At 39.5% G+C, this 72,089-nt stretch overlaps 4 protein-coding genes across 4 annotated transcripts; 2 read left to right on the top strand and 2 right to left on the bottom strand.

Annotated features, from left to right (window-relative positions):
* Positions 1-501: 501 nt before the first annotated feature.
* LOC135479721 (cytochrome P450 3A24-like) lies at positions 502-15,750 on the bottom strand. The gene is made up of 13 exons (XM_064759623.1): positions 15,743-15,750; positions 13,662-13,761; positions 13,019-13,138; positions 11,105-11,193; positions 10,442-10,590; positions 9,882-9,989; positions 9,515-9,645; positions 7,335-7,428; positions 6,383-6,540; positions 5,826-5,914; positions 3,557-3,694; positions 3,028-3,190; positions 502-1,599 (listed from the first exon to the last, which is right to left on the bottom strand). The coding sequence occupies exons 1-13, from the start codon at positions 15,748-15,750 to the stop codon at positions 1,504-1,506; spliced, it is 1,443 nt and encodes a 480-aa protein (XP_064615693.1). The 3' UTR covers positions 502-1,503.
* Positions 15,751-26,349: 10,599 nt separating this feature from the next.
* On the bottom strand, positions 26,350-34,529 carry LOC135479720 (cytochrome P450 3A24-like). Its single transcript, XM_064759622.1, has 10 exons — positions 34,479-34,529; positions 33,916-34,004; positions 33,232-33,380; positions 32,869-32,999; positions 30,972-31,065; positions 30,143-30,300; positions 29,179-29,267; positions 28,152-28,289; positions 27,473-27,635; positions 26,350-26,445 (listed from the first exon to the last, which is right to left on the bottom strand). Exons 1-10 carry the CDS (start codon positions 34,527-34,529, stop codon positions 26,350-26,352), a joined length of 1,158 nt encoding a protein of 385 aa, XP_064615692.1.
* Positions 34,530-46,353: 11,824 nt separating this feature from the next.
* On the top strand, positions 46,354-52,686 carry LOC135479718 (cytochrome P450 2B2-like). The gene is given in 9 exon segments (XM_064759621.1): positions 46,354-46,699; positions 47,350-47,578; positions 49,179-49,308; positions 49,723-49,882; positions 50,264-50,400; positions 51,454-51,547; positions 51,846-52,046; positions 52,506-52,526; positions 52,529-52,686. Coding segments are annotated over 9 exon segments (1,476 nt in total).
* Positions 52,687-60,009: 7,323 nt separating this feature from the next.
* On the top strand, positions 60,010-65,265 carry LOC135479580 (cytochrome P450 2U1-like). The gene is made up of 8 exons (XM_064759469.1): positions 60,010-60,139; positions 60,637-60,865; positions 62,218-62,347; positions 62,777-62,936; positions 63,314-63,450; positions 63,724-63,817; positions 64,071-64,283; positions 64,761-65,265. Exons 1-8 carry the CDS (start codon positions 60,010-60,012, stop codon positions 64,940-64,942), a joined length of 1,275 nt encoding a protein of 424 aa, XP_064615539.1. The 3' UTR covers positions 64,943-65,265.
* The last annotated feature ends 6,824 nt before the right edge of the window (positions 65,266-72,089 follow it).

Genomic DNA, 72,089 nt, shown 5'->3' with positions numbered 1-72,089 from the left:
GTCAGCAACCTGCGGATGGTCGTGGGTTTACTCCGTGCTTCCTCGGTTTCCTCCATCCATAATGCTGGCCGCCGTCGTATAAGTGAAATATTCTTGAGCAAGGCGTAAAACCAATTTTACGTGTAAAGGGCACTTTCAGGCGGATGTAAAACACAATCCACTTTACATAACGGAGTTTTGGCAATGACTTGAAAATTTAGTTTTTGGAGAACCGTTGCCATGGCAATCTTTCCCATAACTAAAGGCATTCTTAGAAGGCCGGGTCAAAACCAGTACATCCGGTGTCCTAGCTATGGAAAGACAGTACGTCTAATAAGGTACAAGGTCAGGTCCCGGCCTTCTAATAATTATTATTTAATGAAATGATTCATTAGATGCCCAGCAAATAATTTCAGATTCACGAAGACTCAGTGTCTGACATGTATTTAAAAAACGTGTTTATTTCACGTTGAGAAGAGACTAAAACACAGTTCCTAGTATGTTCATATATACATATGTAATATTTACTACATGCAGGCTTTCATCGTGCCCATTGCCAGAAGCATACAGTTGTTCACCTTCAGATCACTTTGCACTGTAGAAACATCTAAGTCCAATTGGCATGTGTTTTGAAAATAAAACCAATCTGTTTAATCTGAAATAATGTCACGCATACTGAGGGATAATGGAATAGATATTGTTACTGCAGCATGTTGTTATGTTGTGGGCTGCCCAATACTCCATTAGGCAAAAGGGAATACCAGGAATAATACTCAAAATACTCATTACATACGAAATAATGTTTTGTAGCAATAACATAGGCTTGTCTGCCATCATTCAACAGTTCTGTCAATTAAACAGATGTTTTTTTTTACAATGTATTGAGCAAAAACAATCCAATATATCTAAATCTTAGACACCTCTTAGTTGTCACAAACATCCTTGTTACTTATTGTACGCGCACTTTGTACATATTGTATTACAGGGTGTTGTTTTACCTCAGTGTTACAGAATACTGTCTGTCACGTGTGATATCAATTTCACCAAAGTCACATGACATGTCAGCGTTCCATGCAGCAAAGCCATTCATGCTGTATATAACAGATAGTTTCACCGCACACATTACAGTAGTTGTACATTGCAAAGGTTTTACTATTCAGCTGATATGCATCATTTTCGTCCTATAAGCATTCCAGATGTTTTTTACATCTGAGATAGTTTCACGGCGTTTGTTACAACGTAAATATCCGCTACGCGTTTTGTAGTAACAAACCAGTCACAGTGGGCATTTTCCTGACACATTGCAAGACTACAATGCAAAAACAGCATTTTAATAAAGTGGTATGAGTCAAATGACCTCGGTCCAATTAACAGGACATGCAGGTCTAACATAAACAACATGGGCTATACATGTTCCACTTCCTCCAAAGGGGTGTTTCGAAAATGTGAAATATCTATATCCAGGGTTTGCATTGCTCTTTTTATTCTTTATCTCAGTATCTCCCCGCCTCTTCGACTGTCATATTAAGGTGACGTCATGGGGCTTCGCCTGCGCACACGCAAATGAATACCATTCTCAGCCGTGCATATGAAGCTGTCCTTTTGAAGTTTGACAGGGATCTACAATGACAAAAAAAAAAGAAAAACCTTTTGATCATATACGATGTGAATTTCTTGCCACCCATTCTAGTTCTATGAACTCGCTATCAGTAGTTTCCAGGCAATCTAGAATGTGACTTTCTGTTGTGTTATCGAAGTAACATCCCTTCACAAAGGGTACAAAACGCCTTGATCGTGGCTTTGGGGGGAGATCGCGACACACATCCATGACAGAAAGTGTCTATGGCGAGATGTGTCATATCCCAGACATTAAATTACAGAAGCAAACGTCTTTCTTGAGAAATTTTCTTTCTGACCTAAATACGTCATATTAATGGTTAAATTATTGACTACCTAAACTACAAACACTCCAATGTATATAATGTCAAATATAATTTGTGCCTCGACTGAAGGGCATCAGAAAGCTGTAAAATCCAATAAAGCTTCTTAGAAAGACCCAAAGATAATTCCTCAGAGATGATTTTACTGATTAGTTCAGGGATTTCTTTACATAATGGTTCACAGATGGTTTTACAGAATAGCTCACAGATGGCCTTACAGAATAGTGCACAGATGGCTTTACAGAATAGTTCAGAGGTGATATTACAGAAAATAACTACTAGTATATTCCAAATGTTGCGTAAACAAATAAGAGAATTTTTTATGAAGAAGGAAATGTGACGGCACATCGTACAACACTTATAAAATTCTACACAAAAATAAATAAACAAATAATAACTGAAAAAAGCTTTTCAGGCCGCTTTGACCCAGATAGTTTACATTTACTTTAAAGATTAGCTGGCTTCTAAGAAAATATTTGCTCGTTTGCTTTATTTCTACGGGTTTAACGTCTGCTCTATTGTATTAGTCGTTTACAGGTTGTGTAAAGGGCACAGCCTAGCTAAGGACACCATGCTTCCTCGCTCAGATATCATTCTGAGGACACCCAATATCATGCTGCCTCATTCAAACATCAATCCGAGGACACCAAACATCATGCTCCCTCACTCAAACATCATCCTGATGACACCAAACATCATGCTTCCTCAATCAGACATCATGCTGACAACACTAAATATCATACACAGTACATGTATACCACAGAGACGGTGTGGGTAGGCAAGGTTGACAAAACTCTACTTCAAGCTGGTAGGAAAACGACATTCGCGAATTTCGTTATTTTTGGTAATTGCCAAATCTGAAATCAGTCACGCCAAGGCGTGAGGTTAAGCAACACCTCCACGTTTATGGTCAGAAAAGAAAACTATTTATTTAGTTAATTATGTCATTCGTGTATTATTTCACCGACAGACGTCGGGTTTTCGGATGGATTAATCCGGAGAATCCGGAGCAATTTCAGATTCACGAAATGTAAGAAGTAAAAAAGCACTAAATTAAAACTTAAAAGGCACTTTCAGACGGACAGAATCACTATTTCACTTTGCATACCTGAGTTTCAGCAGTGATTTCAAAACTGACTCTTTGCAGGACCGTTGCCATGGCAATCTTTGCCGCCACTAAAGCCATCCTTTTCCCAACGCAGTTTCGCGGTCCGGCGCTGAAGGGAATGAGAGCAAAAGGGTGGTTCTTGTCCCGATTCTGTAGGGAGAATCTGTAAGTGAAATCACAAATGTGACTGGCCTTGATGGAAGAGATATCTACAGAACAACACATGCGATATAATCAGAGACACGCCATGCGTAATCGTGTAAGTGAATTGTCATGAGAATGTTTGGTGAAGTAACACACGTCACCAGATTACGAAACTCTGCTCAGTGGAGATTGATATTATAATGTTAGCTGAAAACACGAACAGTCTCTAATATATATGAGTAGTAAGAATGCATGGATGTGTGTGTCCAATTTTTTGAAACACCCTGTATAGAAGATGCAACGCGTATGTTGCCACTCGCATTTAAAAGGCTTCTATCTCTACTGGTTCCTTTAAAACGTCGACAACAACCAGATTTGCTCCTACCTCTCGGGATCAAACTTGTCAGGGTTGGGCCAATATTCGGGGTCTCTGTGAAGAACGTACACGGGCACAGAAATCCCGGTACCCTTGGGTAGAAAGTGACCCTTAATGCAGATGTCCTCCTCAGCTCCTCGGCTTAGTCTGAAAAGTGAACCCATTTACAGTATAGTCCTGCGGACTGGTTGTGGCTTGGCTGTTAGGGAGGCCATAATAATAGAGAGGGCAATTCAGAATTTCCGAATTTTATATCTGAAGCAATTAGAAAATTATTAATAAGAGCATGAAATCGAAAGCCCATTGTTGAGCTTGTTCTGCAACAGCTCGGTGCCCTTGTCGTTTTCCCTCTACATACCGGTGTACAAATTCCTGTATGCATTGCGTAATTACAAACAACAGGGTTATTAAATACGCTGTAAAACAACAATCAATCTGGTGCCACAAAAAATGAGTAAGTCGGTAAACAGCCCTCGACGATATGCACAGTTTTGCAAGAGATGGAGGTTAAGGGCTCCAGTGAAATAACAGTTAAATATCAATGAAAGACAATACGGTTCTTCTGCTTGAGTAGCTGCAGGTGTGGTGAAGTTTGACGAACACTGCTTATAGACCTTCACAGTATCGTGTTTACTAGTCGGGTACAAAGTATAACTTTATTGACCCATGGATTTAAAAAACAGCCACAGTATCTTCTATGAAATACAGTGTTTACAATAAAGGTGAGACTCTATCCCAACGAAATCAATAAAAAAAACACAAAGGGTTCTTCCTCACGGTGTACATGTAATATAAGATTGATAACATGTGCTTTAAAGTTGCTTTGAAGTAAGGTTCATCTTATAGACAACGGAAAATATTTAATATAATTTTTAAGTATAAATAATATAATTGAGGCACAACGGTAAAAATACTTTCATTTATTTTTTTCAGATTTGTTTAAAAGTATTGAAAAGCATTCAAAAATTTGAATATTATGGTGGGCTTTTTATTAGCCATACTGACGGTATCTAGGAACTCTGACATCACATCACCATTTTTCCGGATATTCACAAGAAAGAAGGAATTTTGGGGAATATTATTTCAGTAATCTTTTACTCATGAGTAAAAAAGAGTTATTCCAACATTCAGTATCGTGATTAGAGTTGGGAAAACTTCATGTGACGTCCGAGTTCCTAAACACTGATGGTTTGGTACATAAAGCCCAATCTCGAAGTCAAATGTTTGAACGCCTTTAACTCTCTTCACAAAAATGTAAAAAAAATAAATGAAAGTACATTTATGCAGTTTTAAGTGGTCTGTTTTGTGATGACTACTTCGATTTTTACAGGTTTTTCCTTTAAGACTATTTAAGGCTATCGTTTTACAATCCCATCCCAAAATATAACTTGATGACGCCAATGACCTTGCAAAAATCGTCCAAAGTAAAGGTTTTTTCGCAATGCCTACATGCAAATGTAACAGAAGTTTCATACAGCTGACTACATGCAATCATGAGATAAAAGTTTTTAAAGGGTAATGGTTACAAATGAAGGCCCAAAAACATTAAAAAAAAAACAAAACAAGCACAATGCAAGGGTTCTATAAGGACAGGTTTACGTGCACTACAAGTTTCATGAAAATTGCTTGAAAATTCAAGAGATATCTTGTTTATCAGCCTGTCAATAATTATAAACATAAATGACCTCGTGTAAAGACGAATGTAGCAAAATATAGATAGAGATCATTCTTATGCTGGTTAAAGCTAGTTACAGTTGTTTAAGAAATAGAATGTTGTCAAAATCATACGGACCTTGACCTTTGACTCAGGAATAAATGTGGCATTTCCTCTTAACGAATACAACTTGACTGAGAGTAATGGGAAAGCGGGTATTGTCCGGGTGTTAAAGGTGCTTGCTTTTCAGTTGCAAGGACGTACGGTATACGGGTTCAATCCCGGTCTTGGGCAGGGAATTTGTACATTTTCTCTCTATCTCTGTACCTGTGGCGTAGCTGACAATGAGCGGTCAACGACGCTCGAATGAGAGTCTGCGCAGTCTGACGTTTGTTAAAGACATATAGTGTGAATATCGTCTACTCATATAGTGTGAATATGTCTTCATCGCAGGTAGGGAAGTTTGTAAGAAACTTGCCTAAGGTCGGTGGTTTACACCGGGGATTTTCTCCATGCACTCATAAATTTGACAGTCATCGTATATGTGAAAAGAGAAATCATGAGTGTGGCGTCAAACAACAATCAAATAAATAAACAGTAACGAATCATACAGTGGGCACGTACCTCAAAATCGGCGGGAAAAGTCTCATGCTCTCGTGCAAGCACATTTCTAAATAGGGCAATTGCTGGATGTTGTCATAGTCAGGTGTTTTCTGAAATTCAAACGAAACGAAATATATTAGTAGAAGTAGATGGGTTTTTCAGATATGACAATTGTTATTGTTCTTAACACATTAATATTTACTGAGGAGATAATGTTCATAAAATAGATAACAGTTAATTTTATGGGGATATATATGAGGATGAATATCACCAAACAATGAAGGCAATGCGGATGATCATGGACGAACATGGTTTATCTAGTCCTTAACGACGAAGACACTATGACAACGTTAACGACAAAGAGACAAGTACAGTATTGATAGCACCGATGGCTGAATGAAGATTGATGAGATTGGCTGAATGAAGATTGATAAGACTGGCTGAATGAAGATTAATAATATTACATTGTTGGGAAAATAAAATAAAGACACGGATGATGACGCAGATGTTAACATCAGTATACCCCTGAAGATAACTGTTAGAACAAATACAAAACTATACTTAATAATTTGTCTTACCCCTTCCAAGACGTCGTCAATTTCCTTACACAGTCGTCTCTGGATGTCCGGATGGTTAGCTAGCAGGTACGACATGAACGACAGAGTAGTAGCCGTTGTTTCGTATCCGGCCAACATGAAGACGATGGCTTGGGCTCGTATCTCAATATCGCTGAGATCTGAGTAACATGAGCAGGATGCAAGAGCTTCAGTTTATTTCATTCACTGTATTGATGTTAACAATGCACGAATTAACTTTTGATTTTAGACTTGTGGGTGGAGGTAACTGGGTTTACTATAAATCTTCTACCATTTCAACCACTGTGATTTTTTTCAGTGGAATTTCTGCATATATTTATCATGGAAATGATGCCAAAATTGATTTGTTTGTGTCACTAAAAATGCGAGCTTCATAGAACTGTGCAGATTAGTCCTCTATATCCAAGCTATTTTTCAGAATGTTTCAGTATATTAGTTGCGGAGGTGGTTGAAATAGCTGAAGAATTAAGGTTAACGCTATGCGCCAGGCAAGTGATGAAACCGCAGCAGCGACATCAGGATTCGAACCAGTGACCGCACAGGTTTTTATTGCTCATTTTACATGCCACAGCGAATTACTAATAAGACAGTGTTTCCGAAGACTGATTCACCATTTGTCAATAAAGCGATAATTAGATGAATGATTATGCCTTAATGCCACATTGGCAGTATTTATAAAAGGGATAACTTATCGAGACAAAATAAGAGCTTTTCGAAAATCACTGCAGAAGTTCATTCACGGTTTGGGACAAATTTTAGAATGCTTTTATTGACTGGAAGTTGAGCATATCATGTTTTCACCCATTATCCATACCATTATTCAGTCAGAATATATTGTTTCTTGTAGTTCTGTGGCTGTACATACCAAATGGCATAAATTTGTTTACTATTACTAAATGGTCACCCAGGGAAAAAATGAGCTATGAATTTATACCTCGCTTGGCAATGCCTCCGTTTGGTGCATCCTGAAGGTTGACTTGGCTATCATCTAGTTTAGCATCAATTAACAGCTGAAGAAGGTCTTTACGCTGGAGAAAAAAATGAAGAAGATGAAAATCACATCGCGACAGAAATTTCCGATGAAACGACGGAGCTAGGATATTGGCCAATTATGTCAATCATTACCTCTACCATTAATTTTGCCTCATGGCGAATGCAATATTTAGATTTGTTTTGTGAAGAAGTCTATATTTGGTATAAATTAACTGGTTTTCGTTGTGTGATAAGATTTAGTTTAGAAGACAGATAACTTTTGAGGAAAACTTCCACATTTTGCTCTAAATAAAGATCGATGTCTATACAATTACATAACAGGTGATTAACATGCATACATATATATATATATATATATATATATATATATATATATATATATATATATATATATATATTGTTATGTGCACGACTGCCGTCAGTTTCTACATTTAGCTTGCCACTGTTTACATACGCTGAGTTCAGCGCCTGCTGTCTGCCTCTACCTTAGAATATTCCAGAATGCGCTCATTTCGGTGCCTGTTTGTTTACATCAAGTGTTCAGGAATTTTCTTATTCTAGACAATTCCACCAGGCTATATAAGACGTATGAAAGCAGGTCAAAAGGGGAGAAAGGAGAATTATTGGGAGTTTTGGATGCTTTCGCTGTGTGTTACCTTAGTAGGCCTTTTGTGCTGAATTTTGGTGTCTTTATAGCCTCTGGCTTTGTTATATCATATCTCCACCAAGCACTTGTTCAGTCTGAACTTGTATATTTAATTTGTGCTCTTGTGTACACAGTGCTTATTAGTACACGGACCCTGTCTGTGGAATTTTGTGTATATTTCGTCATATACTCAGTTATACTGTGGATTTTCCCTCTTATTTGTGCATTTATGCCTGTATGGTTTTCCGCATTGTGGAATATATGCGTTCGTGTGGACTTGAGACCATTGTACATGTAAGTACTTTAGTATTTGTATAGATACTGCTATCCTTTGTTGTTAAACTTAAGTACTTTAGTATTTGTAAAAGTCTTGTTATCTGTTCTTGTTAAACGTAATGAATTGTTGTAAAATAAAATCTGCTGGTTTTGGTTACTTTTTTGTGCGGCTAAACTGTCGTGTATTTCGAACAAGCCATCTCTTTATAATACAGACAGTTTGGGTCGTAACAATATATATAATATATATAGATAGGTGCATAAACCAGGATTCTGCTGTGGCCTTAGCACCCCCCACCCCCACCGACGCCTGTTTTTTTGGGGATTGTTTTAATGTGATTGTATGGTAAATGTGATGTGATTCTAGATCAGTGATGTCTAATAAATTGCATTTAACATCGCTGCATTATTTTTTCCTAATTCTAATTAATCCATGATGCTGGGGGGGGGGGGGGACTGTAACTTGCTACTATTTATTCTTTTACACGAACAGTTAGAATAAAACCCTGACTGAAGTAAATTGACAAGAAGCCGAATTTCACCGGTTATAAGAGTCCATTTGTCAGCTATCGCACTATCGCCCCTGATCTGGTCATACTCACACAGCTGTAATTCTTTAAATATATTACAGAATTACACACTGACTGTGTCAACACAAGCTGTTTTTTTCTCGTGGCCACGTTACTTGTTTTGTAGCAAGCGGCTATGGTAAACGTGAAACGTCAAATAGCCCAGTATTTGATACAGCTATTTATGTCACGACATATAGAAGTTCTAGCCAAATGTTGTATGCATTAACCACAATTAAAACTTTTAACACCTCATGAATATTGGCGTATTTATACACTAACCGAAAATATGTCATCTTCGAATACAGAGTGTCACAAGACAGAAATGGATTTTATTCCAAAGTACTACCGAAATACAGTGTGTCTGTCATCGCAGTATGTAAAATATAGAAGACTACAGCATGGAGAGAGAAATCCGGCCTCTTGTCAACTTAGTGTAGTTTGGGTTTTATTCTAACTGCTTACGCAAAAAGCAACTTAAGATTACAATGACCATGACTTAAACACAATTAAGTTCAAAATTGCAGTGAAGCTCATTACAATTGATTTCGTCACTCGTCATTTCACTATAACATTTAATAAACACTAATATAAAAACAACGCATTGAAGACCTATGATTTTCCTCTTACCCCTGAATTTCCAGTTTCACGTCTGTCCTTTATGGTGGATGTCAGTATGGAGTCCAGGTACTGTATTGAAGATCCTGGTCGACTGACGAGACCAACCAGTGAGGCCAAAGGTTTCAATACAGGGAAGATGCCTATAACAGCAGACAACAATCAATATCAGTATGGAGTCCAGGTACTGTATTGAGGATCCTGGTCGACTGACGAGACCAACCAGTGAGGCCAAATGTTTCAATACAGGGAAGATGCCTATAACAGCAGACAACAATCAATATCAGTATGGAGTCCAGGTACTGTATTGAGGATCCTGGTCGACTGACGAGACCAACCAGTGAGACCAAAGGTTTCAATACAGGGAAATGCCTATAACAGCAGACAACAATCAATATCAGTATGGAGTCCAGGTACTGTATTGAAGATCCTGGTCGACTGACGAGACCAACCAGTGAGGCCAAAGGTTTCAATACAGGGAAGATGCCTATAACAGCAGACAACAATCAATATCATGACATCACGAGATGCGCGAGACTTAGAGTGTAAATAAAGACATAACAAGTGACAAGGCGGGTTCGTGCGACATGCACCTTACATGTTCCATATAAGTCATTTACCGTACGGCGTTTATTTACTTTATTCGTGTTCTTTTTTCGCATATTTGTTTGTAGTAGTGAAGCGCATTTTGCCTCTACGAAGAGGTTAACTTTAGCAAGGCGAGCCTGGCAAGACCCAGGTCAAAATCTGAAAGTGGGCTTTAAAGCTTACTTTCGAAAACTTGCCGTTAAAACTGCCACACGAAAATCCAATATGCCCGTCTTTTGGCATTTAGTAAAACCATGCTTTTTATGGCATCCACCGCAGAGCATGGCAAACGTTTCTACAGAGAAAACTTAAGTGAGACCGTCATCATTGAACTTAATAATCAAGACTTACTTGCAACGACAGTTACTGGATGGCCTAGAATCTCAGAAATGGCCTTTGTCGAATTCTGAATAAATGGATGGTTGGGCTCGTCTTGTGTGTCAATATCAAGCCCAAATGCAGCCGCCGAGATAACCTTCATTGTGTAGGACCCGTATATTCTGCAACATAAGCAACAACATATATAACTGATACAGACACTTCTATAAGCTTTTTTGTCAATTGGTTGTTTTTGCTCAATTTTCCCAGACGTGGCGCGTTTGAGAGGAATATTCTATACCTCGACAAACGCATTGTGGTGACCAGAATTGCGACTTTGTAGCCATGTGCTACATTTTTCTTATGCTGACTGACATTTTCCAGATGCAAACGAGAATATCTTTTTACTGTATCGGTGGCCCTCCATGGCCGAGGGGGTTAGCACGCCAACATGCTTCATCTCCGGTCGAAGGTCTGTCTGCAACCTGCGGATGGTCGTGGGTTTCCCGCCAACCATAATGCTGGCCATCGTGGTATAAGTGGAATATTTGTGAGTAAGGCGTAAAACACCAATCACAGAAATAAATAAATAAATAAATAAATAAATAAATAAATAAATAAATAAATAAATAAACAAATAAACAAACAAATAAACAAACAAATAAACAAATAAGTAAATAAATAAATAAATCTTACTCCTTCATCTCCATCGTTCTTCCTTCATCGGCAGCCTTTAAGACATTCTTCATCACGTGGTCAATGGAATCAACCATGAAACCTGACATCTGAAGTAACAAAAAACGGTTCACAGCTTAAATGTGGTTACACTGAATTAACTATCTCTACAAATGATGTTCAAAGATATCCGCTTGATGTTTGAAACAAAGTTGTCCGATTTTTTTTAAAATTACGTTTAATAAATAACTAATTAATCAAATAATTCCTAATAATTTTGAAATTACAAATGATCCAGGCTCAAGATGTAGCTTCTATCGTGTTTTTTGTGGCATTTCACCAGTTTTCATGGACAGGTAAATAACTAAAATATTACAGCAGATAACGTTAAACCTCTTTAAAGTGTACAGAATACCAAGCTTTCATATAATCATTCACATAAGCCTCTATTCAAAAATGAAGCTAGAAAGGAAGTGGCGCTAACTAAACCGCCTAGTTGATTTTCCTCAGACGTCTTGAGGCGCCAAGTTGTCAATGCAGATATTAAATGTAAAGAAATGTAGAAATGCAAAAAGACAGCTGAAAACTGCGCGTTTTCATGTACCTTTTAAGATTTTTATGATAGTTAAATGTATCAGTTCTAATGCGGACTTTATGAAGCTGGTGTTTAGGTACTCTGGATTCGCAAGAAGATTTTCCCACTCTAAACAGAGTTGTCAGTGTTGGCATGGGTTTTTTTGCCCTCAAGTAAGATGCCCAAAATGCTCTCAAAACATTCGCCTGTGGTTCTGTGGTTGAACATGAAGAAAGAAAAAAGATATGTGCCACCCGGGTATACATCACCGGTAATAATGTATGGCCCATAACTTCTCCACAAGAATTCAAACATTTAACTCAGTGTATCTAATTCAGTGGAAACAAACCTTTTAAAATGTGACAAAACATATCTGTAGGAAACAAAGTTTCCAATGGCCTTTCTGCCCATTTAGACTTTCTTTCTTCTTTTGAAGAGGGGGGGGGGGGGGGGGCAAGGGGTTTAAAGGATACACGAAACGCTTTGGTTTTGTTTCTTATATGCCTATTAGGATGTGTATTAAACAGTACAAAGTTTCGCTTTGCGGGTAAAAATGGCTTCAAAGTACAGCTGTCTTAAGGCCCAGCGGTCAGTCGGGAACAAAGATCCCTGTTTTAAGAACTCAGTGGGGGGTGGGGGGAGAGAGCAGGCAGAAGGGGTGTGTGTGGGGGGGGGGGGACCGAATGGGAACCCGGCAGGGCCGGGCAGGGTTGGGTGAGAGCACTAAGCTGGCGCGGAGAAGGCATGCTGTGTCTCACTGTATGTCAGCTTGTTCATACTGTATAAACATGTACATGCTGGGCCGACAGCCACTGATCAAAGACCAACGTAATCTTGCACAACAAGGAAGACATGTCATTCAACATACAACAATATCAGTTTCAATCAATAATCTATGATCATTTAATAGAGGAATTTGACAATGACTGCTCTGAGCATTATGATGCTGTCACTTGGGGAAAACATGGATCGCTCCGTTTTCCTTGTCCATTCTTGTCGAAATGTCAAATGATTTAGAAATGCGAAGAAGCTGACGCCCCGAATGATCTCTGTTTTTGGAACAACTAAAAATGGCATAAGAATCCATTTCTGAACGTAGTTATGAAAGAAGGCGTAGTTTACTAGAGGAAATCACAGCGAAAATCAAAATGACGTAATTTCCGAAACAAAACAGGCCATCGACGGAAAATGTGCATATAATGTGGTAATTAACAGGTATAAAAATACCTGCAAAAATTAAAATTTTGGACAAAATTTTTAGGCATAATTTTCTTTGTTCGGCACAGAACAATGACCCTTGTTTTAGAGTTCCTTTTCATGTATCCTTAAAAAAACATCCTGCACAGAAACGTCCGTCTTACCTGCTTGAGTTTTCCGGAGCTGAACGTAGGTGTAACAATACTTCTGACAGCCTTCCAGTGAGGGTAGTCGTAGATGAACGGCAATGCGTTTCGCTGTATGTCATGAGGAGACTTAAATTGCTGCAAAGTAAGACATTCTGTATATGTTAAGGGCATTGCTTAACCTCTGCACGGTTGTGCAAAATTGTACAAAAATTGCTTCGTGCGTTTATATTTGTGTTGAGTATACATGCAGTAAAAACAGGCAGAGGTAGGAAGCCGTACGCAGCAAAGAAGGCAAAAAAGTACACACCGCCGATGAGGCGATGGACCGTAAGCATTCATTCAAGGTTTTGTTTCACAAGGTTGACTGTAATTGCAACTGTAGCATTAAACCTCATTTCACCCATTAATTCATGTATTCAGTGTTTTGTAAGCACTGTGGTAATGTTTGTTTGAATGTTGTTATGTTAAAATTAATAAATCAATTATGAATAAAAGCATTTCCCTTGTCTATTTACTAACAAATTACTCAAGAGTATTTCCAAATGACAGTGGTTTCATTCACCCATAATACTTACCATCATTGCATAAGTGAAAAATTATGTGTCGCGTTACACAACAAAAATAAATAAACAAATAAATATTTCAGAGTAATACTTACAAACTTAGAATTTGGGAAAGATTTGAATTCCTTAACGAACACTTCTCGAATAATGTCAGCATCCGTGGTAACAATGGAATACAGGCTGCCGACCCAATCGCTGAAACAAATTAAGAGGCGAGATGTTAAAAACGTTTATACAGCATGGAAAGTGAATCAAGGGCAGCAATGAGAGTATGATAGATGAAAAATTGTCAAACGAAACCGGTGAAATTCAACCTCTTGTCAGTATACCTGGGTTATTGTTTTATTCCAACTGTGCATGTAATTTTCTCGACACCATAACATTTTATAACCGCTACAATAACCACTAATTCCACCTGGAAAAGTCATCAACCACCAGTTATTGGCCAGTAAACCCAATCTATATCAGGACGGAAGAGATCCCTAATAGACACGTACACATGTCCCATAAAGTAGCAAACGTTGGCCAGTAATCCACATCTATATCATGATGGAGATCACTCAGAGACACGTACACATGTCCCGTACGGTCAACAAACGCTGACCAGTAATCCACATCTATATCATGATGGAGATCACTCAGAGACACGTACACATGTCCCGTACGGTCAACAAACGCTGGCCAGTAATCACCATCTATATCATGATGGAGGATCCCTCATAGACACGTACACGTATACATGCCACATACAGTGCGCAAACGTTGGCCGGTAATCCCCATCTATATCATGGAGGAAATCCCTCATATACACGTACGTGTATACATGTCCCATACAGTCAGCCAACGTTGGTCGGTAATACCCATCTATACCACGATGGGGGAGATCCCTCACATAAACGTACACGAATACATGTCCCATACATTCAGCGAACGTTGGCCAGTAATCCCCATCTATATCATGATGGGCGAGATCCATCATATACACGTACACGTATGTATGTCCCATAGAGTAGCAAACGTTGGCCAGTAATCCGCATCTATATCATGATGAGGGAGATCCCTCATATACACGTACACGTATATATGTCCCATACACTAGCAAACATTGGCCAGTAATCCATATCTATATCATGATGGGCGAGATCCCTCATATACATGTACACGCCGGAGAGGAAGTCACCATGAGCTCACAGCGACCGCATTGGTGACAGGCCCCTGGGTCATGACGCTACCTAGAGCGCTAACCAACTGAGCCAAATTAACTTTTGATCTGGAATCCTTACGGAATCGTGGGAGGCGCCATATTAGAGAAATTCGAAATACGACGTCGCGTACAACAGGCTCATAAAGCTAAAAGGCAGAAATAGGTTCAAGTCATGTCGAGGGAATAGTTGTGTTCACCCGTTACAGAAATAACTCTTGTCTCATTGGTTAAAACTAATAGCATGGCGGTACTTTCGCTTTTCTCAATGTGCACAGTTTTGCTTAACTTAAACTGTGATATCTCAGTTATACAACATTACAAGAATAAAAAGCTTTCCTTTCCAAACTTTATCTGGCATGCTTTATGGATGCATATATACATTTGCCTGGTATAGTCTTATCATTTAAATATACAAACTGGTTCTATTTCCATATCAATCGCTGGTTATTTTGAACATGTAAAATAATGAAAGTAAATTTTGCAAAACGCTCACATTCATCGGTTTCTGTAAAATAAAGAACTGTATACACGGAACAAACTTAAAATTTTCAAGGGCCAGCTCGCTATATTTGACTTAAGCTATCAAAGGAGAATCCCAGGCCGTAAGCCATCAAGAACTTTTAACTTATATCAAGTCGGTCAGGTTTATGGGAGGCGGAAATCTTATTGCTCAGAATAAGCCACCTCAAGCGATGTACCTAACAGAACCCTCCTGACTTATAGCCACAGCCGATTCGGCACGGGTTGAGTTCGTACACGTTACCTCATTGGTCAGGGGCCTGATAAGCACAGGGAGGGTGTACGGCTTTGGCCGTCTTATTCAGCGGCGGTTCCTCGTGCCATCCACAAATAATCTGACTGATTCAACTATAAACGAAGTGACGGATTGTTGCTATGCCCACAAAGACGGGACGGGACGGGAAAAGGATGGGGTAAGGAAAAGGGACGAAGATTAGATGGAAGAGGACTCACCCATACATCTTTCCATACTTCTGCGCACATTCAATGTCGTACTGTGTGATTCCCTAAAAAGGAAAGAAAGCATAGAAAGCCAATTTATAGTTTAGATTATAGAACTGGATCCATGTATACAAACATAGCGGATGAATTTCTTTGTCACAGTGATGTATTGACGCGGAAGATTTTTTCCGCTGCAAAAAAGCAGTAACCTTGCGCAAATTAGTACACCCACTTTACTAGACAGACTCCTGGAAATGTTTTTTTTTTTTTTGAGCAGGGATGTATTTCTCGTAGGTCATAGCATTTGATTGTTTAGTATTATGCAATTACATTCCTTGAACATTTCCCTGGTAAGAACTGCCTGAAAACTAGATTCCTTTGAGGCTACTGTATGAATGGATTTTTACCAAGTGAAAAGGGAAATTTATGGATATGCAGAAATAACAATGAAATAAGACAAGAAGCATTACTGTAAAGAAATCATCAATTTTTGAATCATTATACTTATTATTTATTGAAAATACAGAAGAACTTGTTTCGTTAGGAAAGTACTTGCACTCATCTGAGAAGGTTAGAAGCGGAAATATATGTGAAATGTGTGGTATATTCAGAGGCATTTGAAACCAAAAATGGGTTATGAATAGCGTACAGATAAGACTTCCTGATTAAGATATACATAATCAAATCACTGCATGTCTTACCGACTGAGACCGAGCAGTACACTTTCACCCCAAGGGAAATAAGATATTGCAGAATATGTTTTAAGTGAATCAAAATATCTTAATGATCCAGGATGATTGATTGATTTGAATGACTGGTGTTTACGCGGTTCACGAGATCAGTTCTCTTTCACCGGTGGGTGAAAACCGAGGAGAGCCCGGGTCAAACTGGTCTCTGACAGGGCGTAGAGAAAGCCAGCATTTGCGAAAACATTGATGAGAGGCTTCTAGGTAATTTTGCTGCCGATATGCGAAGAGGATTTATCCCACGTGCTATTTTTTCACATCATCTACATTCCCCAGATCTCCAAAAGGCTTTTGTGACATTAAAACATTATCGGATTAAAACGTGCCACATTCTTCAAATCTCCAAACGGACTTAGTGAGAGTAAGACAGTTTGTGACCAATCCCAGAAACCCGATGCATTTATCTGATCTCCATGTAAAAGGGCTTAGTGACAGTAAAACTGTTTCTGACTTACATATTTCAAACTATTGTTACGCAAAATGTATCACGAATTTTAATGCTATATCTTTGTCGGTAAATAAAGAAAGAATCAGGTCAAATCACAGATTGATACCCGTGACACACGGCTAATAGAGACCACCCACCTTTTTCGCCACCTGTAAAAATGTTCCCAAGGGGTTCCATGGTGAGCAGGGGCCCGGTAGTTTGTATAGGGCCTGGGGGCGGAATGGCCAGATTGTGATTCTGTGAAAAGGCAGAAAACATCACAGCTGCTCTTCAAAACATAGACATAATTAAACGACAGCTGGAGAGGTGGTGTAGTTCGGGAATGGTTTAATAACAGATGATTAGATCTTATGCAATTTTATGACACAATGCTATACCCTGACACAGACAAAGCACACAAGGGAATTTGAAGACACCCCGACTCTCTTTTTGTGACATTTTGTTCATTATATAACATGCGTTGTACTGTAACCATACATATGATTAAGTCCGCCGACAATTTGCCAGTGGTCAATATTTAAGAGTCTCGCACTTATGCAATGGGGATCAGTTTTATGGTAGGAGAAAACCGGGGTGTCCGGGATATAAACCACCAACCTTTGGCAAGTTATTGAAGAAATTTTATACATACGTGACGTACAGATATTTACACTATAGTGTTTGAAGACAAGTGGTCTTCAACGTTTGACTGCGTAAAAGGCCACATAGGCGTCGTTGATTTCTTATCACAGTAAGACCAACAGTAGGGGTGGGGAGGTATACAAATCACCTGTGTAAAGCTGGGGTTTAAACCGGCTTTGTTTGGGTTTTTGCAAACGAAATATACAGTATAATGCCCTCCCAAGTGGAAGTTACTAACTATGGCATTTTATGATTCACATAATGAAAGAGTTCTTGGGGTTGTTTTTTTCTGTTTTTTTTTTTTTACATAAAATAGGTTTCTTGTAAAGGGCCTATTTCGGTCATCATGAACGTATACTGTGGTAGGCTTTGGCCTATACAACTCCTGACATCAAAACTTAGGCTAACTTACGTATATGAACAACTGAAAACCGACTATGAAGACGTGTAGTCTCTTGCCCAAGTATTCAAGAACTTTTCACTTATAAGAGAGCGGTCAGGTTTATGAGGTAAGAAAACTCGAGTGCCCGGGGTAAACCACTGATCCGTGCACGGCACACGACAAACCTATTTACTTAAAGTTGCGGCCGTGCAGTTGACTACAAAATAGAGAAGTAAATTTTTCAAATGAAAACCACATACGTGCAAAAATTGTCGCTTGTAAAACTTACATAAGCAGAATGACTACAGTGACTGCCAAGAGTACAGATGTACCCGGAGTGGTCAGGAAGATGTCCGTGTCCGTCATGACGTGCTGTAGCCACAATGTCTCCTGCAAAAATGTTCTCAATAAATAGTGGTTATAGTATATCTACCATCTGTACTCTCTGGCTTACATAACCGGTTAGTTTTCGGCCACGCCCCTCAACCCACAACCCACCCCACCACCCCACAACCACCAACCCACCATCCTTCTCAGTTTCACAGTTATGCGAACACAAACTCACATGCACCTGTTACTCAAAAAACACCAAAACTTAACCTAAAGCAAGAATGAGGGTGTATGTATATTTTATGGTACGGCTGCATGGCGGTGATTAGATTACATGTTGGCTACGTCGTTACGTAAGCATTACAACAGAGCTGGCTCGGCGAACCCCTGCAGAGTCTACATGTATGTCAACTTGCCTACACTGTAGATACATGTGTACAGGGCTGGCAGCCAGCCACCAGGCGCACTATACTCGAGACCGCGGATATCCAGGCATTTGCTCTTTCACTCGCGCCAACGCGCAAAAAATCGCCCACACACGGCGGTGAAAACATTTTCTAGTTAACGTGGGAGTTAATACAATAACTCTGGTTCACGGCCTAATAAATCCATAACCAGATAACCATAACCTGTACTTCTCTGAATATAGTCTAATGTTGCTTATTTCCCTGAACCTTCTCATGTTATCTTTCATCTCGTCGTCTGCTTGCAGCTGATTCGTACGAGCGAAGTGCCCGGATGCCCGTGGTCTCGAATACAAGTGAACAGACACCAACGTAAATTTACACAACATGGAATACATGTCATTCAGTATACAGCGGTATCAGTTTAAACCCAAAATCGATGACTGTGAAGGGGTCTGAAAGTGGCAACTCAAACAGAGCATTCTGATTCGGTCATTAGTGTAAAAGTTGGATCGCCGCGTTTGTTTGGTCCATTCCTGTCAAAGTGTCACATCCCGTGGATATCTGAAGAAGCTGTTGCTTGAAACCATTGCACCCTTTTGGAACAGATAAATGGCACAACAAACCTTCTCTGAACGTAGGGAAATATCTTTGAATAAATACTTTGTTGCTTGAAGAAAATCTGAGCGAAAAACAAAATGGCATCGACCGATCAGTTAAATACGCTCGGGCTTGTCACCATAGCGACCACGGTTCACCGGGCTTGGGGCACTTCTAGGGTGTTCACCGTGCACTGAGCAAGATCGACGATTACGTAATTTCCGGAAAAGCCGACCATTCAAGTAAAATGTGCGTAATGTATATGGCAATTAACATGTATATGCAAGTTTCGAATCTACATAAATAGCCCTATGGGCATTTCAACATCTTGCGTGGTATTGGACAGGTATGTGGTTTTCTCTCTTTATTTAACCCAAACCATTAAAATATTCCATTCTTCTTAATTCTTGCATGCACATGTTTAATTGTTTTTATTTGCCTTTTGTTGAATTGTATGAATATTAATGAAAATATATGGCGGACATCTCTTTCATATGAATAACGTGAATGTACACTGCACGGTAGTCAATTTCTGTCCTTCTAAATGTTTATAGCACTTTCTTCTAATTTACAAGGGGCCTCCGTGGCTCAGTCGGTTAGCGCGCTAGCGCAGCCTAATGACCCAGAATCCTCTCACCAATGCGCTTGTTGTGAGTTCAAGTCCAGCTCATGCTGGCTTCCTATCCGGCCGTAAGTGGGAAGGCCTGTTAGCAACCTGCGGATGGTCGTGGGTTTCCCCCGGGCTCTGTCCGGTTTCTCCCACCATAATGCTGGCCGCCGTCGTATAAGTGAAATATTCTTGAGTACGGCGTAAAAACACCAATTAAATAAATCAGTGTAATTTAAAACGATTCATAGGTTCACCGGTTCAAACTCGGCTTTGAACACGGAGTTTGTAGGTTCTCCTCACTGTTATAGCACATCAAACGTCATCGTCAAGCATACCACTTCTTTCTGAATAATGAACGAATTCGTCTCAAAAACAAGTTTATGGAGTTAAACATTATGGATCAGAAGAAGTATATTAATTGCATTTTCTTCTCAATTGTACAGATATCCAACATATGTATGTGTAGGCCTCGAGGTGTTTAAGATGTCAATCGGAAAAGGGAAATGTGGCAGTCGGTGTGACAGGACGGCTATCAATTCTCCCCCACCCCCACCCCCACCCCACCCCCAGTCGTATGCCGTATGAAGGCAAAACCAGGATAGGTGCTTGTGAGGTGGGGAGGGGACTTCTTAACCATTCTGTGATTTTGCCCTGCGAATAGCCGAGGTGGCGGATTTGTTAGCCGTCATGTCATTCTCAGCGAGTGATCGGGAGATAGGTGTATGTGCAGTGGGGGATGTTAACTATTCTGCCATTCTCTCCAGTGAAGGGTCGAGATTTGGGGATAGGTGAAAGTGGGGATTTGGGGGAGGGGCACTTACTAACCGTCCTGTTATTCTCTCCAGCGTATGGTCGAGACTGGGGAACAGGTGATGTGTGTAGTGTGTCATTCTCCCCAAAGAATGCTTTGAATCGGTTCTGAACCAGTTAACGTTTATTTAATAAAAAGTGCTGGAGAAACTTTCTCGAGTGTCAGTTTGTTGAAATTACAACTTGATAGTATTTAAAGTTAAGGAGAAGAACACAAAAAGGTTAAAAGGTGTCTTTTAACTGAGTTACATCCAGATACCTGAGCTGTAAGGTGATCTTTATAGGCCATACTGCAAGTGACACGGTACTGTGACGTCACAGCACCTCTTCTTTACATCCTCATACGGGCAAAATGTTTGTTAACATTGCTTAAGTTATATTTTACTTTTGGATAATAATAAGAGTTTATGTTTAAACATTGAAAGGTGAATTCAGAGTGAGGGAAACTTTTTGAGACGTCGGAGAACCTGAACAGCCTCCTTATGAATCATAAATCCCACCGTACTAAAAATTCAAACATTAGAATGCATTGCACTATTTGGAAAAAACGAACAAATATTAGTTTCTTTACGCACATTTTCCAGTTGTTCGCCTGATAAACATTAGAAAATTACCGGGAGACAGGTCCAGAGCCAGTCTAGTGCCCATAACAATGGAGAAGCTTGTGTGTCTCGTCGGCGTATTCGTATGAAAACAGAGCAGGGTCAAATGACACCATATGTTACGTTATGGTTACCATGCATTGTTTTACAATTTTATATTCAGGAGACCTCATGCAGATATCATGAGCACCATCTGCGAGTTGTTTTAGTAGCACATGTATTTTATCACTGAAATGCTCGAAAGGAGTTCGATGTGCAGGTTTGTGCCTCCAGTGGCTACGGCTGTGATTGAGCAGCATCTCTTTATACTTTTGTTATATGCAGATATGCCTTGACTGGTAAAGTTAATCTTACACTGTGTTGAGAATCGTGAACTTAGGAATCTCCTTGTTAGAGGTTCTAAGTATGGGGAATAGAGAAATGCAATGTAAGATCAAACATTGTGTGGCTTTGTGCTGGTTGTGTTGACAAAAGACTGTTCTGTAAAGGGTTTAAGCAAAGACAGTATATGACTGGCATAATCAGGAAACTCTTCCAAAACTGAAAACATAGAGACATACCGGTGCAACTACTGGGATAAAAAATAAAAAATAGACAAACATTGTCTAGATTGTGAAGTTAATCCCATTAACTGAGAATACTCAATAGAAACCGGACGCCGTGGTGGTGGTAGTAGTTTGAAGAGAAGTGAATAGATAAATGCTGGAGGTTTTATGTCGTACTGAACAATTTTTCCGTCATTTGACGACGAAGAATCATTGTGTGTGTGTACATATAATGCGTGTTGTTGTGGCAGGGTGAGTCCATACTGCCGAAGTGCTGCCGCTACTGAGGTATCATTCCAAAGATCCCATTGTGTAAGAGGTTCTCGTTGAGCTTAAGAGAATACCCGTCCTTCATCCAGCGGATAAAACTCGTAATAATATAATCTATATATGGAAGAATTGTTACTATAAAGTTCTTGTTCGAAAGGTGAATACATCTATCACACCATTCTACATATATTTAGTGATGCCATTTACCAACAATGCATAAGTTTTTCCAGTGAGCACCAACTGCGAATCTCTTTTGACCTAGACCTAGACCTATATCTGTTTTTGCACGAGCACGACTATGTGAAAATTTATTAAAAAGTATTATTCTCCTTTTGAAAGCTGGATTCTTTTCATTTTTAGGTAGTATACAGATGACCTTTTAGCCGTACACTATTCACCTATTGCCGTCTCATTTGAATTATTGCATCCACCTTCTTTGGATTTAAAGCAGACAAAAGATATTCATCACAGTGCATCTTATTCGGACAATTATTTGCACAAGGACTGCCAGTGTTTCTTGCCATGCCGTATTTCTTTTTTTATTTAAAACGCATAGTTTTGGTTTTGACATCTGAAATTACTCAACTTAGCGATCCCAGAACTGAAGTGTCAAGTATCAAACACCTTAGCTACATATATAAGTTTCTTAAAACCGATGAGTTTCGGGAGGCGTAGCTGATAGAATACTGACCACAGTTAACATTGCCTGGTATGGAATGCTGTCATTTTGTAGGATAGGCTTTGGACTTGAATGCCAAGTGTGTTTTTGTGTGAACTAGTTAAAATTTGGCGTATGTACGCACTTGGGAAGTGGGTCAGAGGTCCGATAAGTGGTTTATTCCTCAACTGCCTATGAATGTGTAACTTCTCAGGGCGGACGGATTCACACTAGCGTCCATGATGCCGAGTTGTCGATGTATGCTTCCCTTCTCGGAAATATACACAAAGTCACTTTTGGCGTAAACTAGGATAAAATGTATGTAATCGCACAAAGAGACAATGAGCGATACAATTTCCAAAACAATGTATCCAAAAATGGGAAGTGACGAAACACAAGCTCACAAATTGCTCTGTACAGAAAATGGAGTACAAATGTCGAATGTCGAAGGGCGTGAAAGCCGATATCTCCAAACCCAGCAAAATACTTCACAGTGAATGAGGGTAAATATGATTACTCTCAAATAGACTTGAATGAATGACAGTGAACTTCACAAGTGCGTTACTCATATTTATAGACTAACGTAAAAGAAAATTCTGGACGCTTTGATCCTAAGCACGTTTACATCACATATTTCCAGAATGTACATTCTGTTTACAATGACATTAAGCTCATCAACACCGAAGCCTCGAGAACGCTCGGCTGAATTATGGTGCAGGCTATAACATACTCATTGGGGGAAATGTAGGCCAGATGCTGACAAATAAAAAAATATATAATACCGAGTTTAAAGACGGGGTTCGTAACTGTAGGTGTCAAACTGGTAGCCATAGAAACCTACCGCATGTTTAATAGGTTCTATAGCCTGAAATTTTATCTGCCGTTATCCCTCGAACGTAAACCAGAATTGCCTCACCAGTCGATCACCCGCTTCCTAAGGGTGTTTGGGGGTTAAGGATGTTGGTCTGCTCTTCAACACTAAATTTATTTATTTCATTGTTTGGTGTGTTTCACTGTACTTAAGAATATATCCTTTATTTGCCCATCAGCACTGAATGTTAACATTTAAGTAAATGGAAAATTAAGTGTAGATTTAATGCAAGAGTGCCATCTTATGATGGAAATGATAACTGTAGATCTAATGTAAGAGTGCCATCTTATAATGGAAATAATAACTGTAGATCTAATGTAAGAGTGTCATCTTATTATGGAAATGATAACTGTAGATCTAATGTAAGAGTGCCATCTTATGATGGAAATGATAACTGTAGATCTAATGTAAGAGTGCCATCTTATGATGGAAATGATAACTGTAGATCTAATGTAAGAGTGTCATCTTATGATGGAAATGATAACTGTAGATCTAATGTAAGAGTGCCATCTTATAATGGAAATGATAACTGTAGATCTAATGTAAGAGTGTCATCTTATGATGGAAATGATAACTGTAGATCTAATGTAAGAGTGTCAAATTATGATGGAAATGATAACTGTAGATCTAATGTGAGAGTGCCATCACATGATGGTAATGATAACAGTAGATCTAATGTAAGAGTGCCATCACATGATGGAAATGATAACTGTAGATCTAATGTAAGAGTGCCATCTTATGATGGAAATGATAACTGTAGATCTAATGTAAGAGTGCCATCTTATAATGGAAATGATAACTGTAGATCTAATGTAAGAGTGCCATCTTATGATGGAAATGATAACTGTAGATCTAATGTAAGAGTGCCATCTTATAATGGAAATGATAACTGTAGATCTAATGTAAGAGTGTCATCTTATGATGGAAATGATAACTGAAGATCTAATGTAAGAGTGCCATCTTATAATGGAAATGATAACTGTAGATCTAATGTAAGAGTGCCATCTTATGATGGAAATGATAACTGTAGATCTAATGTAAGAGTGTCATCTTATGATGGAAATGATAACTCTTATGATGGAAATGATAACTGTAGATCTAATGTAAGAGTGCCATCTTATAATGGAAATGATAACTGTAGATCTAATGTAAGAGTGCCATCTTATGATGGAAATGATAACTGTAGATCTAATGTAAGAGTGCCATCTTATGATGGAAATGATAACTGTAGATCTAATGTAAGAGTGCCATCTTATAATGGAAATGATAACTGTAGATCTAATGTAAGAGTGCCATCTTATGATGGAAATGATAACTGTAGATCTAATGTAAGAGTGTCATCTTATGATGGAAATGATAACTGTAGATCTAATGTAAGAGTGCCATCTTATAATGGAAATGATAACTGTAGATCTAATGTAAGAGTGCCATCTTATGATGGAAATGATAACTGTAGATCTAATGTAAGAGTGTCAAATTATGATGGAAATGATAACTGTAGATCTAATGTGAGAGTGCCATCTCATGATGGAAATGATAACCGTAGATCTAATGTGAGAGTGCCATCTTATGATGGAAATGATAACTGTAGATTTAATGCAAGAGTGTCATCTTATGATGGAAATGATAACTGTAGATTTAATGCAAGAGTGCCATCTTATGATGGAAATGATAACTTGCATGTATAATCAAATATTCTTTTCTTAAAGGGGTACAAATTCGACGCTGATTGGCTGATAGTGGAGACAGGGTTTCCCGGGTAAAATTTTCTAGCCTTGGTGACGCTTGAATAAATGTACCATTTCTAAAATTTAGCTTAGGCAAGGCAAAGCCAGGACTTGTTAATCTCTAACACCAGCCAATCAGAATATACTCTGTACCCTTTCAAGCGCACGAAATGAAAGGTCCGAAAAAGGTGTGTTCCCGTCTATTTTATTATACAGAGGATGTACGCTCATCACAAACTCACCAACATCAACACAGAACAATTTTTAAATTAAGATGCACAAAGTTTATTTATGAAACAGTTTAGATAATTTCACATGCAAATTTAGACCTTACGTGAGACCCAAAATTCCAAGCACATTATTTCCCTTACATCAGATGAGTTTTAACGTCGTCGATGCGTATATAAACCGTTTCTCAAATTACCATAGCTATCTTATAAGATTACACTCATTTTTTTGTGGAAAAGACAAAAGCAAGAATTATTGAAAGCGGTTACATACACAGTTACACAAATACATAAAACTACCTCTACATATTTCGTCCAGACACGAAGCTGAACTACTTTGGGCGTTATAGGAATGGAAACACACATTCTAACGACATCTCAGAAGATACTAGACAACATCGATATAATAAACTGTAGGAAATAGAGACGATACAGAAGTAACAATTTGTCATACATATCAATGCATATCCCAAGCGTTGTTTAGCTTAATCGCCCACAATATTACATGTACGTCACAACGTCTGATGGTCTTGATAGAGTACAGGGCGCGTATCATTGGTAACGTTCCTTGCATATATGCACTGATGACCCGTTCGTTTTAGACACTGGTCCTTTAACAATTACACAGGCATTATTAATTTTTACTCGAGATACAGTTGTTACAATGCAAAATTTATAGCATCGAATGATAGCGATGACGAGCATCTTATTGGTATAAGCTTCATTCGTCATCCTATTAGCAGTCCACCACCTCCGTCTTTACGGCCATTAAAATGAGGTTTTGGCGCTTCGCCTGCGCACGCGCAGATGAATGCCATGCTCAGCCGTGCAGATGAAGGTGTCTTTTTGAAGCTGGACAGGGATCTACAAATGCAAAAGAAGACCATATTTTTTTTACTGTGTGTATATGAGGTGTTTCTTCGTATTTATTTTGCTACCACATACTGCTCGGCATATTTTACATGCAGTGTTACGCCGAAACACCTATGAGACAGATATATATTTATTATTTACACAAAGGTGAAATATCAGAATTTCTTTCACTGACACAAGTGATTTCCCTCTTTGCTCATGACATCAAAAAGAAACATTTTATTTGATGAAGTTCGAATTCGAGTTCAGCGGAATGACGCCATAACACAAGTTCAGTCAACCTTAACACGACGTCATACAAGACGGCATGTGCGACGTCACGCTACATACACAAGTCTGGGAAAGCCTACAGCTAAAACCATTGTTTAAAATCATAAATAGTTTTCGAATGACAGTTGAAAATGTGAACCCACTCCACACCTCGTGTTTCGTGAGTTATGATACTCACCTCTCACTCGAAAAATGTTTATGATATTCAACCTTCATTGTGCAATATAATCTATCTAGGTCTTTTGGATGTTTGGAATATAGACAGACAGATATACATTTGTTGGTGTTCCATTCATTAGAATGATTCAAGTCAAAGCAACAAGAGGGAGAACGCGGTGAAAACAGTTGGCAGACATAAGAATGATAAGTAAACTAAAAATATGCAGTGGCTAATTCGGGTCATGCAGAGCAGCAAAACATCAATGATTTGAAGCAAGAAATAGGGAATCTAGAAATATACAGGGGTTAATTCAGGATACTTTTTTGGAATATATATGTACATATACTGCACAAGAGCTCTGTTAGGACTTTAAATCATATTTCTGTTCCTTGACGGTTTTGATTCCTTTAAAATCCGTTAAAAGTTGGTAAGAAATTTATAAAAAAAGTTTATCTGTTTTCGCCTTGGAATCTGTGCTTTCATTCAGTTCCAAGTTTTAAGTTCTTCAAACTAAAAACAAAAATCCTGTAATTGTTAAAAATAATTACGCAACTGAGCGGAAATGAAAAACTATTAAACGTTACAAACCTGAGTTTCAGCGGAGATTTCAAGATTGACTTTTTGCAGGACTGTTGCTATGGCAATTTTTGCCGCCACTAAAGCCATTCTTTTCCCAACACAGTGGCGTGGCCCGGCGCTAAAGGGAACGAGAGCGAAAGGGTGGTTCTTGTCCCGATTCTGTGGGGAGAATCTGAAAGTGAAACCAGAAATTTCATTGATCCCATTACAGTTGAAGGTTAATACGCCCCGGATTAGAAAACACGATCGACGCGCTCTTATTCCTCCAGTGGCGTCTAATACATTGTATCACTACATTTGTTTTTTTTTTTTACCTTAAGCCACCGTGTTGAGTATTCACAAGAACAGTGAGAAACAAGACCCTATATAAAGTAGACTAGCAAAAGGTCTGGTTTCATGGGTTAATCAAATTGTCGTCGCTGCTCTGATTTTACTTTCCATGCTACTGTCTTATATCATAAATGATCAGTACACTCGGAGGGTCGAATTAGGCGACAACTGTCGGGCTGCAGCATGTAAAACCAAAAGACTGGTGCAGGGCGGTAGTTTACTCGAGGCGCTACGGTTTCTGCCGTCCACAAATCTGTTGAAACAGTGAAAGCACCAGTCACATACATAAGTATTATAAAACGTACCTATCTTTGTTGATTCATATTTTAACATTGACAACAACCAGATTTGCCCTTACCTTTCGGGGTCAAACTTGTCAGGGTTGGGCCAGTATTCGGGGTCTCTCTGAAGAACAAAGACGGGAACAGAAACCCCGGTGCCCTTGGGTAGGAAATAACCTTTGATGCAGATATCTTCCTCAGCTGCACGGCTTAATCTGGAAATTGAATAAACTTACATTATATTGTCCGGCTGTTTGGTTGGGATGTTTGTTTGGTTAACCGAAGAAATATAGAAGTTCAAAATTTATTGTGAGTTATGAAGAGGATTTAGCACTAATTCATTCGATCCAGATCTATGCGGTTGGGAGTTCGAATCCGGCAATTTCTTGATTTTGCTCTTTCTACACTTTAAATGGGTATTTATTGATTTATTTTATTTATTTTACTCAAGAATATTTCACTTATACGACGGCGGCCAGCATTATGGTGGGAGGAAACCAGGGGAAACCCACGACCATCCGCAGGTTGCTGACAGACCTTCCCACGTACGGCTGGAGTGGAAGCCAGCATGAGCTGGACTTGAACTCGCAACGACCGCATTGGTGAAAGGCTCCTGGGTCATCACGCTGCGCTAGCACGCTAACCAACTGAGCCACGGAGGCCCCTACTTCAAATAGGAAAACTCCACACAAAGTGTTTGTCATCATACACACCAACAAATCTTTTTTTGTTTTTTTTTAACTTTCCTGGCAAAATTGAATGAGTTTAAATATATTTGGAGCCCAACATTATCAGTATGATCTTCAAAATATACACCTTAGAATTCAAATACTTGAATGAATTTTATTCTGTTCTTATACAGTTTCAGAAGTGTGTCTGATGGCAGTGCATTATCGATTTATTATGAGCTAATTTCCTTTCAAATCAACACAGCAATGGTATCTGGTCAACAATAGCCAGGGCCCGTTTCACAAAGTACACGTAGCGTTACGTTCACGTAACTACCATGACGACGTAATACCTACAACACTGGTTGCCAAGGAAGATATGTACACGTAAAGTTAAGTGGGCTTTATGAAACGGGCCACCGGTACAAGCAACTACCTTAAAATTGGCGGGAACAGTCTCATGCTCTCGTGCAGGCACATTTCTAAATAGGGCAATTGCTGGATGTTATCATAGTCAGGTGTTTTCTGCAATTCAAACGACACGGAAAATATTAGTAGAAACAGAGGAGATTTTTGTATATCTATAATTGTTCTTGAGGGAACAGTAATTATGGGGGTTCACCTAGGGGAAGAAGATCTTGGAACAGCAGTTCTCCACCCACTTAAATAACAAAACAAATGACTTCAATAACAACACAAAAGAATAATGAAACACTGTGGACGCCATCGCGCTGATAACGCTTTACGTTACCGTGACATCTACATGTATCATGGTGACCTTGGCGAAGCGACGAAGGCAACGTTCACGACGAACACAATTTATATGCGCGTTGACGAAGAAGATTGTACGTGTAATAACGTTAGTGATGAATCGGAAAGTACAGCACTACATGTAATAACAGCGAAGGAAAATTAAGATTGATAATGATAACATTGCTGGCAGAGACAATGACGAAACAAATGATGGCGATGGTTATAATGGTGACATTATAATTGATTGAGGGCAGCTGTTAGAAAATATATATATACATGTACTTGGTTTTATTCGCTAACAACGGCAATGTATATATGTGAATTTCATGCAGTATCGCCGAAGCAGTCATTTCTTCCTTTTTTTTTTTTCGTTTTACAGCTATGATTCAAAGTGTTTCACTTGTGTTAAACACTGCTTAGTTTTAATTAATCACTTTGGTCCAGAATATATCCTTCAAACATTTTATTTGAAGTGCCAGTGTTGATCAGGATAAAATTGACGACAAAAATATTGATCAAAACAATGGTCCAAGATGATGTTGACTAAAATTTTATGGTAGCAGGCTTTTGACCAAGTTTTTGTTGGATCATTTGTTCTGTCAGGACACCGATGTTTTTGTGACAGGGTGAAGAATAAATTTTCTTACCCCCTCCAAGACGTCGTCGATTTCTTTACACAGTTTTTTTTGGATGTCCGGATGGTTAGCCAGCAGGTACGACATGAACGACAGAGTAGTAGCCGTTGTTTCGTATCCGGCCAACATGAAGATGATCGCTTGGGCTCGAATTTCAATGTCGCTGAGATCTGAGTAACATAAACATATACACAGGCTTTAGCTTATTTTATTTTATTCTATTGATATTAACCTGTACTGAAATTCATTTGAGTGATAAGAGCTGCGATCAAGCTTTGCGTGAACAAGAAAAATGCACTTGGCAAATCCCTTGATGCAAAAAACCAGCCGAAGCTGACACCAGGATTCGAACTCTCGACCTCTTTGGTCAAGGGCCAGCGAATTTTATATAAATCTAATACGACATTATTTCCGAATATAAAGTATAAAGACAAAAAGATCAGTATAATGGAACATAGCTACATGTGTTATTTTTTATTACATTTCACTCTTGCTGAAGGTCATACTCTAGAATTTTTTACTTACACCATAGCTGTCAGTTTTATGTGTGGAAATAACCAGTGCTAACCAACATTTGGCAAGTTATTGGGGAATTTTTCCACGGTTTACATATATGAAATCTGGACTGCGCAAACGGCCACACGGGCGTCGTCGACCGCTTATTATAACCAAAACACAGCGGAAGGGGGTGATTCAACAAATTCCAACGATCATTCAGCAAGAATATTGCCTTTTTTGCTGTTCTACTCTTGTGGAACACCGAATCACACAAATCTGTTTCCTGTAACTAAGAATCAGTCAGTCAAGGAAAACGAAGAGACAAAATAATTTTGACTCGTACCTCGCTTGGCTATGCCTTCGTTTGGCGCATCGTGACGGTTGACTTGGCTATCCTCTAGTTTGGCGTCAATCAATAGCTGTAAGAGATCTTTACGCTGGCGAAACAAAAATAATATTGCTAAAAATGCAGAAAAAGTACATGTTTGTGTGTGTCTAGGTGTCCAAAAGAACGTTAAGATGGGACAGCGGGTATTTTCGTGCACAGTCTACACGATGGACAATGCGGTCGCTGTGAGTTCAAGTCCAGCTCATGCTGGCTTCCCATGCGGCCGTACGTGGGAAGGTCTTCCAGCAACCTGTGGGTGGTCGTGGGTTTCCCCCGGACTCTGCCCGGTATCCACCCACCATAATGTTGGCCGCCGTCGTATAAGTGAAATATTCTTGAGTACGGCGTAAAACACCAATCAAATAAAATACACGATGGAGATTTCATCAAATATGTCGAAGAAAAATTCCGCTTAACCCGAATTAGGGTGTATACACACCGTGTTGAATAAAAACACCACATTGAATGTTTGAACAGTTTCAGTCCATGCTCACCTGATATGTGTATTTTTTATAAACTGCAACTTAAAAGAATTTTGATTGATTAAATTTGCGCGCATTTCTGGCGTCTTTCTGGTTTCATAAAAACTATGTACTGCTTAAGACCCAAGAGTCCACTGTTGACTCATTCCCTTTACCTGACTGTACGCTTCAATCCTACTTTATACACTTTCTTAATTCTTTGGTGGTTTGTGTTGAATGTTGGTTTTTAAATTGGATACGCGATTATTGAACCGGAACATCCGGTATGATTTGTATATAAATGTGTGCTATCACGGCTATAATCAATACGCTCCTCAAATCAACAGGTCCACTTTATTTATTTGATTGGTGTTTTACGATGTACTCAAGAATATTTCACTTATATGACGGCGGCCATCATTATGGTCAGAGGAAACCGAACGGAGCCCGGGGAAAACCCACAACTCATCAAGGTTGCTGAAAGGAAGCTAGCAAGAGGTGGACTTGGTGGGACGTTCCTGGGTCATAACGCCATGCTGGCGTGCTAACCACCTTAACCACGGAGACGCCTCAGGTCATCTTTATGTTGTGCCTTCAGACATCTACAATGGAAGTAGCACACAGGCCCCCATTATCACTTCCGTTTTTCGGGATGTAATTCTGTGTATTTTAGGGTGTAAAGTCTTTTTTTCGCTGCCAGCCTGCCGTTTTTGGTGTACAGGTGCATGTTTGGTATCAAAATCATGGAAATTGTCTAAGCTTTGGGCAGGTATGAGTTTTAATGATGAAAGTTTGAAATTCTGGGCGAGAGGACACAAGGAGACAGGTATTGATTAGGCTGCGAGTGACGTCCCCTTGGCGTTGCTAGGCACCCCTTCCAGCTGCCGACATAGAAAGGTCCAGATTTTGACGGTCAACCTATGTCAAGATTTTTACAGCTTCTTTCTCACAGGCTGGGCCAGGTATGCACCAAAGCTTATTGGCGACGGAATGTTTGGGACTGAGCTACAGCGCTAAACGTTAACATTGTCGCTTATGGAAAACTAATGGGGTCTGGGGCCAAGTATAGGTTTCAAGCTATCGGTATACCATACTTCCGGAAATGCGTTATTGTAACAAAATATTTCAGTTAAGAAGTCAGTACCGTTTTGCAATTTAACGTAATTTAATATAAGAAATAAAGAAATAAGGTAGGTCCAAAGAAGCACTTTTTCTTTTGTTTATCGACACACAAGTTACGTGGAAACACATGATATGTATGTTGACTGATGAATTGCAAAAGTTTTATCTGGACAAGAGTACTTGTTCATCTATGTAAATGATTTGTAAGTTTTGAAATATAAGTCAATGAAAATGTAATCTTTCGGTCAAATATTTTTCGAACATCTTACCCCTGATTTTCCAGTCTGTCGTCTTTCTTTCATCGTTGATGTCAGTATGGAGTCCAAATACCCTATAGAAGGAGCTGGTCGACTAAAGAGAGAAATCAACGAGGCCAACGGAGTCAATGCAGGGAACATGCCTGAAAGCAGACGACAAACATGGTTTTGACGTCACGAGACTTACCCAGTGTTAAGAAAAAATCGAATGACTGATAAACCTGCCTATGCTATGAATAGGGCCTCCTACACGATGCAGACTGTCCTACCATGACTTGATGCGACAATAGTGCGTCCCTAAGTGGTGTCACTCTGTTGTCGAGACCGTCATATCTCGAAACTTGCAAATTGAAAAATTCTCTTCACTTGACTTACTTGCAAAAACCGTTATCGGGTTGCCTAGAAACGAAGCAATGGCCTGGATTGCATTTTGAATAAATGGATGATTGGGATCTTTTTGGGTATCTATGTCGAGTCCAAATGCAGCCGCCGAGATAACCTTCATTGTGTAGGAACCGTAAATCCTGCAACATTAACATATTCATGTATCTCGGGTGGAATCAAAAAGATATATCCCTGTGAAATTGACAATAATTCAGTATGTTTGAAGCGTCACACACGTTATTAACTGATATTCGAGACATTTCATAAAAATGTCTGCATCACAGGTAAAATAATAATTAAAAAGCAAAATAAATTTAAAACTGTACATACTTATTTCCAATTCACAATGTCAGGCACAGTGGCATTAAGTGTGAGGGGTAGATTAGATTTTGAAATTTGTTGCTATTAGAGTACTACTGTCGTCATTGGACATATATTTCATCTCTGATGCTGAAATGTTCATGAAATGTACCTGTCCACGTCTTGTCACCAAAACAGCTACGAACAGGGATGGGAAGGGAGTCTATAAATTCCGTGTCCCAGGCTAGGATTGAACCCGCGCCGTGTGGCTGGAAGTCACACAGCTTACTCACTGAACTTTGCGGTTGCCATTTAGTTGCCATTACATGCATTTTTCTTCAGATTATAAAGATCTAAACGCAAATGCTATCTTACTCTTTCATCTCCATCGTTCTTCCTTCATCGGCAGCCGTTAAGACATTCTTCATGACGTTGTCAATGGAATCAACCATGTAACCTGACATCTGAGGTAACAAAGAACGGCTCAAACGATTAAAGGTTTATTTGGCACAAAGGGAAAATTTCTAGTGATATTCTAAGTTAGCGGGCTAAAGTAACGTAATAAAAACGGGGGATCTCAGGTTTAAAACAAACGGATTTAACATTTATTTATTTTATCATTTGATGGATGTTTTACGCTGTATTCAAGAGTATTTAGGTTAGAAGACGGCGGAAAATGTTATGGTAGAAGGAAACCGGGCTTTGGGGAAACCCATCACGTTGCTGGTGGACCCTTCTGCGTATGGCTGAAGACACCAGCTACAGTCTATTTCTTTTAGCGAGTCGCCTACATTCAGCTGTCTGTAAGATCAACCGCTACCAAAATTGCCTATAGTCAGTGTCCCGTCACGCTCTACACATTACATGTTGAACGGGAGCCCTCTGCCGCTCAATTGGTTAGCACGCTAGGGCAGCGTATTGACTCAGATGCCTCTCACCAATGCGGTCGCTATGAGTTCAAGTCCAGCAGAAGGTCTGCCAGCAACCATGATGAGCCTGAGTATCCCCTGGGCTGTGCCTGATTTCCTCCCACCATAATGCTGGCCGCTGTCGTATAGGTGAAATATTCTTGAGTACGGCGTAAAACACCAATCAAATAAATAAATTACATGTTGAACGTCCATATTATTACAAGGAAAATGCAGTCAGAATAATTTTTCTAATTCACATTGTTAAACTCCATAAACTTCCCACTTTGAGAGAAAGTGACACCTGTGATATATGTGACAGATGCGGGATTCAGGCTGCATAATGCCGAGGGAAAAACATATGCTTGCGAAGAGAAATTGGCTGTTTTGAACTCATGCAACCATCTGCAAAATACTACAAACGATGATAGAAGACCACTGTCTGTTAACAGGACGGCCACACAAATACTGAATTTGAATGTGAGGACTATTCACAGTTTATTGAAGGAATGCAGTGCAACTATTGGAGAACTGGTACGGAAGCCCAAATCGGCCAGATCTTCTAAGCTTTGATATTAATTTTGCAATCAGACGTATGGGATCTTTTCTAAATGATAAGGATCTACCGACAGTGCCAAAATTAATGCTCTGAAAGAAGAAAATCCAGCATTTACATTGTCGTTTTCGCTAGTAAGGAGAATACTGAAAACGAATGGTTTAAAGTACAAAAAAAACAACCGACAACAGGAAAATCAAAACAGAAAGAAAAGATGTCATGGGGAGTAGAAACAATTGTTTACGCAAAAGTTCTACAGACAGACAGATTATGACATATGTCTATATAGATGAGACCTGCTTAACTCCAGTTGTTCTGTGTCGAAACAATGGATAGCATCGGACGAAAAAAGGGCCCAAATGTTGCCATTACACGCGGGTTCCGGGAAGATAGGTTTAAACAAAGATGCCGCGTTGTTGTTTGAAGACGAAAAAAAGCAGATTAGCATGAGGAAATGGATGGTGATAAAATCTTGAACTGGTTGGAAATGGTATTAATTCGTCGTTTAGAACACCCAATCGTCCTTATACTTGACAAATCCGGCTTTCACAAGATCAAACATCCAGTAAATACATGTCCCACGGTGTCAAACAGGAAACACGATTTGCAAATATGGCTCAGATTTCGAGACATAGCATTTTCTGCAACTGCTCTCAAGAAAGACCTTACAGAGATAGTTCTGAGAAATAAGCCGGTTACAACATACCGACGTCAATGCCCACAAGAATGGTGATTTGGTTTCACGGACGAAGGTGGCTTGTTGCGAGTTGCATGCGATAGAGGTATTCTAGGCAAACATTAAGGGCTACGTCTCGCCTCACAACAAAACCTTCAAGTTAGCGGACGTTAGGCACTTATTTCAAGAGGCTATTGACAAGGTTTCGCGAGCCGACTGGGAAAATGCTGTCAAACGCGTACTAAATGTATGTTTCATGATCAGTTCACTTTGGGAGGCTATGAACAGGTTATTACCTCAATTACCTGATATGTCAGTTATAATGCATCATGTAAACTCACCTAAATCTTGTTGCTTTAAGTCAAAGTTTTGTGAGATGTAGCAGTTTATGCTTAATGGAAATAAGTGACAGGTAGAGAAGGAGTACTGGCGGCGAGAAGGTCTGCGGGGGACTATTGATCCTGTGATTGTGAGTCTGAGGAGCAGTGAAGATGGCGACATCAGTGACAGCAACAAATAAGACTGAATCACATGAACCGTTAATGCTTGTGACACCTCTTTAAGCAAATCAGTAAAACATGACAAATCTGAATGCATTTTATATACAGTAATGTTTTTGCTGTCCACATAGGAACAAACAGTGAACACATGCGTACGTTTTGATTCACAGTAAATTTTAATTAAATCAATACTGGCGTTCAGGAAAGTACATGTATGTATGACTTCGTCATTGCCTAACTCGCATACCCAGTATTCCAGTAATCAACAATTCACTGTCTTTAATCCTCAACCCTACACCCAGCAATTGTCGGTTGGAGAGAAAACCAAAAGACAAAAATATATAAATGTAGACAACATTCCGTCCTTCATAGTTAGATGGCCGAAACGAACATCAGTAAACACAAAATTCTTCTCTAAAATGATGTAATTCTGGAATGGTGAACCTCGACCAATAATTTTTACTCTGTTTCGGCCCCTGGCATGAGTGAAATCGTTTTCACGCACTGTTATAGCACAACCTTAATAATTGAAATAGTATAATTATTATATCTCATAATATATATATATATATATATATATATATATATATATATATATATATATATATATATATATATATATATATATATATATATATATATATATATATATATATTGGTTGAGAGTATGACTGATTTTACACAGCTGAATGTAGGCCACTCTATAAAAGAAATAGACTATAGTTCAAGTACACTGACCAGAAGGTAATATTTGGCTACGCCATAATTACTTGTTACTCTGTTTCTTCCCAGTTCGGCGAATGGCGATGTTTCTGACTAAAGTTTGAGCCGCCTTGAGTATGGTAGATCCCAATATTTTTTAACATACCATTCAGTGTACTTGAGCCAGACTTCAATTCACAACGATAACCACTCGACAAGGAGGCTGATGAGTTAGTGAGTGCTTAGGGTTTCACGTCGTACTTAACAATGTTTCAGTCACATGACGCCGAAGGAGTCCGTAGAGTGCATGTATGTGTAATGTGCCTCCCTATTGCAGGACGTATTTCCACAGCTCTTTTATGTAATGCTGCTTCACTGAAACGACTTACCAAAGGCATGTAAGACGTCCCACTCGAGCCATTATACTGATATGTATCAACCAATCATTGTATTATCTTACTGCTGAACGCCAAGAAGCTACAACTTTCTCTTTTAAGGTCTTAGGATCCTGGATTTACCACCCCCGAAGCGCACGCTCTACCAACTGAGCAATCGAGGCCGGTCAGGACGCCTCTGTATTTATTCAGTAATTTTACGAATAATTTTCTAAGTTATCAGTCTAATTTATGAAGAACAAAGACATAGAAATGATTTTACTAGTGTATCATTTTCCTGGATCTAGATTGTCATTAAGCCGCTGAACATGGACACAGTTTTATGTCATTTCCCGTATTTCCATGACAAAAAAGACGGCTCAATGCAGTATGGAGATATCAGATTAGCGTCCATTCAAAACTGAAATGAGAAAAGTTCAAAGAAAGATGATTGTTTGAAAGACCTGACATATACACGTTTGATGTCTGAAGATCTTTACATTTTCAAGGGAGCTAACTGTAAAGTTCGGAAAGCGGAAAGTGTTGTTTACCTGCCTGAGTTTACCGGAGCTAAACGTAGGCGTGACAATACTTCTGACAGACTTCCAGTGAGAGTAGTCGTAGATAAACGGCAATGCATTTCGCTGTATTTCATGTGGTGACTTAAATTGCTGCAAATTAAGAAATTTGAAGAGATTAATTTTTAATTTCCTTAACAACCTGAAAAAAACAGACGTAATCGAAATTGCAGTTTAACCATTTATACAGATACGTGCTGAATTTCTGTCCTAATTCATACTGTATCTTGTGCTTTTTTATTCCTAACAAGCAAAACATACCGGTCAACGTATACAGGTGGAAGTTTGTAATAGTGTACATTTATAGAACGAGGGAGAGATACAGTAGCGCAAAATTGTTTGACACTCAAAAATGTGGCGTTTTCGAAGTCAAGTTCTCAAATGTTTGGTTTTAAGAATAAGCACTTACAAACTTGGGATTTGGAAACACTCTGAATTCCCTGACGAACACTTCGCGAATAATGTCCGCATCTGTAGTAACAATGGAATACAGACTACCCATCCAGTCACTGAAACAGATTATTAAGGCGTCAAATTCTATCCACCTTAAACGATGAATTCACCAACCATTAATGGTATAGATATCATCATCTAAATTACGAAGGATTTCCACAAATATAATCTGTATTACATGTAGGGCCTATATACACTGCAAATGAATCAGTTAACGTTATATATTGATGCAGTTGGTTAATAAACATTGAGATCTCTAGAGAACCACACATTATTCTCTGAATTTCTCGGTGTGACACGAGCATCTACAAAGTTCCCGATGGATTTTAATTAGCTGAGATATTTTAACACCTATCAGCTAACACTAAGTAATGGTGAGGTCTCCGTGGCCGATTGGTTGGCGTGCTAGCGCAGAAGATTAACTCAGGGGACTCTCGCCAATAATGCGGCCGTTGTGGGTTCAATACCAAATCATGTTAGATTCCATTACGGTCGTACATGGGAAATTCTGCCATCTACGTGCGGTTGGCCGTGGGTTTCATCTGGGCTCTGTCCGGTTTTCTCTCCCCACCATGCTGGCCGCCTTGAAATATTCTTTAGTATGGCGAAAAACATCAAATAATCAATCAATCAACCAATAACAGTCAGATGCCATGCAATAGGACAGGCCTTGTTGCCATCCAATTGTGAAATCTCGTAGTTCTCGCGAGATTTCAGTGGAAGTCGAATACCGATTGTTGTCATTTTCACACCATAAGGGAAGGGATTTACACTGATATTTCAGCCATTTTTTTTTAGCCATGGTGTTCACGTTAAATACTAACAGTAAGGCAATTTGCAAAACCACAATATCAAATTTTCCTGGACCAAAAGGGTTGTATGTACGTTACAACTCCACTGCTGGTGCCACGATTTATAAATGCAGCTTTGGTTGTCTGTTGGATTCAATAAAAGAAGAACTCGACATTAAAGGATTCGTGAAAGGTATCAGTCATATGCTTACGGAATCTAACGAAATTAAGCCATCTCACTTGAGCGTCGACAGCCTTAATATATATTCACATGTCAATTTTCAGACTTAAATAAAATCTCTAAATATATCCCTGCGAGAAAAATGAATGTTGATAGCAGGTGGATGTTCGTACTTAAATATGTATGATTGGCAGAATTGCCTAAGCCAGAGAAACTTAATTATACTTTTTGTCCGTTGAATTATTCTCGCGATTTGGACAAATCTAAATTTAAGGAAAACAAGCATCCAGAGTGGTGAAAATGCTGTATAAGTAACAATCTACATGCACCGTGCGCACGATAAATTTGCCAAACACCTTAGATATCTTTACATGTCGAGTGCTGAAGAAGTAATGCAAGATTTACCAGTTTTCGACTAAGCCACAAGTCACCAATTTTACTCAGTTATCGATCGGCCACTGATTTCCGAGCAAACATCAAAACAGCATAAATTAAGCACAATAATCAAACCTGTGAAGTGGTCATGGTCTTCAATTAAAAACATTAAAAATGCATCTTTATTCCGTTAGAAAGGAAATGACCCATGTCTCACAGCGGTCAGTTCTTGGTGAGTGCAAAATGTCAGTTTAAATGGTTTCGTGAAAGTTTCCCGCAAATACGGGATTTGCGCCTCGATTCCGCCCTAAACAAAGAGTCTTCAATTCACTCCACTGCTCTTCAGCGGTATCTAACTGTACATGTCTACAGTTCACAGGTCCTGAATGTAATACAGCGTTGTCTCCAGTCAGTTTTAGACATATACTGTCATATGTGCTTTTTGGGGCTGCTTATTATATTATTTCCGTTTGTTTGGTTGGTACGCAATTGTTGTTGGACAGGCCTAAAAGTTTCATTCTAATATAGGTTTTCGTGTTTTCAACAAGCGGATGCGAACGCTCTTTAGGTCAAAATGTTGGTCAGGACTCAGTGGTCTCTCACTGAGTGGTACCAGTGTCAATTGTGCGACAAAAGCTTTATCTTAGGGAAGGGATTGTCAGATCCCGGGCGTTCGGCACTCTCACAGTTGTGAGGTCAAAGCGTAACATGTAGATAAATGGAAACGTAACTGTAATCTTTGACCATTTGTTGGCATATACAAGCAAGCCCAGGCTTAACAGCGCTCTAGTGTTCTTCCTCAAAAACTAATATTCATAATATTACGTAACTCATGCCAAGCTTATTAACTGACAGACTAACTGCTGATAAATCCATTTATACCCTCCCCCAAAACCCTGAAGATTGAGTGTCTGTTACACGTTAGTACATGCCATAAACTAAGTACAGAGTAAACAGCACATTACGTTTCATAAATACTGTACAAGGCGAGATACAGGTTATCGGATTGTATATTACACACGGGGGATGGGGTGGGTGAGGTGGGGTGGGTGGATAGGGCACAGGTTGTGAATGGGGTGAGGGTTGTTGGGGTTGGGGGTGGGTATGACTTGAAGGGAGCGAGTTTTGAGGAAAGGAAGGTTATGTGTTAAGAGGGGGGGGTAGATGTGTGGGATTGGTTATTGGCTAAAGGGGGTGTGGGGGGGGGGGGGGCGAGGGAAGGACAACAGAACTTACCCGTACACCTTTCCATACTTCTCTGTGCATTCAATGTCGTACTGTGTAACACCCTGCAACGACAAACACCAATAAAGCTTGATGTTTAACGAAACCAGTTCTTTTAGATTATAGGCCTGACATTTCGAACACAAGTTCCACTTGAAATTAATGGAAGGCGAAATCAAACTAAGTGAGATTTTCCTGACATGTCCAAAGTGCTCACGCGTTGACACAGTCTTATCAATTCACGTCGTGGAACGGGAATTCAGCGCAATAAAGAACATTTCATAAACTCCAGTGTCAGGATATACTCCCCTGTAATCAAGGGGGTGGGGTGAGTGGGTAGAGCACAACACATGACATACATAACATTAAAATGGAAAACTTGGTTATCAATTAATTATATTTTTTGTCTCACTCTGTAGTGTAAAATCAGGCTCAAGGCTTATATTTTTATATATAAAAATGGAAAAGATCTTTTATATATAAAAATGGAAAGATCTTTTTAGATCTTGGTTGTCTTTTCATACACAGTTTAATGCCATTAATAGAATTTCACTGTGGCCGTTTAAAATGCAACAGAATGAGATTTTAAACGAGAAATCCATCAAGACATTTCTAATCTATGAAAATAAAGAACAAAAAAAAACCTACATAATAGCTAATGTAGTGGTACCTCGAATATACTACATGTGAGCACGTAATATGCACTGAACACTTTCAACACCGACATTTGCCATTATACATATGGCTGAAGTCGAGATCACAGCATGCGAGTCGAGTTCACTGATGTTATGTAATTCGCCGAATGCCATTTAACGCCTTGTTTTAGATTTCTAATACGTAACACATGTTCTAAACATTGTAGGGGAGATAAAAGATGATAATCAATTATTGGCTACCCTGATCATCTACCTTTTTGGCCACCTGTAAGAGCGCCCCCAATGGGTTCCAGGGTGAACTGGGGCCGGGGAGTTTGTACAGGGCCTGTGGGCGGAACGGCCAGATGGTGATCCTGTGAAGGAAATCAGAAAACATAACAATTCGGACACCAAGTATTATTCAGAGTGTTTTGTTTTCTGAGATGGACTTAAAAATAATTATGTTTTCATAGAATAATGCTCGGCATATGCAAAAATTATCTTTGTGATTATTATCTTTAATGACCACCTTCTCAAATCATCATTGTCAAAACCCCAATGTGTAAAATATCTTAAAATATAATTCTGGATTATTTTCAAACAAATCTATCTATCCATCTATATCTGTAAAGTCGGAGGAAGCTACAGACCACGTGACCTCCTTAGTAACAAACGGCTTGGGTGAAGAAAACCGCCCTCCTAACGTTACTGCATAGGAAAATGCCTATTTTGGAATTGCTGTCAGCGACCTTGTATCCATTGCATTTGTATAATTGTCAGGTTTCAAGATAGTCTGAGTATTTCTGCAGAGCTTTCGTGACGTTATTTTGTCAACTAGGCCTTACTGGTCGCTAGTGAAGTGCCAAAAAAAAAGGTGACCGTTTCCCCCAAAACTTTAACATTAGGCAGCCATTTTGTTTTAGGCCCGAAGGGGTGGTCACGTGACCCCCAACTTCGGACCCGTCTTACAGAATCGGTAGCCTCATAAATTAAACTTTGTATGCTAACGATTCAACGTTTCCCGAATGTGAATAGTTACAATGAATAAGCATCGGTTTATGGATGTAAAAATATCTAGCAGTTATCTGGACAGGTTATCTGTACAGATCATTCTGCAACAAGCAACTGATAGATAACTGAACAGATGCATAAATCAGTCGCATCTTAGACGGTTTTTAGTTACGTGAATATACACATGTATGTACATACACTGTTGCCTTGAAACCGCTTTTCAGCTCGTTAAATCAAGGCCATACACTATTTAATTTAAAGATCACCATTAAATATAACAGGAAACGTCTTGTAAGAAAATGATGTAAGTGCAAAGAAAAACGTCACTTTTAAAACTCACACCAGAAGAATGACTGCAGTGATGGCCAAGAGTACAGATGTACCTGGAGTCGTGAGGAAAATGGTGTAGTACATCATGGCGTGTTGGCGGGAGCAACAATGTCTCCTGTAGAGACGCTCTTGGTGGTCAGGCAAAATAATAAATAACCACTGGCTAGCACGAGTGATAAGCTTTCAGCCGCCCCCACCGTATAGACGCAACCCTTCCCACACTGCCTCCCTCACCAAGTCGCACATGTAGGTGTGAGGTGTTGGGGGATGTTTGTAGGTGGTGGTGGGGGGGGGGGGGGGGGGGGGATTTGGTGATACAGTCAGACGGGCACCTGTTACGTTTTGTTAAAGAGTGTATATGGTTGTGACACGTGGCTGTCCTACAGCTGGGGTACAAAGGAAACAGTCCAGTGTAATGTATCAAAGCAGATGTTCTGTGATTTTTGTTTTTACACGTTCAACAGCAGGCTGATTTCAAAATGAACAACACAGCTATTCCAGCTATAGATTGGGTTTTATGAGACATTGCAAAATGTTGTTGTTTTTAGCTTACTGGTTGGAGGGGATTCCTTGGCCGATGTGTCGCAATAACCCAGTTTAAGTCGCCGTGATTACAAGCCCAACATTTTCGGGCTTCCTCTCCAGCCGTACATGGAGTGATCAGCGATCAACCTGCGATTGGTCGAAGGTTTTCCGTGAGGTTTATTAGACCATAATGTTGGCCGCCGTCGTATAAGTGAAACATGCATGAGTACGGTGAAAAACACGAATCAAATAAATACTCGCTGGAGGACGGTAAAGGCCTACAACCAGCACTGATAAATAATACTCGGCACGGGATTGGCTGTATTTCATCATTTCGTAATCCGGCGTCTGACCGGTGAGATCGCGGGACCGCCCTGGCTACGTTGCCTTTTGTTCAAAAGAATTGCCCGGAAACTGGATAGGGTGAGGTCACTCCCATTTCGCTTCAGACATAAACCTAGGATTAGTTTCACAAATATGTCGTAGATGTGCGATAATTGCACATATGGGACAATGGTACAGTAATAGTGACTTACAATTTATCGTTCGACAAATGTACGATAAAAAATATCGGATGGGAGTCTTGTGAAACTGAGCCCTGACTGCCGCCATATATCTGAAATATTCGATGTTACCATCCAGGCTAGTGCAAGAACATCCATGCACCAGTATATTTTCGTTCGAGCCATCTGAAAAGAATTGAACATAAAATGAATGTATACCACAGGACATGAAGTATTTTGCAGAGTACCGGGCTCAGAAGCAGCGGTTTACAAAAAGAGTGTGTACCGCCATCTCGATCCTCTCTAAAAGGTCCAACTACCATCTGTATTGATGGATTTACATACTCAGGGGCCAACTACACAGAGTCATTTCCGACATATAAATCAATATTTGAAATACAATTTAGACCTTATTTTAGGGCTTAACCCCTTAAAATTTCGTCCACCTTGTCAATATCACCTTAAGATAAACGTAGCCAAATTTCATCTTCCTGCGGTATCGAAAAAAACCAAGCATCGTGAAGGGAATTTAAATTTTGAGGAATGGCTTTATTGAAACGGCCCCTAGCCCAGGTATCAGACAGTCCATATATATTTCTGGGATTGCTAACGTTACACTGGTTTACACCAATGCCTCTAGGTGCCTATAACTTATAAGTTTAGTGCTTCTGTTTGTGTAACAGAATTCCGATAAAAGTTCTTAGATAGTCGGATAACCTGTCTGTATATTCAGCAGAGCTAGATGCAATTCTGAATGATTTGTTCTTTCATAAACCGATCCTTGTGGGTAAGTACAGGATACATGAAAGACTGTGGCTTTACGTCTTAGCGAACAATTGAGGACATGTAAAAACATATACATGTATCAGCACAAAACAAAAAATTTCAACCTTCGTTTCGAAGGAGTTGGGGGCGGGGGGGGGGGGGGATAAAGTGGCTTCAAAGTAAAGTTTTCTTCACGCAGCGGCCAACCCGGAAATTAAGTACCATAACTCTGTGGGGGAACAGACCGAATGGGCATGGGAAACAGGCTGCATGGGGAGAGGAAGGGAAACGGAGCCCTCCGAGCCCATGCATTATCTCCCCACACCATGTACACTGTATATACATGTACATATAGTACATGTATATAGGGCTGACAGCCAGCCAACAACAAATAACGTGCAGTGTACATAAATGAACAGAGTCCAACGTAAATTTACACTCGGATTAAGATAGACCCGATCCCAGATGTACACAATATGGAAAGAAAATATCAGCGAAAAACAAAATGGCAACGACTGATCAGTTATATACGCTCGGACTCGTCAATACAGCACCATAGTTTACTGGGCACAGAGCATTTCGGGATCGGTGCTGTGAGCAAGGCTTACCTAAGGTGCATAAGGCTATTTATTGGTAATTCGTAGGACAGTTAAGGGCTATTTAATGTACAATCTCTTAGTGCCTTAAATGTCGTCTATTTTTTCATTTACGTGGACAAAATGTTATCATACTCCATACCAAGTAGTTTATCCGTCGTTCTCTATATTTTTTGTAGGTTTTGGCATCTATTTCGATTGGGTCCCTGCATGGGCTTATCCGGCTCAACAGGTAATGAAGAATCAGATGGTCTGTCCTTCATTCATCGTGATGTAATTTCTAATCTCAAGCTGTCCACATACGAGGCCCAACATGGAATAAAGTCATTATCAATTGAACGCTTTTATCACTCCTCTATTCCTGTTGTCAAACTTCATAACAACCTCCATTTTCCTTTTCTAGCAGAAAAGCAGAAATATTTTCCAACTTTGCTCAGGGCTTCTCCCAGTAAATAGCTACTTAAAAAGATTCAATGGAAGCGATTCAGACCTGTGTAATGTTTGTCCGGCCAAGGAGACCATACATCATGTTTCACTTGTGGGACATGGAAGGAATAATCTGAAGATTTAATTCTACTTTAGATAGACGGAAAAACTTGCCACAAAAAGAAATATCTTTTCGGACACAATTGAATTATACAAAAGGCCAAGGTATATTGCTAACCGCATGCCAAAAGGACCGTGCTCGCAGAATCACAAAATAGATGCTTTTATGGTAATCATGTCTATTTTATTCCCGTCACATACATGTAGAGTAAAATGGTCCTCAATAATGTCATATCATTCTGCATATCTCGTGACCGAATGCATGGATGTTTGACTTTATGCCTGAGTGGCTATTCATAATTCTTTCACTGAGCCAGGTGTCAGTCATGTGGTGCTTTGGAAACTAACCGGCTCTCGCACAGCCGTGTATCAAATCTTTCTTATCCACTCTTACCTGGGTAACCGGTGTTTCATTAAACATTGTGCATTTTCTTTAGCGCAGGGGAGCGGGGGTGGGGGTGGGTGGGGATAGGGAGCATTGGGTGTTATTTGTTGGACAGCACCCTCCGCATATAAAAGTCCTTCACGGTGCGACGTATTCGTCATTCCTGCCACCGCATTTCACCATCGAATGTTCCACCGCCATGGTGTTCTTCGATGCCACTGTCCTACTGGCATTCGTCATTGTGATACTGTGCATCTGGGGAGCGTTCTGTTTCTGGGACATCGGTGGGAATCTCCCACCTGGGCCTCTTAGAGTGCCAGTTGTCGGGACGCATTGGCTACTGACATGGGCCAACCAGCCCTTTCGCATGTTCATGCATCTGAGCGAGAAATACGGCCATATTATTTATATGCGTATGGGGACTCAAAACACGGTAGTGCTAAACAGCTACGAAGCCATCAAGGAGGCCTTTGTGACCAAGTCAGACATCTTCAATGACCGTCCTCGACATCTCTCCAGCATTAAGAAAACCAGCGGAGCGAAAGGTAACTTCCTTGTTAGTTCGTAATTGTGCTAAATGTTAAATTTCACAAATTTCTTCTTCGCCATAATACTGAAAACTGGACACTGTGTTAATATCACCTAACTTCTGTTGGTCTTTCGTCTGTAGTTTATTAAGTACATTATTACATATTTGATCTGAATTAGTCGTGCTACCTGACGATTATGTATTGTATGTATTATTATTGAGAGATAATAGTGCGATTTGACACTTTGTTAATAGCACCTAACTTCTGTTGGTTTTTCTTTTTTGATTCATTAAGTATATCTTTGAACTGAATTAGCCTTGCAACCTGACGATTTTGTATCGTAATTGTTGGAAATAACAAAAAATACTTTAGAAGAAATAACCACAATGAATAACGATTATTCTCCAGTAAAAGCATTCTGAGGTAAATGATGATCGTAGTGTGAGAAAGACATGAGTAAATATGTAAGACAAACGAATTTACAGTAATAATAATAAAGATAATGCTCTGACAGTAAGAATGTTTATTTATTGATGAGAATGAAATGGAATATAAGCATAAAGTAAGAGAACTACATGTCCAACCCAGAGTTCAGGCCGCCAAGCAGCAAAGCGATTTCCCAAAGACCACCCTTTTAGAAAAGCATATATATTTTCTGTTTTTAGGTGTAATTTGGCAAAATGGTGAAACATGGAAAGCTCTTCGACGGTTCACGCTGTCCACTTTGAGGGACTTCGGTGTGGGTAAAAACATTCTCGAGGAGAGAATCATGGACGAAGTTGAAGAAGTCACCAAGATTTTCCTGGCCTCTGAAGGACGTCCTGTGGCCCACCCTAAAGGACCCCTGTCGAAGGCCATCGCCAATATCATCTCGGCCCTTGTTTTCGGTAACAGGTGCGTGAACAATTTGTGCAATAGGATTTTCGGCTCTTATCGACACTGTATGTGACCATTAATACTCGACTGACCGATTTAGACTTGCTGAGATGTAAAATGGATACATAATCGTTTCTGGTTGGTTGGTGCTACAGATAAGCAAGTCCAGGCTAAGCTTGGCGAAAGCCAGTAGCGCAAGGTTTAACCCAGGGGGCTTCCACTGTCAACCATCCAGCGTCGATTGTGTGCTATTTAAAGCCAAGGTCATGAGGTCTCGTGACTGTAAATACAGAAATAAGGCCACAAAAGATATTATTTCTTGTTTAATGCAGTTCTATCTACAGTGAAAAATACAAATTATTTTGAAACAAATGCGTCTACTGATTACATAATTATCATTTTGCTGGCTTGGTCTCTCAAATAGACCACTACACACCTGTAGTAACTCAAAAACAAAAATTACATACAAACAAGAAGCCTCGAAGGATTGTAAAAACCTTGCACGTAGCTGTATTTTTTTTTTGTTTGTTTGTTTTTTTGATTGGTGTTTTACGCCGTATTCAAGAATATTTCACTTATACGACCGCGGCCAGCATTACAGCATTATGGTGGGTGGAAACCGGGCAGAGCCCGGGGGAAACCCACGACCATCCGCAGGTTCCTGGAAGACCTTCCCACGTACGGCTGTAGTTTGTTCAGCATATGTCTAATTCTTGCTCACGATAAGAGAAGTCAGCATTTTAGGGGTCTCGCGAGTTCACGCAGGTATGGGCCAGGTAAGGTAGTGCTTCTCGCAAACTAACGCTGCTAAAACATGTGGTTTTATGATGGAACCTACCCCACGGTTGACCGACAATCCCGTCTATGCAATATGCATGATGTATGTTCAATGTAGCAACTACCGTAATAACCGATCATTAGTTAGTTTGCAACAGTCTCCATCTGGTCTCGTCCAGTCTCTGTGTGAAATGACGACACTGGAAATGCTAATTCAGCACCTTGTACATCTGTATACAGTTTGTAGCATTTTTATTACATATTATTGTATATACATTGCATGTATATTGTACAATCAGCAGAACTACCATAAATCTTGCTTTCGGGAATAGCGTATTTGTGGAAACAGCGCTGAGATATTTCACAGAATAGCTCAACGGAGCCAAAAAATGTCAATCTCACATTCTTACTTAAATACTATGGTATGTACCAGAAGGCCAATTCCCCAAAACCAATTCTGAATTAAATCAAAATTTAAAAAAAAAACCGATGTATTGTGCTTAGTTTTTGGTACTGGATGTTGAGATTTGGACACATTAGTCGTAAGAAAACATTGGGGAGGGGTAGGGGTGAGGACAAAAGTTCAAAAACAAACTTTCAAACCGTATTTTATATTTTAACTAGTCAGAAATGGCTTTGGAAAACCCTGTACTTGCCCCTGGAGGAGTGCCGAATACGACGTGAAATTCTATCACCTGAATGAGTGAAGACATTCACGAGCACACGAGACACACTAAATGATCGAAATCATTGCATCTTCTTTAGGCTGAGCATCATTGCACGCCAGCGCATGCTGGTTTGAATGAAAAGTTGATCGTTAACGTAATCGTTAACTTTCCAGATTCGAGTATGACGACCCTGAGCTTATCGCCCTGTTGGACATCATTGAACAAGCCTTCGCCGCCGGGGCGGCCCAATACCGCCCAGAGACTTTTCTCCCCTTCCTGAAGTACCTGCCAGGAAACAGTGAGGTGAGATTTGATTGGATCTAAATATTCCCTCTCGGTCTGGCTGAAATTATTTTAACAAGAGGAAAGATGATTTTCTGCTTGTGGAGCCTCGGTGACAATAAGCCAATAACGACGTTCACGTGGCCGCATGCACAGCTCTGTGTTCGGCGACTTTAATTCAAAATGGTGTGCATATCTGTGGGTCAAATATGTAAACGTTTTTGCTAACTTGCCAAATGTCCAAGGTTTATTCCATGGTATAAGTGAAAAATTCTTCGGCATACCGTTAAACAGGCATCAAATAAATAAATATACAATGCTCCACAATATAATCAAAATTTAAAACTTGATTTGATCTGTCAGCAAAGTTGCTGTTTTTTATTTCATGAGTACTTTTGTGTTACTTTTTGTTGATGTGTTTTTCCTACTGAAAAGAAATGGAAGAAACTCCTAGCAGCTCGTGATCACAACTACCGCTTCATCAAAGGACAGATCGATAATCATCGTAAAACGTACGACATGAACAACGTTCGGGATTTCATTGATACTTACATCGCTGTGACGAGTGGACAAAAAGAAGGCCAGAAGTTTGAAGGTATAAGTACTATGAACATCTGAGCCTTGTACATGGTATGTTACATTTTAGGATAAAATTCATCGGCCAACTATGTAGATATGGCGTGAGATTATTCATGAATGTCATACGTCCAGACTGTACATGGTTTCATTTCAGATATTGCACTCAGTTTAACATACTCATTTGGCTTAATAAAAGGCATGGATAGACGCTAGTTTCTCGTTTGGAGTGTTAAATTTTGCTGAAGAAAATTCCAGGTGTATTTATTTGATTGGTGTTTCATGGTATGTGACAAATATTGAAAAACCTATGACCATAGGAAGCTGAATTCTGTATGAAGCAGTCGATATGTTAACTAAGTATTTTAAATAATTACTTTGTCATGTTGGTTTCTTTCAGAGGATGATATGTTCCGCTTAATCCTTGACTTATACGTGGCTGGCTCCGAAACTACGGCTACAAATCTGAACTGGTCTGTTCTCTACATGATCGCTTACCCAGAGATTCAGAGGAAATGCCAAGAAGAAATTGATAAGGTGAGAAGAGTCTTTCTGAAATAGCATATCGTTTACAGAGATTTTTAGTGTTAAATTCGTTGTTATTAATTTGAAAAGCGGTACTAGCAATTTTTACACTCATCGATGAATGAAATAAATAAATGATTCCTTGCATAATGACAATTATTTGACTGGCAAAAAACATTTGTTATGTGCACGACTGCCGTCAGTTTCTAAATATAGCTTGCCACTGTTTACATATGCTAAGTTCAGCGAGTGCTGTCTGCCTCTACCTTAGAATATTCCAGAATACGCTCAGTTCGGTGCCTGTTTGTTTACATCAAGTGTTCAGGAATTTTCTTATTCTGGACAATTCCACCAGGCTATATAAGACCTATGAAAGCAGGTCAAAGGGAGGGAGAGAGGGAGAGAACAGAGAACGGAGAAAGGAGAATTATTGAGAGCTTGGATGCTTTTGCTGTGTATTACTTTAGTAGGCCATTTGTGCTGAATTTTGGTGTCTCTATAGCCTCTGGCTTTCTCTTATCCTATCTCCACCGAGCACTCGTTCAGTCTGAACTATGTTTAATTTGTGCTCTTGTATACACAGTGCCTATTAGTACACGGACCCTGTCTGTGGAATTTTGTGTATATTTCGTCATACACTCAGTTATACTGTGGATTTTCCCTCTTGTGAATTTGCCTCTGAGCATTTATGCCTGTGTGGTATATATATTGTGGAATATATGCGTCCGTTTGGACTTGACACCGTAAGTACTTTAGTATTTGTATAGATACTGCTATCCTTTCTTGTTAAACTTTAGTACTTTAGTATTTGTATAAGTCTTATTATCTGTTCTTGTTAAGCTAATAAATTGTTGTAAAATAAAATCTGCTGGTTTTGGTTACTTTTGTGTGCGGCTAAACTGTCGTGTATTTCGAACAAGCCATCTCTTTATAATACAGGCAGTTTGGGTCGTAACACATTGCACACAGGAAAATTTCCTTAAAGCGCTCAGGTCAGATCTGTGGGGTCTTTTGATAAGTTTGATGTTTATGCCTATTCACACACCAATCGATCTGCATTTCCAGGTGATTGGAAGCCGTCCGGTTAGCATGAAAGATCGCGGATCACTTCCATATTTAGAAGCTACACTAAAAGAGATAGAACGTTGCTCTTCTATCGGTAAGTTGAAATCACAGGTACAAGGAATCGGAACAGACATTCGTACGCCAATCGTCAACCATAATGAACGTTTTGCGTCAGTTGTAAGATAAATAAGACTGTTATTTAAACAAAGGCGTGAGTGTGAAAGTTTATGAATTCTTCAAATAGTGGCCTGTGTATGACAGTTTTGTGACTAAAAAAAAAACCAGAAAGCAAAATTCTGTATTGAATAAAAATGTGGTGGTAACAGAGATTACAAATTGTTTTCTGTTTACTTTTCTGCAGCCACAATGACTGTTCCACATCGTGCAAATAGTTCCACATCGTGCAAATAGGGAAACCACACTTGGCGGTTACAAAATCCCCAAAGACACCATCGTGCTGTGTAATCTATATGCGGCTTTGAGAGATCCCAAATGCTGGGACTTCCCCGACGAGTTTTTCCCAGAGAGGTTCTTGACAGCCGATGGCAAGCTGGATCGGAAGAAACAGGAATACCTCATTCCCTTCGGTGTCGGTAAGTTAACTAGGGAAGATAACAAAAATTAAACTAAACAGCTTAGATCTTTGCAGTATTGAGTAATTAAGAGCAGAGATGTCAGCATGACTTTGGCAAATGGTCACAAATAACCAATAACATGAGGCCCCCTGTCGTCCTATCTTGGCTACGTTTTTATTGTAACTGCTCATGTAAATGCTTAAATAGTAGCAACCTAAATCCCCTTAGCAGCAAAGTTTAGACAGGATTTAAGTAAAACCGGCCGTGGAGTTTATGGTATTTTATTAAAAAGATATATAAAATGCCTGTGATGGTCATCGGATCATGCTAAAGCCTCATGGCTTTGCATTGTGTCTCTTGTCTTGTTTTGTCGACCTGTAACATCTGATGGTTGTATAACAGAGCATAATAATCTTGAAGAAAATCGCAGCTCCTAACAATTACATCAATAAACATGGGCCGTTATTTTGTTCGCAGGTCCCCGGGTTTGCCTGGGGAAGGTCTGGCCAGAATCGAGTTGTTCCTCATCTTCAGCAATCTCATACAGAGGTTTAAATTCAGTAAAACGGCAGGAACTCAAGTCGTTGATGTGATAGAAGGTACCAATACAACTACACGGAACCCCAAACCTTACCAATTGATCATCAACAAGAGATAGAGGGCAGTTAGACCGCGTGGAAAGGAATGTAATGCAAAACATACCTAACTAGCAACTGAATCGAAAACTGGTAAAGGAAGAAATGATGAAGTTTATAATTCCCTTGACGACTTACCCTAAAAATATTGTAATTTACAAGCAGAGCGATAGAATAAAGCCACACGAGACCGGTGTACATGTAGGCAAGATGCATGGAAAGAAACTGATACGAACAGTATGGGAGTTACTATTACCGTGCTTTAGCTGGCAAGTCTCCTAAGCGCGACTATGACGTGAAAAAGACACAGTGGCCTATTTTTTCTATATTTTTTATTGTGTAAATGCATGAGATATATTAATCCTATATCTCAGTTACATGTTTGTTTTACTTTGTTTATAGTGTACAGATGGTGATATCAATAAAATTCATTAAAATTTTTGTGCTTATTATGTTTTTTTTTATTAGAAAATGAAAGGATAAAGTCTTAGTTTCAGTCAGGGCTTGGGGCAACCTGTGTTTAAGCTTGAAGAAATTATCCATGGTCTAAATGATCTAGTCATGAAACGTACTTTGATTTGCAATTGTATTGCTACTTATAGGTACCTGCGACCATGATCAAGCCAGTATGACTGGGTGTGGCGTTGATGTTGTAGCTGTTGCAGTGACTTTCAGTCCACAATTAATTTTCCATTTACTTACATGTTAACATTTGGCCTTACACACTGTCCCCTAAATCTGCGATCTCCGAAAGCTGCGGGTCTGATAACCCTGGTCCCCCTGACACAATTCCAGACAAATTTCTGATAAGGTTTGAACGATGAAATTTTTCACAAAATTCACTTAATACGGGTCGCACACACCAAGGCAGAGGCCGAATGAAACTGTACTTTTTCACTACTTTTGCCTGGTGTGCATGCGCCGTCGTTCTCTGAAAAACACACTTCTCTGAAAGAACCTCTTGCAACTGGATGGAAAAATCGTCCATTCGTCGGTCAAGTCGATTGCCACACTGCGCACATTGACAGGTCGTCCGCGAAATGAAGTTGTAATGGGTATTGCCGATGGAATAGACCAAGCCAACATTTAATGATTTATTTATTTGAATGGTGCTTTACGCCGTACTCAAAAATATTTCACTGATACGACGGCGGCCAGCATTATGGTGGGAGGAAACCGGGCAGGGCCCGGGGGAAACCTATTACCATCCACAGGTTGCTGGGAGACCTTCCCACTTACGGCCGGAGAGGAAGCCAGTATGAGCTGGAGGTGAACTCACGGCGACCGCATTGGTGAGAGGCTTCTGGATCATTACGTTGCGCCCCCTAACCCAAATGAGTATATTAAACTAAGTGCAATATTTGAAATGAAACCATGTACAGTCTGGACGTATGACATTTACGAATAACCTCATGCCAGATCTACGTAGTTGGCCAATGAATTTTATCCTAAAATGTAACATACAATGTACAGCATTAAGATGTTCATAGTACTTATACCTTCAAACTTCTGGCCTTCTTTTTGTCCACTCGTCACAGCGATGTAAGTATCAATGAAATCCTAAACGTTGTTTATGTCGTACGTTTCACTATGATTATCGATCTGTCCTTTGATGAAGCGGAAGTTGTGATCACGAGCTGCTAGGAGTTTCCTCCATTTCTTGTTCATTTCAAAAACACACATATGTCAACAAAACGTAACACAAAATTATCTATGACATAAAAACAGCAACTTTACTGAGAGATCAAAAGAGGTTGTAAACTTTGACCATTTTGAGGAGTATTGTATATTTATTTTTTTATTTATTTGATGCCTGTTTAACGGCACGCTGAAGAACTTTTCACTTATACCATGGAGTAATCCTTGGATATTTGGCAAGTTAGCGATAAACTTTTACAAATCTAAAGTACAGATATGCACACCATTTTGAATCAAAGTCGTCGAACACAAGGCTGAGCATAGGGCCACGCGAACGTCATTGATCGCTTATGGTCACCGAGGCTCCACAAGCAGAAAATCATCTTTCCTCTTGTTAAAATAATTTCAGCCAGACTGAGAGGGAATATTTAGATCCAATCAAATCTCACCTCACTGTTTCCTGGCAGGTACTTCAGGAAGTGGAGAAAAGTCTCTGGGCGGTATTGGGCGCCCCGGCGGTGAAGGCTTATTCATTGATGTCCAACAAGGTGATAAGCTCAGGGTACTCATACTCGAATCTGAAAATTTAACGATTACGTTATCAGTTATTCATTCAAACTTGCATGCGCTGGACTGCCCAGCCTTGGCATGGTGCAATGATTTGGATGGCTTAGTATGTTTTACGAGAGACTGAATGTCCTCACTCATCCAGGTGATAGAATTACAAGCCGTATTAGGCACTCCTCCAAGCCATTTCTGACTCAAGTTAAAATATGACCCACCATACCCACCCCCTCTGACTCCCCTACGCTAAAACATGCACCAAGTTTGATAAAACAAATACCAACACCGGTTACCCAGGTAAGAGTGGGTAAGAAAGGTCCAGTACTCGGCTGTGTGAGGGCGGGTTAGTTTGGAATGCACCATGTGGCTGACACCTGGCTCAGTGAAAGAATTATGAATAGCAAATCAGGCATAAAGTCAAACATCCATGCATTCGGTCACGAGATATGCAGAATAATATGACATTAATGAGGACTGTTTTACTGTACATGTTTGTGACGGGAATAAAATAGACACGACTGGTATTAAAGAAGCTATTTTGTGATTTCGCGAGCACGGTCTTTTTGGGCACACTATTAGGAATATATCTTTGCCTTTTGTATAATTTTCTTGAAAAAAACTTTTGTGGAGAGGAGGGGCAATTTTTTTCGTCTTCCTGAAATAGAGTTAAATTTTCAGATTATTCCTTCCATGTTCTTTAGATACATATATACACCGGCCGTAAGTGGGAAGGTTTTCCAGCAACCTGCGGATGGTCGTGGGTTCCCCTTGGCCCTGTCCGTTTTTCTCCCACCATAATGCTGGCCGCCGTCGTATAAGTGAAATATTCTAAGCAGAGCGTAAATCATCAATCAAATAAATACATAAATACATACAGACAGACAGACAGGCAGGCAGAGACACAGAGAGACAGACAGACATGCATATATTACTTTACATGGCGACTCCATTCCGTGGAATGATTCACGCCAGGGCAATAAGATGTGTTTCAGAGATACAGGCTGTGGTAATCAACCATGGTTAATTCATGAAAAAAAAAGTTTATTACAATGCTGCGGTTACAAATTGCAGATCCTACATAAATAATTGCCCACAGATTCAAAAACTAAACTTGCATTTTTTGATGGATAAACCATTGTTCTTGGTGATTCCAGTGTTTGTTTGACGATTCCTGTGTCTAAAATATCAGGAAACAGTGTTCGCCTTTGAGAAGAGCACCGCTGTTGAAAGTGAAACATGATGAATGGTCTCATTAGCCTGACAAACGTTACGCAGGTCTGAATCGCTTCCATTGAATCTTTTTAAGTAGCTATTTACTGGGAGCTACCCAAAGCAAAGTGTGAAAATATTTCTGCTTTTCTACCAGAGAAGGAAAACGGGGACTGTTATGAAGTTTGACAACAGGGTTAGAGGAGTGATAAAAACGTTCAACTGATAATGACTGTATTTCATGTTGGGCCTCGGATATGGACAATTTGAGATAAGAAGTTACATCAAGCAAGCTTACACGAATGCAGACGCTGTGCGTTCAAGTCCAGCTCATGCTGGCGTCCTTTTCGACTGTACGTGGGAATGTCTCCCAGCAACCTCCGGATGGTCGTGGGTTTTCCCCGGGCTCTGCCCGGTTTCCTCCCACCATAATGCTGGCCTTCATCGTTTAAGTGAAATATTCTTGGGTACGGCGTAAAACACCAATCAAATCAATAAATCAATAAATCAAGCAGGCTTAAGGCTGCTTTGGCGAGCCTATCTGCTCCTTTATTGCCAGGTAAGGCGGAATGTCCAGCGATCCAAGTGGGACAAATGTCAAGATCAGCGAATAATAGAGAGGACGACAGAAATACTGCTTAGTTTATGACGTAACAGCATTTGTCAATGTAAATGTAGTAATTGACTGCAAGTAACACAATAATAATTTCATTGGTGGAAAGTCCGGGAGCGATATTATTGCGCTTGACATAACTACGTCACTAAGGTATAGTGGAACTTTTTTTACTATGCCAAACCAATACATGTGTGAAAAAAAAACAAAATTCGCATGTAATGAAGATCTATGGTGGTCAGACACTCATTTCGGGAAAGATAACATGTAGAGAGCTCCGCATCTATCTGTACAGTGACAATCCGATAACTGGAAACACCCAAAAATACCTGCCTGATCAACGTGGTAATCAACGTGGTGATCAGTTGTGATTATACCCCTTACAGCGTCGATCTGTACCTTCACGTTAGTGTCGTTTCCAGCGAATTATGTTCAGAATTCTTGGAAAACGCCAAGGTCACAAGGATCATGACGATGGAGCAGAACTAATGTCAGAAAACAACAAAAGTGTCTTAACGTTTGTATTTATTAATAGTTACAAAGATGCATTAAAATCTTTATCTGAAGTGTGCCCAACACCATTTTGATGGACACCTGAAAGAATTGTAATTGGTGAATGCAAATTACAGATCTGTGTTGTGACATCAGTGGAGCAGCTGTCTAAGTCTGCCTACTTGCATCGTACAGAATCAAAAGTGTCAAACTTCCTAAGTGGTGGCAGTGATGTAAAGCGAGCGTAGAGTGCGGCACCTGCGCTATAAGACGACATATTTCATCGTCTCGTAATGACTAAATTCACAATTTCAACGCCTTTCTAATTCAAATTATTGTGTTTTACATCATTTTTCATTGCAACGTTTTAAGATTTTCACTGTTTCAATTATACATCATTACAGCTGACAGTGATTTATTTATGTTTAAGAATATTTCATTTATACGACGGCGGCCAGCATTGTGGTGGGAGGAAACCAGGCAGAGCCAGGGGTGTACCTACGACCATCCACAGGTTGCTGGTAGACCTTCCCACATACGGTTGCAAGCGACACTAATTTCATCGACCTATATTTTTGCCCCGGAGCCGTGAGCCTAAATGTACAAACTGTTCGTTCTTTTCCTTTGTTACATGTTGCTGGCACCGTTATTTGATAAACATAAATCTGTATACCAGTGTTCATTTTACAGGAAAGTTACATTATGTATATGTACAACATTATAACTGGTAACAAACACCGTTGTCTGCTTTTATATCAACTAACAATTAGCAACCACGCCAAACAAATGCTAAGGAATTTATTTTTTGCCCTAATCTAACAGCACTTGTTAACGCCGTTAGTTTTTCACAACAGTTGTTTCGTAAAAACACATAAAGCTTTCTGCTGTATAAACATGCACATTATTCCAGGCACGTGTTTATTATGGCAGAAAACGTGTCGCCAAAAACATGTGTATTCGTGTATTCATTTTTTTAATCACACAACATACGCACTTTGCACATTTGTGTTGGAAACATATCAACTGCTCAAAGTGTTAGAGTGTTATCTGTTTGTAGAAAGATTGAACGCTCAATGCTAATCTACGCGCATTGTGTCTCACCTTGAACCATTTACAAAAATAGCCAACGGTAACTTAAAGCTTTTAAATATATAGACTTATTGACAAATAATGCAATACAATTTTAGGTTACACTAGACAAACTCAAATATATGAAACACACGGAAAGGGAAAGGAATTATGTCAACATTGCAGGCCTAATCGCTATTATCACTTGCCGTTTCTATTGTGCCACTTTGGTTAACAGGACATGAGAGAGTAAGGCACAGCTGCATACTTTTGTGCCGCTTTGATTAACAAGACATGAGAGAGTCCTCTATTCCTGTTGTCAAACTTCATAACAGTCTCCATTTTTCCTTTTCTTGTAGAAAAAGCATAAATATTTTTGCACTTTGTTCCTGCATCTCCCAATAAATAGATAGTTAAAAAGATTCAAGGGAAGCGATTCAGACCTTTGTAATGTTTGTCAGGCTAAGGAGACCATGCGTCACATTTCATTTGTGTGTCAGCGGTACCTTTCTCAAAGATGAACATTGTTTCCTGATAGTTTAAACACTGGAATCGTCAAAACAACACTGGAATCGACCAGGAACTGTGGTTTATCCATCGAAAAAATGCAAGTTTAGTTTTTAAAGCTGCACCGTACGTGGGAAGGTCTCTTTAACTGGAGCAACATGCGCTTGGTCATGGATTTTCGCCGGGCTCTGCCCATTTTCCTCCCATTATAATGCAGGCCGCCGTCGTATAAGTGAAATATTCTTGAGTACGGCGTAAAACACCAATCAAATAAATAAAGAAATAAATTTAAAGCTGCGTGCAATTATTTAAGTAGGATCCATAGACTGTAACCGCAGCAATTGCAGTGTTTTTTATGAACTGACCAGGGTTGATTACAACAGCCTGAATCCGTGAAACACATCTTATTGCCCTGGAGTAAATCATTCCATAAAATAGAGTCGCCATGTAAACTAATCTATGTATGTCTGTTTGCATGTATATCTGTATGTACAGACGGAAAAAAATTGACACCCCCCCCCTCTCATTCGTTTTTTCAAGAACAATGAAATCATACAAAACGCAAAGTTATATTACTAATAATGTGCCAAAACAGACTGTGCTCGCAGAAACACAAAATAGATTCTTTAATGGTAATCATGTCTATTTTATTCCCGTCACATATGTGTATAGTAAAACAGTCCTCATTAATGTCATATCATTCTACATTTCTCGTGACCGAATGCATGGATGTTTGACTTTATGCCTGATTTGCTATTCATAATGCTTTCACTGTGCCAGGTGTCAGTCATATGGTGCATTCTAAACTAACCCGTCCTCACACAGCCAAGTACTGGACCTGTCTTACCCACTCTTACCTGGGTAACCGGTGTTGGTATTTGTTTTATCAAACTTGGTGCATTTTTAGCGTAGGGGAGCCAGTGGGGTGGGTTTGGTGGGTGTTATTGTTGGACAGCACCATGTGCATATAAAAATTCTTCCCGTTTCGACACATTTGTCATTCCTGCCACCGCATTTCACCGGCGAATGTTCAACCACCATGGTGTTCTTCGACGCCACACACCTGCTGGCAATCGCCATTGTGATACTGTGCATCTGGGGAGCGTTCTGTTTCTGGGACATCGGTGGGAATCTCCCACCTGGGCCTCTTAGGGTGCCAGTTATCGGGACACACTTGCTGCTGACATGGGCCAACCAGCCCTTTCGCATGTTCATGCGCCTGAGCGAGAAATATGGCCATATTATTTATATGCGTATGGGGGCTCAAAACACGGTAGTGCTAAACAGCTACGAAGTCATAAAGGAGGCCTTTGTGACCAAGTCAGACATCTTCAATGACCGTCCTCGCCATCTCTCTAGCATCAAAAAAACCAGCGGAGCGAAAGGTAACTTCCTTGTTAGTTCGTAATTGTGCCAAATGTGATATTTTACGAATTTCTTCGTGATAATACTGAAAACTGGACACTGTGTTATTATCTCCTAACTTCTGTTGTTTTTTCGTTTGTAGTTTCTTAAGTACATTGTTTCATATTTGGTCTGAATTAATCGTGCTACCTGATGATTTTGTATTGTAATCGTTGGGGATAACAAAACTTACTTCAGAAGAAGGATTTACAAATAATAACGTTTGTCCTGCAGTAAAAGTATTCTGAGGTAAATGATGACCGTAGTGTGAGAAAGACATGAGTAAATGTGTAAGACAAACGAATATACAGTAATAATAATAAAGATTATGTCCTGACAGTAAGAATGTTTTTTTTATTGACGAGAATGTACTATATTTTCAACCCAGAGTTCAGGCCGCCAAGAGTGGAGCAATTTACAAAATCAAATTCCCAAAGGTCAGTCTTTTTAGAAAAGCATATATATTCTCTGTTTTAAGGTGTGATTTGGCAAAATGGTGAAACATGGAAAGCTCTTCGACGGTTCACGCTGTCCACTTTGAGGGACTTCGGTGTGGGTAAAAACATTCTCGAGGAGAGAATCATGGACGAAGTTGAAGAAGTCACCAAGATTTTCCTTGCCTCTGAAGGACGTCCTGTGGCCCACCCTAAGGAACCCCTGTCGAAGGCCATCGCCAATATCATCTCCGCCCTTGTTTTCGGTAACAGGTGCGTGAACAGTTTGTGCGATAGGATTTTCGGCTCTTATCGTCACTGTTTGTGACCATTAATAATCCACTGCCAGACTTAGTCTCGCTGAGATGTAAAATGGATAGAGAATCGTTTCTGGTTGGTTGGTGCTACAGATAAGCAAATCCAGGCTCTGCTTGGCGTAAGCTAATTTCTAGGTAGGGCAGATTTATTCAAGCGTGAACAATTTTGCAAGGTCAGCCAACCAGCGTTGATTGTGTGATATACAAAGCCAATTTTGCACGGCCTCATGATTGTAAATACAAAAATAGGGCAACAAAAGATATTATTTCTTTCTAAATTGTTTAACAGCGTTCGACGTAAAGTAAAAAATACGAAATTATTTTGAAAGAAATGCGTCCACTGATCACATAAGTATCATTTTGCTGGCTTAGTGTCTCAGATAGAGCACAATATGCTGATTGGTGTTTTACGCCGTACTCAAGACTACTTCACTTATACGACGGCGGCCAGCATTATGGTGGAAGGAAAACGGGCACAGCCGGGGGAAACCCATGACTATTCGCAGGTTGCTGCATACGATCAGCGGAATTAGCATTGTAGGAGTCTCGCGAGTTCACGTAGTATAGGCGAGGTAAGGTAGCGGCTCTCGCAAACTAACGCTGCTGAAAACGTGGTTTTATGATTGAGCAACTACCGTAATATCAGACCATTTAGCTGCGTTAGTTTGTGACAGCCTCCATCTGGTCTCGTCCAGTCCTTGAGTGAACCAATGACACCGGAAATGCTGATTTAGTACCATGTACACACCGCTCTTAATAGAGTTTGTAGCACTTTTATTGCATATTACTGCATATACATTGCATGTATATTGTACAATCGGCAGAACAACCATCAATCTTGCCTGTGGGAATGGCGTATTTGTAGAAACGACGCTGTGATACTTACGGGAAAACTTCAACGGAGCGAAAAAGTTTCGATGTCACATTCTTACCCACATATTATGGGTACCGTGTACCAAGGGACGAATCCACAAAGCCCTTCCTATGTTCAATCAGAGTTTAAAAAACTCGATGTACTATGCATAGTTTTTAGTACTGGATCTTGAAATTTGGAGATATTTGTCGTATGGCAACATTGATGGCCACTTAGTCAGAAATGGCTTTGTGGAATCGGCCGCTGGACTTGCCCCTGGAGGAGTGCCTAACACGGCTTCTAATTCTGTCACTTGGATGACTGAAGACATTCAGTCTCTCACGAGACATACTAAGTCATCCAAATCATTGCACCGTGGCAATGCTGAGCATCTTTGTACTCCAGCGAATGCTATTTTAATTGCAAAGTTGATAACATAATCGTTAAATTTTCAGATTCGAGTATGACGACCCTGAACTTATCGCCCTGTTGGACATCATTGAACAAGCCTTTGCCGCCGGGGCGGCCCAGTACCGCCCAGAGACTTTTCTCCCCTTCCTGAAGTACCTGCCAGTCAACAGTGAGGTGAGATTTGATTGGATCTAAAGATGCTGTCTTGGTCTGCCTGAAGTTATTTTAACAAGAAGAAAGATGATTTTCTGCTTGTAGAGCCTCGGTGACCATAAGCGATCAATGACGTTCGTGTGGCCGTATGCTCAGCCTTGTGTTCGACGACTTTAATTCAAAATGGTGTTCATATCTGTAGGTTAAATGTGTAAAAGTTTATCGCTAACTTGCCAAATGTCCAAGGTTTATTCCATGGTATAAGTGAAAAATTCTTCAGCGTGCCGTTAAACAGGCATCAAATAAATAAAAAAACTAAATATACAATTCTCCTCAAAATGGTCAAAATTTACAACCTCTTTTGATCTCTCAGTAAAGTTGCTGTTTTTATGTCATAGATAATTTTGTTTTACGTTTTGTTGACATATGTGTGTTTTTGAAATTAACAAGAAATGGAAGAAAATCCTAGCAGCTCGTGATCACAACTACCGCTTCATCAAAGGACAGATCGATAATCATCGTAAAACATACGACATGAACAACGTTCGGGATTTCATTGATACTTACATCGCTGTGACGAGTGGACAAAAAGAGGGCCAGAAGTTTGAAGGTATAAGTACTATGAACATCTGAATGTTGTACATTGTATGTTACATTTTAGGATAAAATTCATCGGCCAACTATGTAGATCTGGCGTGAGATTATTCATGAATGTCATACGTCCAGACTGTACATGGTTTCATTTCAGATATTGCACTCAGTTTAACATACTCATTTGGCTTAATAAAAGGCATAGTTGTTAGTTTCTCGTTTGGAGAGTTAAATTTTGCTGATGAAAATTCCATGTGTATTTATTTGATTGGTGTTTCATGGTATGTGACAAGTATTAAAAAGCTTATAACCATAGCATGCTGAATTCTGTATGAAGCAGTCGATATGTTAACTAAGTATTTTAAATAATTACTTTGTCATGTTGGTTTCTTTCAGAGGATGATATGTTCCGCTTAATCCTTGACTTATACGTGGCTGGCTCCGAAACTACGGCTACAAATCTGAACTGGTCTGTTCTCTACATGATCGCTTACCCAGAGATTCAGAGGAAATGCCAAGAAGAAATTGACAGGGTGAGAAGAGTCTCTCTGAAATAGCATCTGGTTTGCAGAAATTTTTAGTGTTAAATTCGTTGTTATTGATTTGAAAAGCGGTACTATAGCAATTTTTACACTCATCGATGAATGAAATTAAGAAATGATTCCTTGCATAATGACAATTATTTGACTGGCAATAAACATTGCACACAGGAATATTTCCCTAAAACGCTCAGGTCGGATATGTGGGATCATTGTATATGTTTGATGTTTATGCCTATTCACACACCAATCGATCTGCCTTTTCAGGTGATTGGAAGCCGCCGGGTTAGCATGAAAGATCGCGGATCACTTCCATATTTAGAAGCTACACTAAAAGAGATAGAGCGTTGCTCTTCTATCGGTAAGTTACTAGGCGGAGAAACAGACATTCGTACGCCAATCGTCAACCATAATGAACGTTTCGCGTCAATGGCAAGATCAATCAGCATGTGAATCAACGAATGGCCTGAGTTTGAAAGTTTATGAATTATTCAAACAGTGGCCTGTGTATGAAACTTTTGCGACTCAAGAAAACCGGAAAGCAAAATTCTGTTTTAAATAAAAGTGTGGTAGTAACGGAGATTACAAATTGTTTTCTGTTTACTTTTCTGCAGCCACAATGACTGTTCCACATCGTGCAAATAGGGAAACCACACTTGGCGGTTACAAAATCCCCAAAGACACCATCGTGCTGTGTAATCTATATGCGGCTTTGAGAGATCCCAAATGCTGGGACTTCCCCGACGAGTTTTTCCCAGAGCGGTTCTTGACAGCCGATGGTAAGCTGGATCCGAAGAAACAGGAATACCTCATTCCCTTCGGTGTCGGTAAGTTAACTAGGGAAGATAACAAAAATTAAACTAAACAGCCTAGATCTTTTATTAAATATAATTAAACTGGAGCACTGAGTAATTAAGAGCGGCGATGTCAGCATGACTCTGGCAAGTGGTCACAAATAAGCAATGACTTGGGACCCCTGCCGTCCTCTCTCTGCTAAGTTTTTATCATCACTGCTTATGTAAATGCTTAAATAGTAGTAACCTAAACCCCCCTAGCAGCAAAGCTTATACAGAATTTAAGTAATACCGGCAGTGGAGTTTATGGTTTTTTGTTAAAAAGATATACAAAATGTCTGTGATGGTCATAGGATTATAATATGGCCTCATGGGTTTGCATGGTGTCTCCTCGCTTGCTTTGTCGACCCATAACATCTAATGATTGTATGATAGAGTATACTAATTTTGAGGAACAGCACAATTCCTTACAATTGTATCAATAAACATGGGCCGTTATTTTGTTCGCAGGTCCCCGGGTTTGCCTAGGGGAAGGTCTGGCCAGAATCGAGTTGTTCCTCATCTTCAGCAATCTTATACAGAGGTTTAAATTCACTAAAACGGCAGGAACTCAAGTCGTTGATGTGATAGAAGGTACCAATACAACTACACGGAACCCCAAACCTTACCAATTGATCATCAACAAGAGATAGAGGGTAGTTAGACCGCGTGGAAAGGAATGTAATGCAAAACATACCTAACTAGCAACTGAATCGAAAACTGGTAAAGGAAGAAATGATGAAATGTATAATTCCCTTGACGACTAACCCTAAAAATATTGTAATTTGCAAGCAGAGCGATAGAATAAAGCCACACGAGACCAATGTACATGTAGACAAGATGCACGGAAAAAGGGTAATACAAACACTAAAAAATACCATTACCGTGCTTTAACTGGTGAGCCTGCAAGGTACGACGATGACGCGAAAAAGACCAAGTGGCGTACTTTTTTTATTTTTTTTAATATGCAAATTCATCAGAGAACATATATAACTCCTCATTACATCTTTTTCTACTTTATTTTATAGTGTACAGAGAGTGATATCAATAAAACTCATTAAAATTTTGTGATTGTTATGCCTTTTTTATTACAAATTCAAAGGTTTTAGAAAGGGCTTGGGAGTGCATGTGTTGACCTTGAAGGTCTAAATGATCTAGCCATGAAACCTACTATGGCTTGCAATTGTATTGCTTCATATAGGTGCAGGAGAGCCATGATCCATCCAGTATGACCGGCGTTGTGTGGCGTTGTTGTTGCAGTTGTTGTTGTTCCCTTCACAGTCCACAATTAATTCTTCATTTCCTCACATGCTAACATTTGGCCTTACAGCACTGTCCGTAAATGTACGACTCCGAAAGCTGCGGGGCTGATAATCTTCATCCCCTAACACAACTCCTGTCAAATTGCTGATAGGGTTGAACAATGACATCTTTCACAAAAATTCACCTAATAGGGGTCACACACACCAAGGCAGAGGCCGGTAAAACAGTACTTGTCACCACTTTTCCCTAGTCTGCATCCGCCGCCGTTCTCACACACAAAGGACCTATTGCAACAGGTCGTCGTCATATGACTGAAAAATTGTTAAGTACAACGTTAGACCCAATCACTCACTCGCTCACTCACTCTTGCAACTGGATGGCAAATCGTCCACGTGTCCCTCAGGTCGATTGCCAAACTACGCACAGTGACAGATTGTAAACAAAATGTCGCAAGGGCTTCCCTGGTATGCGATTGAAGTTGTTCAGTAATGGGTATTTCCGATGGAATAGACCGAACTAACATATTCGTTGCTAATTATAAGCGTTCTATATTGCCGGTAAATGCACAGGATAATGTCATTTTCCGTCACATGTTGGTATTTGTAACAACTTTTCCTTCACGAATTATCCTTAAATATATAAAAGTATCTTCAGTAGACAATAATTGAGAAGCTAAACAGGTGACCCCTTTCTCAATGTAATTGTACGATATGTTGTTAGCTGTAGTACATAGCCATGCGCTTTCAGTCAAAGAATTTTTTACACAATCTGTACAGATTTACAATAATATATTTAATTTTATCTAACAGATAGCGTATAAAGAAATATATAAAAATATATAAAGAAATATATATAAAGAGAATTTCTTACGTGGTTCAAATTCAGCCATTAGACTACTTTGTTAAACACTAAAAAAGTATGCACTTATAGGAATCGAACTTGTTTGCGTACTTAACCAGACGGTTTCAACGGTTTCAAGTAAGTTTTTCCTTTTTTTGTTTTCAGGAAAACAAATTACACCTCACTACTTCATCCAATTGCGGCGATTTCCCATCTAATTAGAAGGGGTCCTTTGTACCTAAGAATGGAAGTTTGAAGCCTTTGCTACAAACTGTTACCACTTAACAAGCAGAATAAATGCAAAAGGGCAAGAAAAAGAAAATATATCTAATTATAGCAGTAGATTATATATTTGTTTTTCCCTACCGGGAGCATTACTTGTGGGCTGTAGCCATACTAATCTCAATGTTGTTGAGTCATTAGTATAGTAATTTTTTAATTTGAGTTTTTATGCTGTAATCGAGAATATTGTCCTCATAAAACAGTGGTCAAGTTTATGTTCACTGGACACACTGACTTAAAACCGCAAACAAACCGACGAAAACTGGATTCGAACTCGCGGGCTCTACCAGGTTTCTTCCTACTAAAATACTGGCCACAGCTGCCGTAAAGTGAAATATTCTTGTGTGTGGCGTAAAACACCAGTCAAATAAATACATAAATAAAAACCACTAAAGAACGCCTAGCTATTCAAAGCACACCATTTTACATTTAAGAATATCTACAGAACGTGTAATAAAACGTTGGAAGTTAAAGGCGTACCCCAAGATTTCTTTTCTTACCTCAATACCAGATATGATGCTGTTTGAACCAGTGCATGTCATTCTCACCGGAACTACCGTTAGATCCTTCCAGGTGGTTATCCATTGTTTTCGACAATTTCGACTCATGAGTGAACGGAAGTACTGGACAGAGATCTCGCAGCAAAGGTAGACATTTATATCCAAGACAGGTGACAATCCTGTAAAGAATCAGCTTGTCTGACTCCCAAGGAAACAGAGGAAAATATTATGGGAACGAAACTGTAGTGTCTGCATTTGTTGTCCTTGCCTGCAATGTAAAGAAGGGCAATGCACATTATACGTTGGCTATGGTTAGTTTAGCACGCTGGGATTTTATTCTAACTGTTCATGCAAATGCTTAAGTGGTAGTAACTTATACACCAACTAGCAACATGGGTTAAGTCCTTCCTCCGGCGAATTTAAATGTCATTTAAAAGGACATTGAGATTTATGTCTTTCAACATGAACAGGTTAAAAGGTCGATTTTGTTTTTATTTTGTTTTAACTGTTCTCTATCAACAGTGGCCTTACAACGAATGCCGTTTGCTCTCGGTAATTTCCATGGGCATTCGTGGGTGAGTAACATGTGGACATTGTCGTTATAAGTTCATCGTGATAGCACAGAAAGGGTAATGTGCAGAAAAAAAATGAAAAATTCAGACTGAAGTAATATTTCAACGTTAAGAAAAAATCTTTGAAAATTTGGTTTGACCCAAGACTTTCATCCATCACAGAAAAGACCGAGGCATCAGAAAAAAGACAATGTTTTTTTGCATATTTTGCCCACATTGCCCAGATACATGTATGTGATACGAAGAATAACGGGAATGAGTTATGCGACAGTATAGACCTATACAACACCCGATATGACATCAAACACTATACAAAATATTTTTATTACTGCATAAATCTCGCGAAGTCATTTGAACCCATATAACCTTAGTGTGCAGAAATGATAACTGAGTTAAATTAAAATTTCCAATATTATTTACATTCAGGGGGAAAATGTATTGCCATAAGACCAGTGTGTATTATTTATAGGATGGCCATTATTAGTGCTTGTAGTAAAAAAATAGGTGTGAACGTATTGAAATATACACGTTATATATATAATAATGGAACCAAATGAGCATATATATACTACACATATATATACATATACATATACATATAGGTGGTAAATATATACTATGTAGATGTGTCACAAGTGGGCGTGTGGGTGCGTGTGTGTACTTATATGTGTCCACACACACAGGTCATTTCCGAGTCGGATCATACCAGAGCCCTTAAAAATGACACTTGTTGCTGCCTGGCTTGACTCTTGGAATTGGGACATTAGAACAAGGGAACGGGACTGGTTGGCCCGGTGTCGGTATAATTTGACTGAGTGGGGTGTCATGTTTGATGTCTTCGGCATGATACCTCAGTGGGGGGTAGCACTTTGGCGGCATGGACTCGCCCTGACACAAGAAGACACAGTATACCTATTTGTACACACATCTAATGACTCCTCATCGTCATATGAGTTAAACACTGCTAAGTACGACGTTACACCTCAAGCCTACATACATATACATAGACACACGCGCACATGCTCCATTTGCTTTGTGTAATCATTAACACTAAAATTTGAGGCGTGTAAGTTGTATCCATATGTATGTAGCTGTGTTTTACTCTCTCGTGTCCTGTTAACCAAAGCGGCACTAAAGTATGTAGCTGTGCTTTACTCTCTCATGTCGTGATAACCAGAACGTCACAAAAGAGACAGCCCATGATAATAGCCATTAGGCCTGCCTGTTACGTTATTTGTTAAGTCTACTTAAACAGTTTCCAGTTACTGTTGATTGTAAGTTGTTTGATGTGACACAGAATGCGCTTCGATAAGTGTTGAAGAAGTGTTTAGCCTTTCTATAAATAGATAGACCTCTATGGGTAAAATACTTTCAGCAGTTGATATGATTCCAGCACAAATGAGCCAGATCCGTGCGTTGTGTGAGAAAATATGAACACACTGTTCCTCGCAAATAGTGACATATGTTTTGCCATAATAAACACGTGGCTGAAATAATATCCATGTTTGTACATCAAAACGTTTAATGTGTTTTTACGAAACAACTGCTGTTAAAAACTAACGGCGTTAACAAGTGCTGAAACGAGTGCGTGACTACTATAGCCGTTGACTGCAGACGAATTCAGTGTTTCTAACATATGTATTGGTTTGGTTTGATAAAAAAAAAGTTCCACAAACTTGGTCTCACAGTGACGTGAAGCGCATTAATATTGTTCTCAAGCTTTCAACCAAGGAGATGCAGTGAAAATGCTACGTAATTAGTTATATACCAAAAATAATTATGCTGCCATGGTTTTATTTAATTGCATAACACTGCAGCTATGCGATTAATAAAGTACCGTTAAAATACCAGGCTATACATGACACTGCCTTAAAAATTGAACCACTTCTCCCTGGAACAGTCTACTCTTTGCCACTAGTTTTCTTCTGACATGGTGTGCATATCTGTTTTCTTTAGGTCATATTCATCTATCGGTAAAATCCGTCATATTTGCTATCAAAATAACTTTTCGTTAGCGACACACAACACCACAAGCTCTACACATTGACACGCATGTTGAACGTAACAAATTCAGTAAAATTACTTTTTCAAATTCATAATGTTAAACTCCATAAACTTATGGAAGTATGGTTGTTTAAGTATGGTTGCATACAGAAAGTACAGCATTCCATGAAGTTGTTTCCTCTACTCATAGGTGAGAATCTTCTCTGTCAATCTTGTATAAATATATATCATGTGCAATTTGACTTCAAAGTGATGTGAACACATTTACGTACCTACTGACCGTACATGTACCGTACCTAGCTAAGCCTAAGAGAATCTAACAAGTTAACCTTGTTTGGTAACAGATAATCAATCAGTAACACAATGTAACCACATTTTGCCATACGTCTGTCTTCCATCTGAGTCACTGTAACCAAGGTGTAACCACGTTTTGCCATACGTCTGTTTTCCATCTGAGTCACTGTAACCAAGGTGTAACCACGTTTTTCCATGCGTCTGTCTTCTGACTGAGACACTGTAACCACAATGTAACCACGTTTTGCCATATGTCTGTCTTCCGACTGAGTCATTTTAACCACAATGTAACCACATTTTGCCATACGTCTGTGTTCCGACTGAGTCATTTTAACCACAATGTAACCACGTTTTGTCATACGTCTGTCTTCCAACTGAGTCACTGTAACCACAATGTAACCACATTTTGCCATACGTGTGTCTCCGGACTGAGACACTGTAACCACAATGTAACCACGTTTTGCCATACGTCTATCCTCCGACTGATTCACTGTAACAACAATGTAACCACGTTTTGCAATACGTCTGTCTTCCGACTAAGTCACTGTAAGCACAGTGTAGCCACATTTTGCCATACGTCTGTCTTTCAACTGAGTCACTGTAAACATAATGTAACCACATTTTGCCATACGTCTATCCTCCGACTGAGTCACTGTAACCACAATGTAACCACGTTTTGTCATACGTCTGTCTTCCAACTGAGTCACTGTAACTACAATGTAACCACATTTTGCCATACGTCCTTCTCCGGACTGAATTATTTTAACCACAATGTAACCACGTTTTTGCCATACGTCTGTCTTCCGACCGATTCAATTTTAACCACAATGTAACCACGTTTTGCCATACGTCTGTCTTCCGACTGAGTCACTGTAAGCACAATGTAACCACGTTTTGCCATACATCTGTCTTTCGACTGAGTCATTTTTAAACCAATATTTAACAATGGCTGAAACTCTCATGGTCGACACTGTAAATATACACGTAGCGACTGAATAAAAGAAGCGAACTATGGTCCGAATATCCTGAATATTAGGTTAATTAATTTGGATAACTTATAATTATGGCTGCTCTAGTAAATCTCCTGACTTAAGCCATAGCAGAGCCAGCGTGAGATTCGAGCCCATGACTGTGGGTAAAGTCATGGGCTAGTCCCCTTTCGAGACAATCCATCGCAAGAGGAAAATAGCATGCATTTCAAAACACTGTAATACAGCGTTCAAAGGGAAAGGAAATTGTTTACAGCGCCGTAGCTCTCATATTGTTTGCTTGTGGACAGAGAGCTACAGAATGAGAGCTATTGGAAATGGGCGGGAAACTGAGGTGAAACATGCACCGATCCGTGGCACAGGTAACAAAGTAAGGCTGATTTGCACGTTTTCAATAAAGCCGTCTTGCGCCTCCTTTCAAGATATAGTTATCAACCACCACTTTCGTATCCTGGTAATATACTTATGCTTCCGAGACACCCCCAATCCAAGTTCTTACTCTGCAGCCCTTGCGTCCATTGCCTTATGTATTTGATTTATTTATTTGATTGGTGTTTTACGTGGAACTCAAGAATATTTCACATCAACTCAGTAGCAGGAGAATGACATTACTGTACCTGAATTTTAAAAAAAAAATCAATAAAAATGGGCACTGAGAACTGTATCCAAACACTCCTGCATTTAGTTTTATCAGATTTTACCATTGAACCCACTGCTGTCGAATGCACCATAGATTGTAAGGTGGGATATGTATGGGCCATATTGACAACGTCTGTCACCAAAGGCGCCACGTCGACGTTTTGTATATCTTTGTGTTTAAGTCTGTATAAAATGTTCTGTAAGCTGTAATGTGTGTCTATACAAAAAAAAAGAATTAATCTGACATTAAATACTTGTCAAAAGGCAGAGAAATGATAGTGTGATGTGAGACATATATTATCAATACAGTCCATGAAATTCACCCAGCAGTTAAAACATGTAAACAAAAATTGTGGTGGCATAGAGTTATCTATAGAGGTGGCATCCTGGTAGGGAGATCTGCGATCAAACTCTGGT

This window comes from Liolophura sinensis, chromosome 12 (genome assembly GCF_032854445.1).
Source record: "Liolophura sinensis isolate JHLJ2023 chromosome 12, CUHK_Ljap_v2, whole genome shotgun sequence".
NCBI lineage: Eukaryota > Metazoa > Mollusca > Polyplacophora > Chitonida > Chitonidae > Liolophura > Liolophura sinensis.
This window is presented reverse-complemented; position numbering and strand designations above follow the sequence as displayed.

Coding starts and splice junctions, on each gene's coding strand:
- LOC135479721 (XM_064759623.1), bottom strand. Junction 6,541..7,334: donor CGGAGGCATTGCCAAGCGAG/GTATAAATTCAT, acceptor CATGTTACTCAG/ATCTCAGCGATATTGAGATA. Junction 5,915..6,382: donor TTGACGACGTCTTGGAAGGG/GTAAGACAAATT, acceptor TTTGAATTTCAG/AAAACACCTGACTATGACAA.
- LOC135479720 (XM_064759622.1), bottom strand. CDS start 34,529: ATGGTTGCTGGCAGACCTTCTGCTGGACTTGAACTCATAGCGACCGCA. Junction 33,381..33,915: donor AGAACGATGGAGATGAAAGA/GTAAGATAGCAT, acceptor TTAATGTTGCAG/GATTTACGGTTCCTACACAA. Junction 33,000..33,231: donor CCCGATAACGGTTTTTGCAA/GTAAGTCAAGTG, acceptor GTCTGCTTTCAG/GCATGTTCCCTGCATTGACT.
- LOC135479580 (XM_064759469.1), top strand. CDS start 60,010: ATGGGGGCTCAAAACACGGTAGTGCTAAACAGCTACGAAGTCATAAAG. Junction 62,937..63,313: donor AGAGGGCCAGAAGTTTGAAG/GTATAAGTACTA, acceptor GGTTTCTTTCAG/AGGATGATATGTTCCGCTTA. Junction 64,284..64,760: donor CCTCATTCCCTTCGGTGTCG/GTAAGTTAACTA, acceptor TTTTGTTCGCAG/GTCCCCGGGTTTGCCTAGGG.